Consider the following 72,089-nt stretch of genomic DNA (forward strand, 5'->3'; position numbering starts at 1 on the left):
CCAATAACCTTACACAGAGGCCAGAATCTATCTAATATCTTTATTAAGGAAATATATAAAGTTAATAAAAACAAGTATAGGAAATAGTCCAGAAGTAGACCTTTCAGGAAAGGTCAAAATTAGTCCAAAGAAGCAATGTCCAATATGAAATATTAAGGTCCAAAGTTGTAATCCAATAACCGAAACACTCACTTGCCAAGCAAGTGAGGGGAGATGACAAGGTCCTTTAGTCCATGAACTTGAGCAAGGCTGGGAAATAACTTGATTCTTGGAACACAAAGCTTGATTCAAGGCAACAAGGAAACGAGGAGCAAGAACAAGATCCGTGGCAATTACTTGGCGAGGTCCGGGAAACAAGGCAAGATCCGGGGAGAAAACAAGGCTGAGAACGAAGGCTTGGAACAGGAACAAAGGCTTGAGAGCAGGAGTAGCTGTCCACACACGCTGCTCCGGTAGCTGACAAATTGACTCCGCAAGATTCCTTCGGGAGCAAGGAACCTAAATAGGCCTCGTTTTCCCACCAGAGAACACTTCTCTGGGGAATCAGAAACGAAAGTCAATCTCTGTGTCCAGATGTATGACTCCCTAAAATTTCTCATGGAAGCAGGCTTAATCATCTGAATGCTTTGCTGCAATTCTCAAGCTCCTGCGATTAGCCTGCTGCACTCCTTTTTGCTGGAGATAATAATTACGGCGCGAAAAAGGGGGAGAACTCGACTCAGGGCTTGTTTGGCAGATTTCTGGAAAGGCTCAATTTCTGGCTGGGATAGTTCCTTTTCTGGCTGAAATGGTGGAAAACCCAAGTTTTCCTCTTCATCAGTCACAACAGCACTAGGAACGGGACTACATGGCCCATGAGTCATCACAACAGGCACAAAACCACTATAAAAGTAAAATATAAAATAAAATGAAAAAATACTAAGTTTTTGCCTGACAGATTTTCCAGCATGACTCTATGATGAACTTCTATCAGATGCTGGTCATAGTAGGACCTAAAGATCTCTAGACATATTCTCTTGAGAAATGTTTAGGTCATCCAGCATGAGTGGATGAAGCGGACTATAGAGTCACACTGGAAAATCTAGATTCCTAGTGAGAACATTTAAAATCAAATCTGGAGGGACAACTCTAGTACAGAATCTTACTCCAAGGAAGGGAGAACTCTATCACCTTCTGAACATGGCTGAACTCTAGCCCTGCTAATGCTTCTCACTTTAGATATCTGCCACATCATGTTTAGTTTGCACTTGAATTTAATACAGTGAAAACAAAATTGGGTATAAATGCACTTATATTGAGAATAAGACTTAAGTTAGTAAGGAATAAGGAATAACAATTATAACTGTTGGACTAACTTTAGATCCATCTCAACAACTGGAAATGCACTTCAAGGGCTGGCATCCTAAGACAGAAGAGTGGCTTGTAAAGGCCACAAATAATTTAGTAAAGATTAAGTATTTATTGTGGTGTAAGCTGTTGTTGTTTAGAGCTCACTTCATGAGCTGCATGAAATGGTCTAGACTAGAGTGGCATTCACAATATGGATAGGACCTACAAGCAAAAAAATTGCAGAACCTTGGTTTCAATTGTGGGGTATGAGTTACAAATAGAGTAAAATGTATTTCTAAGCTATGTCCTTGTCCTCAGGAGACAGAGTGAGAAAAACAGAGGCTGTTGATACAACACAAATAAAGGACAAGCAGTGACCCTAGTCATTTATTTTCTGCAGTCAAGCTAAAAGTGTTTTTCAAAGCTTATCATATAAGCCTTTTTCAGTTTGAAATTATTATGTACTTTTATTTCCTTTCAGATGTCATATCTGTTTGGCTGCCTTATAAGACATTTGAAATGTAACCATTCAATACTAACACAAACAATATGCCTAGATACTATAGTTATGATCAGCCAAGGTAACAGCTGCGTCCTGATACAATTGGTTTTTAATAACATAATACCAACTACTACAGCAAGAATCCAAAATTCATTATAGCTGCCAGGACTCTAAAGACATTATCCTGGAATAATACATTTAACTTTATTTAGAAAAGACCACTAGGCAGGCCCAGCTTATTCAAGAGGATCCTGGAATAAAGGTGCTACTTCTGAAGTTCAGGGTGACTGAGAGCATTGCACAATTGTAGCAGTTTGATGCCACTTTCAACTGTCATGACTCCTTTCCATAAAGTCCTGTGACTTGTAGTTTGGTGAGATGTTTAGAATTCCTCACTAGAGAGTTGCGATGTTATCATTCATAGAGTACATTATACTTTGCTAGTAAAAGAATCCTAAGTAGCATACTTCGTTGCTCTGTCTCATTGGATTCCAGAGTTTCCTTTCAGTTATTTGGTATAATTATAGGATTACAAATAGCAATACTTGTCTCAGAGGTTGCCTGATGCTGCTCTTTCATATATACAGCTCATATTTCCTTTCTGTTCAAACTGTCGCCTTCCAGCCTCTTACTTCCCTGACTCTTCCTTCCAAGAGGCAATAACATTTCAACAGGATATTACACCTCACAAACTTACAAATCTTAGCATTTCACAGCAGTTGAAGTAATATCAAATTACTATAACACGTAGAGATACGATCTCAAAAAAATGTTTCCATAGATTTTTTTTTTATTTATGAAAGCTTGCAAAATATCGGGCATGTTTTAGTGACAGAAATAATCCTAGTCCCACTGTTTAGCAGAACAAGGCTTTGAAAACCGAGTAAAACAGCTGCTCTTGTTTGTTTTAAAAAGAAACATATTTTATAAGCAGCATATAACAAACATGGCTTAAGCACAAGTGATAAAAGCCCATTTAAAAATAGCATGTAGAAACTGATTTGCTTGTGTTTTATAACATACATTTGACACACAATTTGGGAATTACATTTTTATTTTTCTTCCCAGACACAAATGATGATGTTGACAACAAAAATTACAGCTATAAATAAATATTTCATTGAAATGGCTAACACTACCATCGGGTTGGAGACAATAAAGGAAGCTCTCGAAAATATAATTGACAGCATCAATTGTACCTATTGGGCACAAGACTGAAACAACAGAAGCTTGAAACGAAGTACAAAAAAATTGTTGACATTTTGGCTCAACATCACTGCACTCTAAATGGATTTAGTACTAAGAGTTTCAGAATGTTAATGCCTTCCATTATCATCATGTTTCATTCATTAAAATGCACAGGCGCCATACAGAATATACCTTAGCAAAGTTCATGTCTTTGCTTTTAAGTATATCCTTTTCATTAACATTGTTACTTTAAAAATGTTCATACAATGGTTTAAATGTGGATGAGTTGTGCTTTTTTCTTTTTTTTTGCTACATCAAAATGCACCAAAAATTCAACAAAGTTTTAAAACACCAGATCAAAAAGGAACAGCAATAATATGTGGATGCCTGATAAAATCGTAAGATATTTTCAGGAACCTACAGAACTGAATAGCTGTGAATATTGGCATTTCTTTTATATTTCTTGGAAACAGTATTTAGGCAGCTAAACTTTTAAAGGCACATTCAATTCATTCTGCCGTAATTAAAATCAGACAATACAACTTTACAAAAGTTATGTTTTCATATATACATCGCTTTTGCCTATTTCTAATTCATCTCTGCATTTATGTTAGATGGATTGTGTTGTGTTGAATTCTATATACAAGCCATTTTTTTTAAAAAAACATACAAATTGATAGAGGTAAAATCAGTTTAACGTGAACTATCACTCACCCTGCCCCAATTCTAATTATATGTGATAGTGCGTGTATCAGCAGCAATCTGACTTTGCCCTTTTAAAAATTCATGACAAGGCCCTCACACTGTGGGCATCAGTGTCATATTATGTTATTTGGGGCCAATTTCCTTCAAAAAGCCTTTTATTTAATTATTACGTATATATATGTGGCAATTCTCTACAAAAGTGGGTTTTCTTTTACACAGCATTCATGAAAGCATACATTACTTTGATTGCCTTTTTAGTGAAACATTACCCTAGAGAATCAGATTCTATAAACTGAGATTCACAGTCTCCGCACTGAGCTTCCCACCACTTAAGCTGTGTATCATTGCTATCATATGAGAGTGTTTGTTCAGTTCTTCCTGCTGGAGTTTGACCAAGCACTCCTTTTCTTCCAATCGCCCTTCCAGCTGTGACTTCTGAACTTCCAAAGATGAGGCCTAGAAGTACATATTACATACTATTCAGCAATCTCTCTCTCTCTCTCTGAAAAGTCTATCACCTAGTAAACTGGGAGAATGGAAAACTCCGTTCATGGGTTAAATTAAACCAGAACTAAACAAGTTTAATGAATGTGGCATCTAAACATGACAGAACACTGTAGCAATTAGATAAAAAAACTACAGACTATTAATTACTTTTTAAAAAATGTTGACTATATTTGGGTAAGATGTCTTAATTTGTAAAAAAAAAAAAAACACTATTGCTGTTGCAGTATGAAAACAGAAGTGAGTTTATGATGTTAAGTGCAGAAAGAACAGAACAAAATTAAACCGGAATGTTTGCACGGCTACCATAAGGCATGAATAAGTATGATACTTTACAGAAGCATGCCTTAAGAAAAAATAATTGAATCACAGTAATCTTGAACTGAATTAACATACTAATTTTTGATACTCAATTTGGCATAAGCTGTAAGCAACAAGATCAAAAGAATAAATCAAATTGTTTTTAAAGAAAAGGACCTTGTTTGGTTCATCCTTTCCTTCATAGCAAAGAGTTTAAGAAGTGAAGCACGGAGCTGCAAAGTGCAGTGAAAGGCATGCTTTTGCCAATAATGCAACCACAAGTGATCAATCAAAGACAAGATATACTGCAAGTTAAAATTCAAAGTAACAAATCCATTTTGAGAAACACTATAGATCAGCCCTGCTTTAAGCAAAGTGTCTATTAGATTTGGGGGCATTCTGATTTTATCTGTTGCATAAAACGGATTGGGTTCCAGCACTATTTATCTGACAATGAAAACTTGCTCCAGTCTCATGCCTTTCTATAAGACTGATAATGAAATCCTTAACAGGCTATTCATAAATAAATCTCAAAGTCCAAAGGGACTTAATGCTATGTAAATGAATTGCAACCTCCATCTACACCATTCATACAATAGTATATATTCCTAACTATGGTGTCCAGATCTTTAGTTCTTTTGCTTTGTTAATCATGACAGCAAATAAACTTCCCAAGGTAACTTACCTTAATGCTAAGTTCTTTCCTTGCCTGTTCTGTTTTGCTCAGTTCTTTTCTAAGGATGTCTATGGTCTCCTCCATATCTGCTTTTTCCTTCTGCCTGGCTTTCAATTTTTCTTCCTGAATCTTTGCCTTCTGTTGCAGACCTTTTGAAAATAATTGAGAGAAAGCCATGCTTTTGCCTAGTACCTGAAAAACACTTTTGAACAGCGAGATTCCCACACGCTACTATTGAATTAGACAGTACTGCCACCTACTGCACATCAGTCATTTCTTTCAAAGTCTTCAGCATTTACCAACTTAAATATATATTTTATAGTTAACTACAAAAACATGTTGAGATATTTGATCTCCAAAGCATCTGTTACAGCTGTCTGGTTACACTATGTAACAAGTTGTTGTTCCTGGGTTATAAATGTAATTTCCTAATTGGTTCCATCATAAAAAAAATAGGGAAAGCTTATTAAATTGCAAAAACTCTGTTTTTGTGAGATGTACTGCAGCACATTTTGCTATAGTTTTTCAATGAATATCTCATCAAGTCTCAACCAATTCAACATTGTCTGTGGCAGCCACAAAAATGAAGTATAATAACTACTTTCTGGAGTATAACAACTACTTTCAAAATACAGTAGAGTCTCACTTATCCAACATAAACGCGCCGGCAGAACATTGGATAAGCGAAAATGTTGGATAATAAGGAGGGACTGTTAATTGTTGTAATGTAAAAAAATTTTTTTAAAAAAATTAAAAAATGAGGGATTAAGGAAAATCCTATTAAACATCAAATTATGATTTTACAAATTAAGCACCAAAACATCATGCTTTACAACAAATGGATAGAAATAGCAGTTCAGTACACGATAACGTTATGTAATAATTACTGTATTTATGAATTTAGCACCAAAATTTCGCAATTTATTGAAAAATTGACTACAAAAACATTGACTACTAAAAGGCAAACTGCATTGGATAATACAGAACCTTGGATAAGCGGAGCTTGGATAAGCAAGACTCTACTATAAGTACCATACAATTAAACAGGAATAACACTTTCAAACCAGGAGCAGAGCATTTTTTAAATTTTCTATGAAAATGTTGTTAACAAAGGTCATTAATCATAATTTTTGAAATACAGCTTTACAAGTCTTTCAAAAATCATAATTTCCTTCAACATAGGATGAATATTGCTTGTATTAGCTACTGTAAATACAACTTGGTCACCATAAGTGCAGTATAGACAGTATTGCAATGATAACTGTTGTTGATTCATGAATTCTGAAATGCTTTTCTTGGGCCTGAGCTGTCGTATCTGAGCAAACCTGTGGATGGGACTTGTGTACTATACTGAGATTGGGGAACTCCATTAATGAGCACAGAGTCACAGCAGAAAGTATCTGTGTACAATTACAGAAAGTGGCTGTTGCATATTCAAATATTTATTCTGAGGCTTTGTTCTCAGGTCTTAAGAATACTTTGTTCTTCAAACATCAAAAGATTGCCTACTCAGGAAAGGATTCTAGGCGACAAAAATAATTTCAATTATATTAGAAAGATATTGTTACCTGGCTATATGTGAGGAGGGAGAAAGGGGAAGAGAAACTGAGTGGAGAGGTATGTATGATTGTTATCTATTTATCAGTCAGTCAATGCAAGTACTGTACCTTAACATTTTTTAAAAAGGAACTATCTTCTCTGAATAGAATGGCAAAAGGTAACAGCTTATTCCATCCTGGGAAAATCTAAAAGAAACACCAACTCCACTCTACTCTCCTTTTCTAATGCTTGGGTGGGAAAATGGCAATGGCCTGGGGCAGCTGATTCCCTGAGGCATTGCTGATTCTTTCTGTTCTCCTTGGAAGGACCAACTTATCCACAAAAATGCAAAACCTGCCCTCAACATACACATGAGTACATACTAAGTTAAAGAAGCTACAGGCTTTACATGTAGCCTAAACTGAGCTTGACTTTGTCACTGAGACAGGTTTGAGCATGGCCAAAAGAATCTTACTAGAGTGGCTAAGGAGATCTAAATGCAGACATACCTCCCTATCCATAGCCCTGTTAGGGAAGATAGGATAGGAACATAAGATTTTCTTGATTGAACTTTTTCCTGACTGACTGATATCCCTGAAAGCTAACTGAAGTATGAAATCTTCAGTATTGATGTCATTCTTGCTGTAGTCCTGGTAGATGACACTTCTGTAGTCCCACAGCTTTTGCTATATCCCTCAAACCTACCTACCACACCATTTGAGATCTTTTCAAAAAAAATCAAACAGGGGCATTGCAGATAGCAAAAATACTCTAAATGTGGTTCTGTATCTGCATATTGAGGACAATATGAAAAATCATAAAGTCCCAGGGATACCTTTCCAGAAATTATGACTTTAGTCTTAAAGCTTTCAAATATACAAGAATACAATTGTATTTTGCCCCTTTGCTCAATAAATCAAGATGTCAAATGAAGCCGATACAGAAGCAGAATGCTTTAGCACGAACTTACTTGATATTTTTGCATCTTTATCTTGTAACTGTTTGTGCAGTTCTTTTCTCTGCTCTTCTGTTTCCATCAATTGAGCAGCAGTTCTGAAAAACATTGAATATTAAAGTTCTTCCACAGATGAATTTAAAAGAAGCCCCTTTCCTTGTCTTCAAAGTGAAAAACTACAACATTTACTGATACTGGCAAAGAAAGTTTTCAATTATATACTTTCTGCATGTAGTTTAGTGAAACATTCCTTCATTTTGTTATCCACGGAAGACAAACTTTTCACCAAGCAGCTAGAGGCAACTGTACATCTACACTTCTAAGTTGTAACCTAGCATTTGAACTTGTTATGTGGGAACATGGTATATATAAATAGCGGAGATGTTATTTTTGCTGAATTACACTATCATGTACATAGGGTTTTTTTTTAACTTTATCCTCCTTGACATTGAAACATCATGCATTAGAAAGTAAAACAACCACAGATCTTATCTCTCAACTAAACTGAAAGGCAACATATAAGGCAGTGTTGTTTTCCACCATCATTAACGTCAGTTGGGTTTTCCCCCTTCCATAATCCATTCCAGGAAACGCTGAATGAGTCTAATTCTGAGCTACCCAAATGAACACACAATTTCATTTCTTTCTTTTTTAAAAAAATGATAAAAGAAAGGAAACTTAGTTTGAATTCCCTGCCTTAGAACAAAGGTAAATACATACTTAAATATGAAAGAGCCCCAAATAAAAAGTATGCGGTATGCTGATGATACACAACTCTGTCTTCTTTCCATCCAATTCCAAGAAAGCTATTTCTGTACTAAACAAGTGTCTCCTATCAAATGAACTCGATGAGGGTAAAATTGAAACATAATCCAAACAAGAAAGATGTGCTCCTATTTTAATTATGTTTTAAACTTGTATTTTATTTATTTAAATTAATATTATTATTCTGATTGTTTTACATTATTATAAGCTGCCTTGAAACCCATCTTAGGAAGAAGGTGGAATATAACTTCAACCAATTTGGGCTCTGCAAGGGACTTTCAGAAAAAAAATGTATGCAAACATCATTTCTCAATTACAACTCAAATTGTATCTCATATAGATACAGTCTAGCCTAACTGTACTCAACTGGACCAAATTAAATACAATTTCTGGAAAAATTTCCTCATCCAATCAGCCTTGGAGACAACTCACTAAAAATATCTCTTCTAAACACAGCATGGATTGGGATAGGGGCTGCTGGAGGAAAGGACAATTTGCCAAAACTAGGCGGAAGAACTTTTCAAAAAGTCTTTTCTGGTGGAAGAACTGCCTAAACTTGACAAGAAGGCCCTGATACAGATCGACCTCTCCTTCTCCACCCACCAACCTCATTCCACTTTTAGAAGCCTCCTGAAGCAGGCTTTTTGAGGTTGTTTCAAGAAAGGGGGAAAAAACCCTTATATAGCCCTCCCCTCACAAAACATAAGATCAATGTGTGGTGAGTGGATTGAATGAATTGTTTGAAGCATATTAAAGTCTGGCAAGGCTGAAGACACCATTCTAAAAATGGGGCCTGGAAAACTGCTTTATGGAGAACAAAGGAGGTGAAGAATTTGTTAACTTTGGCATCAAAAGTGCTAATGAGAAAAAATGCTAAGATAACTAACCTGAGAACTTTGAGCTGTAAACAACACATGTGTACCTAATCAAAGATCATGAAAACCTATACTTCCAGGGTTTATGAGGCTCCAGTAGGGCTGAGACGAATGACAGAGGTCATCTAAACAACCAAATAATGGATAACCAAAAAAAGCTCTACATAAAAGACCCTTTTCCTTTTCGACTGTGTGCCAGATCCGCCTCTCTTCTACCTTACTTACTTACTTAGGCGATCCCTCGTAGTTCGAGGATGATTGTCTTCCATTTCTGTTGTCTTGGGGGTGTGTCTGTAAGTGGCTGAAGAGACCTATTCTTGATCTGCATGTTCTACCACAGTGAGGACATCGGTTTCTAGGTGGAAGGAAGTCCCACTCCCGGTCAGGGTTGGCTTGATGGGCCTTCCTCTTGGCATGTTTCTCGCTTAAGCCCCCCATTCATGCCTCTTCGGACTCCACAGCACTGCTGGTCACAGCTGACCTCCAATTAGAGCGCTCAAGGGCCAGGGCTTCCCAGTTCTCGGTGTCTATGCCACAGTTTTTAAGGTTGGCTTTAAGCCCATCTTTAAATCTCTTTTCCTGCCCACCAACATTACATTTCCCGTTCTTGAGTTAGGAGTAGAGTAACTGCTTTGGGATATGGTGATCGGGTATTCGGACAACGTGGCCAGTCCAGCGGAGTTGATGGCGTAGGAGCATCGCTTCAATGCTGGTGGTCTTTGCTTCTTCCAGCAAGTTGACATTTGTCCGCCTGTCTTCCCAAGAGATTTGCAGGATTTTTTTGAGGCAACACTGATGGAAACACTCTAGGAGTTGAGTGTGACATCTGTAGACCGTCCACGTTTCGCAGGCGTACAGCAGGGTTGGGAGGACAATGGCTTTATAAACAAGCACCTTGGCATCTCTATGGATGTCCCGATCATCAAAAACTCTCTGCTTCATTTGGAAGAATGCTGCATTCGCAGAGCTCAAGCGGTGTTGTATTTCAGTGTCGATGTTGACTTTTGTGGAGAGGTGGCTCCCAAGGTAACGGAAATGGTCAACATTTTCTAATGTTACACCATTAAATTGTATTCCTGGCTTTGCAGAGGGATTAGCTGGTGCCTGTTGGAAGAGCACTTTGGTTTTCTCAATGTTCAATGAGAGGCCGAGCTTCTCGTATGCTTCTGCGAAGGTGTTTAGAGTGGCTTGTAGGTCTTCTTCTGAGTGTGCACAGACTACGTTGTCATCGGCATATTGGAGTTCTATAACAGATTTGTGGTGACCTTGATTTTGGCTCTCAGTCTGCTGAGGTTAAATAGCTTGCCATCTGTCGAATAGATGATTTCCACACTGGTGGGAAGCTTCCCATCAACAAGGTGAAGTATCATAGCGATGAAGATGAAAAATAAGGTAGGGGCAATAACGCATCCCTGCTTGTCACCTGATTCCACCTTAAATGGGTCACTTTGGGAGCCGTTGCTGTCCAAGACTGTTGTCATCATGGAAGAGCTGCAGGATGTTCACAAATTTGTCAGGGCACCCGATTTTTTGGAGGATGGTCCAGAGAGCGCTGCGATTCACTGTGTCGAATGCCTTTACAAGGTCAATGAATGCCATGTATAGAGGTTGATTTTGTTCCCTGCATTTTTCTTACAGCTGCCATGCAGTGAAGATCATGTCCTGTTCCTCTGGAGGGACGGAAGCCGTTCTGGGATTCTGGGAGGGTGTCTTCTGAAACAGGGAGAAGGCGGTTTGCAAGGATTCTGGTGAGAATTTTCCCAGCGGAGGTTACCAGGAGCATGTGAGTATGAATGTTGAATGTATGCGTGAAATGTGTATCCCCTTTGTTTGTGTAATATAGCTATAATAAAACCCAGTACTGTCTATGTGTCTATGTGTCTACTTCTTTCTTTGAAAGTTCCTGATGTACTCTGTTCCACTGAAAATGGTTCAAAAAGTACTCATGATGCATGTGATTCTGAAAATCTAAATCTAAATCCATAATAAAAGCGAAAACCCGTATGTGTGTATGTGGCACGGATGTCTGCTCACACAGACAGCCTCCGGCCTCCACAAACAGGCTATACTTCCCAGGGTTAAAAATCTAGCAAGTCACTCTTTTCCACTGACATTGTTGTTACAGCGAGCGCCATGAAAATGCAACCCAAACCCTGCCAATGTCCTTCCCAAACACTACAGCCCACCACCTAAGGAATGCTTTCATTTGGGGACCATTTCCTCCTAGATTTTGCTTTTTCTTCCACCACAGGCAGGCATCCCAGGGTTCTCCATTGCTGTGGAATTTGCATGGCCCCGCCCACTGCCCTTTCCTTTCCAATCTCTCTGCATAACAAACAGAGCACAACTGAGCTGCAACTAAACTTACTGGAGGAGTTTAGGGATTGACTCCACATGGTGGAAGTTGTAGTTCACCCTGCATCAAGTCAGAGCACTGTCACTCTTACTGGGGAATATACAGGAGTTGTAGTTCACCTATACCCAGAACGCTATGAACCCAAACAAGGATGGGTCTGGGCCAAACTTACCATGCAGACTAGATATGCCCAGATTTGACTACTGGTGGGTTTGGAGGGGAACTAGACTGGAAGTTCAGGAGTAGTAGGTACTAAGATTTATAGTTCACTTGCAATGAATGAGCATCACACTTGGCACACAGAGCCCCCATAACCAATACAACATATTGGATAAGTTTGGGGAAAATGGAGTTATAGTTCACCTGCAACCAGATAAACACTGACCCCCACCGACAATGCACTAAGAGCACACTTCACACAGAGAAGCCGCATGACCTACTGAACATACTGCAGGTATTTCTAGGAAGGGGCCTTGATTTTGGGAGTTGTAGTTCACCTCCATCCAAAGACCACTGAACCCAGCCAATGACGAATCTAGACTTGCCACACAGACTGAATTTGGCACACAGACTGAATATTGCCTGCTGTGACTACTGATAGATAGGGAATCTGGAAATTGCAGTAGTTCACCCCCATCCACAGAGTACTGCACCACACGATTCTGGGAATTGTAGTTCACCCACTCCAAACAGAATACATAACATTAAAACACAAATAATACCATTCTCAAATGACCCGGGCATTGCCGGGTCCCCAAGCTAGTAACTAATAGAAATACAAGTTAAGTAGGGACAAACACTTTCTTGTGGTGCTGAATTGGCCTAAGAGTATATTTACAGTACATATGGTATTTATTTATTTATTTATTTACTATATATATATTCCACCCTTCCCACCCCAAAGGGGACTCAGGGCGGATCACAATGTACACATACATGGCAAACATTCAATGCCATATGAAGATAGAGACAAAGACAAAAACAGAGACGCAGAGGCAATTTAACATTCTCCAGCTTCCAGAGGGGATGCTCGATTCCGGCCACAGGGGGAGCAGCTGCTTCATCATCCACTGTGACATCTTGATAGATACTTCCTCATTCCAAACGGCAGCTGGATGATTTTTATGGTGTCGTAAATTAGTTAAATTAGCCTCCCTGCAAAGCGGTACCTAAATTCCTACTTGATAGATGCAACTATCTTTTGGTTGCTTAGGTCAACAACGAGCAGAGGCTATTTTTTTTAATGGTCGGGTGCTCACTCTGACACGGGCTGGCTTCAAACTCATGACCTCTTGGTCATAGTGATTTATTGCAGCTGGGTACTTAACCAGCTGTGCCAGTTTAATAACTGCTATGCTGTTTAATAAGCTGCTATGGTTCTATGGTTATCCTGTTGAAAGCTGGAATTTCTAGTCTGGTGATGGGGCCCAGCATTGCCTGTTGGAAAACTCATGTCTATTTCTCTGAAGTAGCTCTAGAACATTCTGGCAGAGAATTGTAAGCACTTTTATCAAGTGCACATTAACACATAAGAGCAAATGTTCTTTTACAATGAAGTTGACAAGCTGACTAAATGAAAAGCTGAAATGTAATTCAATAGGATGAAATAACCAGACAATACATCTCATTCAAATTCAAAATGCCTCAAAGCATATCACACAGAGATGCAAAACTGAACTTAATAAAAAGATAACAACCTTTAACAAATATTTAGTAACACAGTTGGTTCTCTGTATCCATGGATTCGGCATCCATAGGTTCAACCATGACTCAAATATATATATATTTTTAAATTTAAAAAAAACCCCAAACCTCTATTTTTTCTTTTTATCTAAAGGATGTCATTGTACATTAATGGGACTTGAACATTCATGGATTTTGGTTACCTGCAGGAGATCATGGAATCAAGCCCCAGCAGATACAGATACGCTATGCAGTATAATTTCACTTTTACTGCAAATTAATTTGCTCTGTTCTATAGTCCTCACAATCTAGAAAGAATGCTAATAGGCAAGAAAAAAATTGGATCACACTTCTAAGTACATTTAAAAGGCTACCTTAAGCAGTGTTGATAGAAATTGAAGCAGTTCACTGAAAAACAGGCTTTTTCAAACTGAACGAGAGGTGAACTTACTTGTCATTCTGTTGCTTGAGCGACTCGTTCAGCTTTTTTATGTTCTCAAGTTGTTTATTCAATGAATTACACATTAGCTGCATATCATTATATTGCTTTTCTATTGCTTCATACCTAAAATGTTTAAATTATTGTTATTAAATTAGATGACTATTATGCGGGTTTTCATAACACTATTTTGATAACACGTTAAGAGTTCCTACTTTCAAAATTAGAAAATTTTGTGACATTCACATCAGTTGTCTGTAGGCGGGTGTTACAGCAGAAGCATGACTTTCAGTACAAGGCTTAAATGCAATGCTGATCATAGATTTCTGGCACAATCAATCCACTGCTTAGAAAATTATTCATACTTTTCCATGTAACACATTACAGGTAAATGTACATCTGGTAAAATGAACTGGGGTCAGTGTTCAGGATTCCAGGCACCCAAATATGTGCGCTTGCGCGTGCTCTCTCTCTCTCTCTCTCACACACACACACACATACACTCTCCCCCTTCTCCATGACAGTCCATGGTTACTGAACAGATCTGTTGCTCAGGGGGGAATTTATCCTCTTTCTCCCAGTTTTGCACATCTTGATGTTCCTTGTTTTTCAGAGGCTATTTGGTTTGATTTTTATCTGCATTTTGCTATTAAGAGTAAGTGATATAGGTGTTCTCACAAATGAGCTAGAGTATTTGAGTTACTGAAATAATTCCTGGCTGAGAGTACCTAGTTGATCTGAATTCATTTTCTGAGTGATTTTATCTTAGGAGAGAAGTTTCATATTCATATGTGGATGGATTGCTACTTTACAAATTGCAATGAGTTTTTACAAATTGTGGATCACGTTTCCTAGTACCATTTACTTCTTCTGCATGCTAGAATGGAATAACGATTACTGTTTCTCTTGTCAGACTGATATTGTGTTTTAACTCTGAGATTTTTCCTTACACTATACGGCTGTTTCTACCTTATTTGCACATGTAGAAATTCTGCAAGGATGTTTTAGGAGCACATCACTTTGGTAAAGCACATACAGTCATACAACATGCTTGTCCAGAGGAGAGAGTTGTCAAGGATTTACTTATACATCTTTCAGGATAATGAAACATCTTACTTTTGGAGAAGATCAATTGAAGATCTTTTTAGTAGCTCATGTTCTTCAGCTATAGTCTGCAGCTTTCTATTGTGTTGAAAGAGCTGTTCAATATCACTTTGTGCCCGTTCAGATTCTACTTGCTGCGCTTTTAACAATGCCTCAAGATCTTCATTTTTTCGTTCAGCTTCCTTCAACATTGAAGCAAGAGTCCTAGCCTTTTCGAAAAACATAGAAAATTATTCCAGTAGATTTAATTAGCTGATGCTCCTAATAATAATAATAATTTAAAAAATTATTTCTATCCCACCAATATAATATAGCACAATATATACAAAAGCTTGACAATATAGCCACAATATATACAAAAGCTTGTAGCCTGAGGTGCCCACCAGAAAGGACATTGCTGGCAGGATATATTATGTCTCCCCAATGTAGTCTAATGCACGTTCTCCAACTCTGCTCTGAAGATGCACACAGAAATGCATGTGAAAATACCCCACAAAACCACTTTTTTTGCTCTAAGAAAATTCGATATTAAACCAGTAGCTTACAAAAAAACCTATTTTTAATATAATTTAAAGGGCTTTGGAACTTGACATGACTGCAAGTCCATCTTATAAATGATAATTGTAGCTAAAACAAATTGAGCCATGAGGAGGGGTGGGTAAGAAATAAAATGTATTATTATTGCCATTCTCAATAATAATTCAGACTGAATTGTCATATTCCAAAACAGAATAACCTAATTAAAGAAATAATAATGTACACAGTTGTAAGGAGTTTATCAATTGTAGCTATGAGAAGACACTAAGTCAATTCTTGTCTGATGATTTCAGTTTTACTCACCTCTGTTTCAGCTTGAGCTCTCTGGCAACGATACTGCGTAATAAGCCTGTCCGCTTGAGCAAGAGCTAATGCCTTTGCTTCCAAAAGGTCCTGCAACCTTGTTTCTTTAGACTAAAAACAAAACAGAAACAAATTAATCTGAGACATAAATATAAAGTATGCACATGAAACAAGCATATTAAATGTGTACTCACTGCAAATGCAGACAATTTTTGCTCATATACATCCATTATTTCAGAAATCCTTATGTCTGTGACGGATTCCTTCATCTGTGGGAAATGTTGACAGTATGAGCTGCTACAACAACATTCAAAGCTTGAGTCAAGATTCTAAACATGCAGATAAAAGAAATGCTTGAGAAGAGTAATGGATTCAGCACTGGCAGATAATCAACATTTGTTCACTTTCCCATAGTAACAAATCAATATCATAATAATGTTCACAGAAGGCATTAGTAGAAACATAATTATATTGATACTTCATAAAACAGGTGCCCTGTATTTACTGTAAACGTTACACTGTAAACATAACAATTTAACACTCGTTTATATTGTATCCTTAGAGATCTTATGAGAAGCATGTTGATTTCAAGAAAAAGTAATCTCAATAATAGAGTTTAGAAGTCTTCTATTAACATAGTGCTCTTTAAACAAACGTCAGCTGCTTGCAAGTAAGTCCTACTGATTTTAGTGGTGTCATCAAATCCCAATGTGTATTCCCATACTGAAATACTGGCTCCAAAATCTAGCAGCAGCTGGGAACAGGTCTGACTTTTTATATAGACCATGACAAGGAGGCTTTTATTAAAGTAAAATGCGTATTAAAAATATTAACCTCCAGGCCAGATTGGAGTTTCTCTATCAGTTCCTGAACGTTGTGCATCTCAACATCATCATTTGGAGGACAAATTATAGAGCACTTCAATGAGTTAACACTGGTCAGGGATGTTTGCATGTGGCTTCTTTTAGATACATGATCTGCTTCCTGTTGTCTGTACGAATTATTAGCTGTAATACTTTCACCAAGCCTGTATAAAAACCAAAAACAAAAAAGATAACATCGACAAAAAGAACTGCAGTTAAATATAAATAAGCAAGCCTCTTGTGAAAAGGGGGTAAAATCTGGGAGAACTGCAAGGGAAAACAACTTAGCAGTAACATTAATATGAAAGCCAATTTTAAAAAATGTTAGAAGGAACTCACATTATAGCGGGAAAATCTGGTAATGGCGCTGCTTCAAATAATAGTCTGAGTCCAGCCTGCACTTGCTCCCTGTGATCTGATGTTAAAGCAAATGCCAGAGGTGTAACCAAACGCTGATCCTAGACACAAACCATTAATCAGTTTAAATTATAACTTAAAAAACAACACAGGAAACACATATTGTAAACATTTCCATTTCATCTGCCGAATTCTTGCCTTGTGATATACTGCATTTCAACAGTTCAAAGGTATGCCATTTTAGGGGGTCCAAAAATGTGGTGCGTCCTACAATCGATGGCGCCTAAGATCTGCAGGTTTTGATTTATCTCCAAGACTGGAGGAAGAAGAAGAGGACTCCAACCTCAACAGCTTTACCAGGCCTGTGCTATTTTGCCCTCAGCCTCAGACAGATGGCTGATTACTGGTCTGGCTGAGCTAAGCACTACTTTCTGTTTCCCCGCCTCATCAGCCCCAACGTATGCAGACAAGATAACTTCTAGATTAAAATAAAACAAGTTATTATGCACGAAGGGAAAATTCTAAAAAATATTGTAACATCTTTTTCCCTCCAAAATGTAAGACTCAAAAAGGGTGGTGAGTCTTACATTTGAATCCTTGGCACATCTACACTGACCTGTTATTCTGAAAGGGGGGTTAACCAGTTCTATGGCAGCTGATTCTGTTAATGTGGACCAAAGCCGCTTACTGTGGCTTTGAAATGCATTAGCAAAAGTTGTGGGTTACTCCCCGTGAATCTGGAGCAAACCATGACTTTGGGCCTGTATAAGCAGTTGGGCCAGTTCTGAGTTGAAACTAGCCACAACTGTTTACATGACCATCTCATAGTACCAGGGCTTGGGCAGCCCGGGGATACGGGTTGGCACTCCTTGTCCCCATCCTGTTCTCATTGTCATGGCAGCCTCTGGGTGCGACATGGCTAATGTCCATCACTTGTTGCCTGGAGTGACACTAATCAGAATGGTGAGGCAATCTGAGAAGAGGGAGAGGAGAGGGCTAGTCTTCCTCTCCCCCCTTTCCCCTCCTGCATTCTTCTGCCGCCCCAGATGACATTGCTCCAGGCAATGGACTACCTGTGTTGTGCCTGGAGGCTACAACGATGATACAAACAGGAAGCGGACAGTAAGGATAGATATTCAATGGTGATGAAGCAGGTTTGACACTGCTGAATGGTCAGGATTTTCTCCTTCTTCCACAGCAGCTTGGGATCAAACCAATCCCAGGACTGATGCAGAGTTCTGCACTCCAGATCAGACACGGAATAAAGGGTCAGTGTAGAGCCACCCTCTGTCATGTAAAGAAGCCATGGTTTGAGCCAACCAGAAACCACTATGAGAAGCTATGATTTGCTGTTGGTTTAAAATAAAACACCATTTATAACCCATATACTATAGTTATATCTAAATCTATATTGCTCTTTCCATATCCAGAACCAAAATGCATTTCCCAGGATACCCACCCTCAAAAAGCTGAAAAAGAGGGAGAAAAACTGATCAGTAATGGGGAAAAGAAATTGTGGTATTTTAACTGTCTGTAGAACAATTCATTACTAAAGTAATAAGCCTACTTCACAGTATGTGATTAGTGATATGTTGGCTAAAGCCACAAGAAAGTTGAATGACTTTTGCCTGAATTGGAAAATTAAAAATTTGCATGTTTTCATGATGAAGATTACTTTGATAATACTCTCAGTCACTGCTACTGAAATGATTATAATCATGCACTCTTTTTAACAGGAATCAAATAAACACACACAAAAAGACTTACTTGAAGAACTTTATAAAAGCTGACTTCCATATTAGGTACCAACTGCTTAAGCTTGCTCATGAGATCCAGCATTTTCAGGATTAGATCAGCAGCAAGCTTACTGGGGGGAAAAATAGAAATGAAAATAAAGCATTTAATAGTTAGCGTAGGCATTGCAGCTTCTAAAGCTAAACAACAAATTCTGAAGAAAGCTGATTCTATTTTAAAATGAAAATAAAAATCTTTTTAAAATGTGCACCATTAATATTTCTCTACAAAATAGAATGCTCCATGCAGTCATGCCGGCCACATGACCTTGGAGATGTCTATGGACAACGCCGGCTCTTCGGCTTAGAAATGGAGATGAGCACCAACCCCCAGAGTCGGTCATGACTAGACTTAACGTCAGGGGAAACCTTTACCTTTACTAGCTACATTTAAGACATTGAAATATATGGAACTTTTACCTAATTAGTTAAACTTCTGCTTCAACTAATTTCTCCTCTGAATGTAAATATATTCAAACTACTACCAACTATGTTATAATCATTTTAAAACTTACCAAAAGTCCAAATACGTGCTAAAGACACTATTATATCCTAATCACACTAGGCATACAATTGGTTAAGAAAGGAAGACTAAATCCTGATAATGTTTTTTGGCTGTGCTAATCCCCCTTTTAAAATTATTGGCACGCAGATATCTACAGTAGAGTCTCGCTTATCCAACGTAAACGGGCCGGCTCAACGTTGGATAAGCGAATATGTTGGATAATAAGGAGAGATTAAGGAAAAGCCTATTAAACATTAAACTATTAGGTTATGATTTTACAAATTAAGCACCAAAACATCATGTTATACAAATCTGACAGAAAAAGTAGTTCAATACACAGTATTGCTATGTAGTAATTACTGTATTTATGAATTTAGCACCAAAATATCACGATGTATTGAAAACATTGACTACAAAAATGTGTTGGATAATCCAGAACATTGGATAAGCGAGTGTTGGATAAGTGAGACTCTACTGTACCTATTTTTTGTTCTCATTTTGAGAACAGGTAAAACTATCAAGAAAGGAAAGCTTTATCCAGCTACTGATACTGACGGTTTTATTTTTACTAGAGCTATGTGATTGATAAAAAAAGTTTCACAACTCATTATAAGATTAGAGGGAAAAATTTAGGATTTTTTTTAAAGTTTTAACAAAAAAATTTTTTAAGCCACAACAGCTCTCATTGAAAGTCTCTCCTATTAACCAACAGAACTTCCATTTAGGGATTTCTTTCCAGCCCAGCAAAGAGATTTGCTTACAAGAAGGATCAGTCAGTCCTCCTTTTCGCAGATTCAACAATTTATTGGAACTCTGGCTGGCTGCTGCTATGGAGGAACAAATCTCTCTCATATCCTGATTGGGGCTTTCTGATGCTGATTCTGGAAAATGTAGCTTAGGTTTTGAGTTCTCTGGCACATGGCTCCTCATCTTCTCAAACTACATATCCCAGAATTCTGTGCTTTCCCAGAAAACTCTACTATCTCCCTGCTGCTTCCCTCTCCTAACAGTGAGAGACCATTAATTTAAAAAGGAAAGGCAGCCTTTTGGCATGGCTTTGCTTCCTTGCGCTAAAAATGAAACTGAATTTGGGAGGCTTCCGAGATTTACAAAATTCAAATGAAAAGTATTGGGTAAATTTCAATTCTTAAGTTTTTGACAGAGTCCACCCCCCGTGAGTGTAATGTTGTAATTACAAATATAATGAATTTGATACGCCTAACGAAAAAATTGCACCCCCTAGTTTTTAACCTTGTCCTAACAGTATTGTATCTTTGTTAGCATTTAAAACTCTCTTTAGAAATATTTTAAAAATCCATAATGATGGCTTACAAGATAAAATGCAATAGTTATGAGAATATATTAAAACCAGTTTAAACTTGGTTTTAAAATTTAAATTCTATTAAACCAATAAGCAAAATTAATTCTATGTTAAGTATCAATGGAATGCCCATGTATTTCTTCCAGTGTTTTTTTTATTTTGCTATTTATCTGTTTTCCGGGTATCCCTGTATCCTGGTTCTCTCCTTATCACCCCAAGTTGTAATGTTTACAGGAGGCTTGAATATAAAAAGGAACCTCTGTGTGATCAGGATCCCTGTTAGTGCAGGCCTAACAATCACATGGAAGCTTCTGCTCATTGTCAAGTAAGTGTATAAAGAAATCCCAGCAAAACTTTTCACTTTAGACAGGAAGGTCATTGGAGAAATGAGGCAAGTATACAGAGTCTCAAACTCCATACGTGCTCTCTTCTATTACCTGAACAATTGCTTCCTTGACCTAAATGGATCAAATTTGAGATGGCATTCCTATATTTCATCAAAAATGTTTCTGTATTTATTTTCATTTTCACAAATTACTAGTGTGGCGCTTTCAACTATGTAAATATTACTCTTCTCAAAATGTATAAACAATCTTGAATAAAGCTTCCAAAAATATTTCCATACCAGAAAAATCTCTGGAATATTTAAATGAATATACAGGCCTTCAATATCAAGCATAGCTTGTCAGCTAATAGGATTTGTCAACTACATAATGGAGTTAAGTTCTTGCAAAAAAAGTTAAAACATTGACGAACTTAAGCAATTCTGCCTATATATTTTATCAGTTCTGCTCACCTCAGTTCCGTATCCATTACTTTTGCTCCAAAACCAAAGTCAACCCCATTGCATGTAAACTGGTGTTCAATCAAAGATGTACATTTGCTAGTTGTGAGAACTTTAGTAACATGAATTTTTAGCATGTCATCTGCACAAAGAGGTATTGTTCTGTTAAGGATATAGAGTCCTGACTTACAGACATCAATGGTGGCCTTTTAAACAGAAAAATACATTTTTAAAGAAAAATAATGTTTTAAACCAGCATCCCACAGTAATGTTCATTCTATCTGATAACTAGAGAATACTCCCTATCTACCTTTCAGAAATTCAGAATAAAGATGGTCCTTTATCCAAAACACTCAAACAGAAACATATCATTTACTGTACGTGGGCATCATTTGTGTCTAAATTCCGGACAAGGTATCTTCTATAGATTGCTCAGACAACATTTTGATTTTAAGGCAAATTGATTTCTTCACAAGTTTATTTCACACAAGTGTACTTTCTTGATAAATTTAACCATCACAATAAAAACTTGCTTCAAGGATATTTATCAAGATATCAATGGCTCTGATCATTCTTTCACATTTCTTCTTTGCCAACACATCTTCCATTTTATGATCTTGGAAATGAAGGTGGTCAAGTAGAACAGGCAGGAGAAGATCCACAAAGCGCTCGGCTGTAGTACTATTACCAGTATCTATGACATCCTGTAGGAGAAATAATAAATGAAGTGTGAATACTAAATTGCAGGTTAAGATACTACTCTATCTCACCTGCCAAATCCGATTTCTTAGTCTAAAGCTATTCAGCCTTCATATCACATCCCTAACACAGAAGGCTTCCCCACTATTTTTGATTTATCATTACAGAAGAATCCTATGCCAGTTCAGTTTCAATTATAATTGTTGTGCACTCAAAAGATTCTGAAACTGTAATTTAACTCACATGTAATAGCTGCAGAATTGACATACAAAATCATATAGATATCTAGGATACAAGACAAATCAACAGCTAAAACATAATCTCTTTTTACAATAAATTCAAATATGAACTCTTGAGATATTATATAGAAAAACAATAACATTTTTGTCCTAATACACATTTGTAATATTTATATTAAACCATCAGCAACAAGATTCAATTGGATGGAAGCCAGTATCATACCTATTACAAAATGTCATTAGTCAAAAGCAAAACAAATTGTTTCTTCTGTGTACATAGTTCAGACAGTACAGCATGAATGGACCAATGAATGGACTAGCACAATGATTTTCAACCTGGGGTCCCCAGATGTTTTTGGCCTTCAACTCCCAGAAATCCTAACAGCTGGTAAACTGGCTGGGATTTCTGGGAGTTGCAGGCCAAAAACATCTGGGGACCCCAGGTTGAGAACCACTGGACTAGAAGCTATTCAGATCCATTAGAAAAGAATTAGATACCTCAAGTATCTCTTTGAACAGCTCCAAGGCGAGATTTGAGCATTTTTCAGATGCTTCCAATGGTTGGTTTGACCAATGTACTAAGACAACAGATGGCTCTGAAGGTTTCGATCGAGTTGCAAGTCTTGCACTTCCACTGCTTGCTTTATTTGGTTCCAATATTGCTTGACGCAAAATATGCCGAAGTTCTGTTACTGAACAGAAGGCAAGGAGTAACTCTAACACCTGAATGAAATGCACAAAAATAAAAACATTTTTTCTTATCTTCACAGCAAAATCTTCGTTATAGTAATAGAAAAGAGTATTTTAGAGTTTTATTGTAAAATGTTATTTTGGGGTTTAAAGCAACAAAAGACTTAACTCAAACCAATTCCTTGAAAAACACAGAGTTTTCCCACAGATAAAGCAACAATTACAGAATGCCGGGGCAAACCTATATACGAATTGTTTTGTGGACACAGTATTCACTAACATGAAAAGGAGATATGCACAGTATAGCCCACATATCTGCACAGAAAACAGCATAAAAGAACAAATGTATTTGCTGAGGACTACCTACAGTTTTCTATACAATTTGGTATCAATTTAGCTATCTCAACAATTGTATGTATGAAAGATAAAGTTGCCCTAATTCATTGACACACGTTATGACAATTCATTCAGCAAACTATTTTTAAAGTAACAGAAGACTCAAGTATGATGTTTAATGCCACTATAACAAAAAAACTGCATGATGAAACCCAAACCTAACAAGCCAATACCTTTAACATTCTTAAAGGTTTACGGTATTCCAAAGCATGTTGTTTAATTCTTGGAGATCTAATATAGAATTAAATGTTGAAAACTTTAGAGCAGAGTTTCTCAAACTGTGTGCCTCCAGATGTTTTGGACTTCAGCTCCCACAATTCCTAACAGCTGATAAGCTGGCTGGGATTTCTGGGAGTTGAAGTCCAAAACACCTGGAGCAGTTTGAGAAACATTTGATTTAGAACAGTGATTCCCAAAGTGGGCGCTACCGCCCCCCGGTGGGTGCTGGAGCTATCCAGGGGGGCGGTGATGGCACCTATTAGGACACGGGGGCGGGGCCAGAGGAAGGCCAGGGCCTCTTCCCAAGTGCCGGAGACAGGGCTGAGCACCTGTTTGGACACACAGGGGGCAGAGCTAGAGGAGTGGGTGTGGCTTCTTCCCAAGAGCCTGAGACAGGGCTGAGAATCTATACCTCTCCTGAGGCTCTTGTTGAGACAGAGGCCAGAGCTAGGGAACGAGGTGGGGCCTGCTTCCAAGAGCGCGAGACAGGGCTGAGCCTCTGTATACCTCCCCTGAGGCGCTTGTTAGAACCCGGGGACGGGGTATAGAGGTTCAGCCCCATCAGGCACTTGGGAAGAGGCCCCGCCCCCCTCTAGCCCCACCTCCCGTGTCCTGGCAGGTGCCACAGAACAGGGATAGAAGCTCAACCCTGCCTCAGAGCTTGTAACTCCGCCCATCCGTCCTGGCCGCCCATTTGTGGCCCTGCCCACCTCCCCTTGCAGCCCAGTATCTTGGACTAGGGGAGAGGCTCAGCCCCGCCCTCTTGAGCAGGAGCCACGCCCACCCCTCTAAGCCATGCCTCCCTTTCCAGGGGGCGCTGAGTCATATTTTTTCTGGAAAGGGGGCAGCAGGCCAAATACATTTGGGAACCACTGATTTCGAATATAGATTTTGTATAAAGTATATAATCCTAACCCCTCCATTGGGAAAATTGCTTAGAAAGAAGACTTTGTTTAAAGTATACAATTATGTGTCTGATCACTTATAAATTACCTTCGCTGATGAATCAGCATCCCTCCCATGAAGAAGGCCCAACACTTGACTGAGACAGGAGGTAAAATGTTCATACCTGTGTTGTCAAGCAAGAAATATGTTTACTTGCACTTTTTGGCCCAATTTCTTTTGGAGCCAACCCAAGATTTTATCAGTATATTAATTGTATGTGACCTCATTTGTTTTATTGATTTGTTTGATTGACTTGTTTTATTGCTATGTTTTTATACTGTCTGGTGTCTGGGCTTGGCCACAAGTAATCCACTCCGAGTCCCTTCAGGGAGATGGGGCGGGGTATAAAAATAAAATTATTATTATTATTATTATAAATAATCAATGTTGACATTTCTCCTATATTTATAGAGACAAAGGAAATGAGATCTTAAAAGAGATAAGCAATAATCATTGTTGATTCTCATTATGAATGTGTATTCAATAACATTTAATACAATTCAATGTCACAATAGAAATAAATGGACTCCAAGGCTCAAAAATAGTAAATTTTGTTCAGATACTCATACTGTGCCTAATGAACAAAACTATAAAAAAGCTCTTTCCCTATACAAGTAGCTCCTTCATTTCCCCATTGTGTAATGCTGAAAGAATGAAGCCTCGAATTAAGAATATGATTCCCCATCTACAGTTGGAAACTATGCTTAACAGCTTTGAAAAAAGAATGGATATTAAATTAATTTTAGTGTTCTTGATTGTTTCAAAACTGTTTATCTCTTCCAGTTTGGAAAGAATGAGAAATTATGCTTTGTTTATGCTCTTATGCTCATACATAAGACTAAAAAGAAAGGGTTGGACCAAAAAAAAATCCCCCAAGAAGCAATGTCATAATGTACTCAGTAGTGCAAAAATATACTGGAAATGCAAAAACTCAAAATCAAAACAGAATATTGGTAAATATATTTTGAAAATCGTACTTAGTAAGATAATCTGCAATTTTTGGGTTTTTCAGCAGGTCCATGAGCAGATCAACGGAATACTTTCTTGTTAGTGTTCCATCCCCATTCACCAGAATGTTGAATATTAATTGGAAAGTCTGATGAATATTTCTGGAATGAAAAAGCTAAACAAACAATCCTAATCAACAACTACATGGATTTTATGGACATTGCAGATCAAGTTATATCAAGGCAAACTTTTGAAAAATGAAATTCATTAGTAATAACTATAATTCAATGGGTTTGAAAAAGATATAAAGTGGAGAATGGGAAGACTATTTAACTTGTCTTGGATATCAAGGTACTTGCACATCCAGGCATGAATAATATGTGAAATTAATGTAATAGATGTTAAGTCTTTATTTTAAAACAGCATAAAAAGTCATCCTTACCTTTTCTCCAACTTCTTCATTTAATGTAAGACTTGATAATATTGAAAGTGCAAATACGACCATTGTTAGACTACTGTGAGCCAAAAAACTGATCAGAGTGCGATAGAAGCTCTTCACATTAGTCTAGCACAGAGAACAGAAAAATATTTGTAAGAAAAATGTCTAGAATACGCTGCAGCTTAAATGAATACATTCTATGCTACACAATTTTCAAAAAATGAATTTGTGTTTAAGTATCTTACTCATAAAAAGAAATACCCACAAACTACAACATGAACAAGCCAAACCCAACATTTAAACTCTATAGAAAAAAGAAGAAAAGAGAAAGAAGAGAAAAAGTAGACTTCCCATGTTTCTACTAGCGAAGTAAATTTTTGAAATCGATATCAACTCCACTGTTTTTGTATACTTTATTATACATCCTTCAATTCCTTGTAAGAAAAAGCTGCTTTGGAAACCCCACAAAATATATTTCCATCCACTTTTAATTTAGCTTTCAAGCAACAGCCACTTAAGCAAACAATATTAACTCTTTTTGTTATCAATATAAGCCATATTTCATCATGCCCTTGAAATAGCAGTCACATGTTTTATCTCAGAATAACAAATACTCTTGACACTGCTTCAATTCTGGTCTTAAATCATTTCTCTTACTTATTTTGGCACATATTGGTAACTTAGAAATATCAGCTCTAGTATCAAACAAAATGTTAGTGATTATATCCAAACATACTGCAGAAAACAATCTCTTAGGTCAAAGTCCCATTCAACAGATAAATTTGTGTAAAAATAGCTGCAGAAGTAATTACATTTTCCTTCTATGTCCCTTGGAAGAAATCTGAGCTTATGATGTTACAACAGTTTGTGAATATGCAATCATTTCCCACATGCTCACTTAAAATGCTAACTTTACAACTGTTCAATAATGATATCCTCCTATTTTTTTCCCTTATATCCAAAACAAAAACCAAGGACAATTTTCAATAAAGGAAACTTCTTACCAATGATTTGATGTGTGTTTGAATGGAAAGATTATGTCGACACAGATTTGCCAAAAGCCCCAGGCATGGAATAGTTAACTCATCTTCTGTAGATTGGCTAAAATAAAAGACCAAAAAGTAAGATGCTTGTTGTTTATGAAAATCTATAAACATTATTCCCCTTCATATTACTATGTAATTCAACTGAAAAAGTTACTTTTTAAATCCTGCTCTGATGTTTATTTGGTAGGCTTCCTCCTCTATTTATAGTATGTTTTCTTTACTACATCTAATAGATATTTGAAATTATGTTTCTTAGGTTTGTTATTGTGCTATCTATTATGTATACTGTCCCTGTAAGCTTTGATTACTGACTCATCTTAAATAAAACAAATATAAGTAAAAAGGAACATTAAATGTATCATTGCATCAATTGTGTCTTTTATTAAGCCAAAATAGTCTTAGGGCTGTACTGCAGAAATAGACAATATACTAAGTTATCCAAACATATACTACATACAACATTACCCAAATACATACTGCTATGAGGGTCAGAGTGGGTTCAGTTGGGTAACTGTAAAACAATTTATGAAAGAACAACCATTATTAAGTAAAGCTGTAAGGGTTTAGGAGCCAAAATAATTTTCGTTTTCTAAATTAGTTGTTTCTTCTGCTCCCCATAAACTGATGAAAGAAGTCCTGTACAGTTCAGGTGACCTTATAAGTTCGGGACTCTATAGAATGATATAATAAACTAATTTAGAAAATGTGTAACACTAAATAGAAGTTTAAAATAATTTTGAATAAACTATACTTTTAAATATATCAAATATGACGCTTTTATGCCAAACCAAGACATAGGCAATACATTTTATATTGTTAAAATGACTTCTAATCTGTAAAGAGGGTTAATATTCCATTTTAATCCATTCTTTTCTGAAAAAATCTTTTTAAAAAGAAGGTACTTACATACGATTCAAAAGGAATAAAACTAAGTCATCAATATGAGCACAGGTGTGGAATACTCTTGAAGTATAGGTCAATTTCTGAAGAAGTTGAACACTCTGAGAAATAAAATGAAAACCAATAAAGGAAATAACAAAAAAGATTTAACTTAGCCTCAGATTCTGAGGAAAACATTTCCTTTTAGAAGACTAATTTCCATTCCACTGTGTGATGTGAAGCTCAACAATCTACTGTTTCAAAACTGTACTGAAATAATAACCCACTGTGTGCCTTATTATTGATCCAGCTGATAAATCAAAACAGTCAAACTGAGATTTTAAACCACTCAAGTTCATCATACAAATCTTTACAAGTATTAGTAGATAGGAATAAATATATTTGCCTTACTAAACAACTGTTTCTTTCAGAGAGTCGTGTTAGTTATATTTCGGTTTTATAGCAAAGCCTCAAAAGACAGTCACTTAGTGACTTAATATTTGTAATACACTATAAAATAAATGAAGTGCTACAGTCACTATATGCTTACCCTTCATAGTTATCTTAAACCATATAGAAATTTAAACAAAATTGTGCCATGGCTGTGCTGTTGTATTTCAAGACAGCCAGTGAGACATATTTTGTAAAAAAAAAAAAAAAAATTAAGGCCACAAGACTAAGAACATAAATGTGCACACATCTTGGGAATCTTTACAATGTCTGTCTGGCATTGTAGGCACTGTTTTACATTTAGTTCAGAGCATCATCTGAAGACACAAAAAAGAGCTATCATGCTGAAGTAGGCAAGGAATATTCAGATATGGGTTTGTCAGTTCTTTCCTCTGAAATCCAAAAATCCAAAATGTTCCAAAATCCAAATCTGTGTATACAAACTTTGTTTCATGTACAAAACCATTAAAACACTGTGCACAAAATAACCATATGTATAAAGTGTACATGAAACATAAATGAAATTTTGTTTTCAAACTTGAGTCTCATCTCAGTATCTATATGCAAATATTCCAAAATCTGAAAACTTCCAAAATATTTCTGGTGCCAAGAATATTGGGTAAGAGATACTAAGATTTGGCAGATGTGAATAGTCTGCCTCAAAATCCTATACAGAAGACTAACCCTACTCTAAAACTGTTATTATATAAATCATTAACAATTATATTTTCTTACCTGGAGTAATATTGGATCAATAGGGTTGCTAGGACTTCGAAGAATCACACCTGCCAGAACACTACACAGATTGTAAGTATTCTGAAGGGTTTCTCTGGTCTCGCTGTCTAGAACTAATAGGTAAAAATATATAAACATTTGATCAAAAACATGAATGACTATGAATACAAGAAGTACCATGTCTACAACAATAAAAGTAATCAGACTTTCAGTGATGGTAAGTCAAAACAGCAATATATTGTTCTTCTTCACATTTCAATTATAACTTCTCTAATATTGTATATCTTAAGATAATTATGCTATGTCTTTTGAATTGACATTTTAATATTCTAAACACAAAATTAAAAAATCCAGCAAGATGATGCTCCAGTTGTGCATGAATTTTGAGCTTTATATATTTGGAACAAGTTTGTTCCTATCTTAAAACCAATGTAAAAGTGATAATCTACTCCTTTCCAGTTGCAGACATCAGAGGGAAGTTAGAAATCAGTGCTAGGTGTTACACCATATTCTCTCACTAGCTATTAAAAATGTTACATATGCTACACAAATATTTCTATTATTGTTATTTGATTAAATGTGTTTAGTCACTCTATAGAATTAAAACCATTTAAAATTAAATGCAAAAAATAAAAATCCACAGAATAGCATATTCTTGAAAGCCCTTATTGTCAGTTTCCAAATTCTGATGGAAAAGATCTTCTTGATCTTGGTGAGACAAGATCAAGAAGAAAGGATCAATCCTAGGGCCCCTTCAGACAGGTCCAACATCCCAGGATCTGATCCCAGGTTTTCTGTTTTAAACTGGATTATATGAGTCTGCACTGCCAAATAATCTGAGATAAACAGAAAACCTGGGATCAAATTCTGGGATATAGGGCCTGTCTGGAAGGGCCCCTAGTCTACTATGGGAGATATCCTACCAGTCAGAAGCTTTTAGGGCTCACCTAGTTGAGCGAGCAAGCCCACTACATTCAAGGCTAGTGATGGGCTTATATTTGGGTCTTCAATAAGCTCTACTAAACAGCTCAGACATTCACTTGGTAAAATCTGGTTTGAGGCAAAGAATTTTGTCAGCTTCAGTCCCGAGATGACCTGAAATAAGAAAAAATATTTTAGTAGAAACTTGATAGTAACACAAAGACTTATCAAGAAAGTCCTTAAACAGATGGGAACTGTGATGTCATGTAAACGGTAAAGGTTTCCCCTGACGTTAAGTCTAGTCATGTCTGACTCTGGGGGTTGGTGTTCATCTCCATTTCTAAGCCGAAGAGCCGGCATTGTCCGTAGACACCTCCAAAGTCATGTGGCCCGCATGACTGCATGGAGCAGTTACCTTCCCACCGGAGAGGTACCTATTGATCTATTTACATTTGCATGTTTTCGAACTGCTAGGTTGGCAGAAGCTGGAGCTAACAGTGGGCGCTCACTCCGCTCCCAGGATTTGAACCTGGGACCTTTCAGTCTGCAAGTTCAGCAGCTCAGTGCTTTGACACACTTCGCCACCGGCATGGGTTTGTATATAAAATATTGCTTTATTTATTTTGTGAATATGAAGTAGGTAGCTGTTGGGAAGTGGGAGAGAATAGAATGTGAAGTAGATGCTGACTGAAATGTTGAAATCTGTGTGGCAATCTATGTGAGGCCTGACCCTCCAGTTGTTAGTACAGATCAGAAATGTTCATGTAACATACTTACAATATTATAATAAATTCCAGTTTAAAATAGACAGCATAATCATGATTTGAATTAAAAGGATTTAAATTTATACAGTTTCCATTACTTACCAGGAAACTTTTTCATAAGGTCAAAGAACAATTACCACAAACAACTCATTTCATAATGGAATATTCACGTTGTACTTTCCCTTTGGATAAGTAAAGGTTGGTATTAAACAAAATACTGAGATACAATAAATACTAAAGTCAAAACTGTTTGGGGGCATTATACTGGGATAACAGCAGTCAGTTATATTATCTTCAGGTTTGCAAGACACAAATAACTATTTATGAAAATGATCCCCATTTGCACACAGTGCAATGAGTGGTTATAGCCCCTTCCCTTTGTTAAAGTACTCAACAAACCATCCCTTCTGCCATTAACAGAAGGTCACTCCAATGTTTCCATAGGTTAACCCAGGGCATAGGTTTACCCATGGCATCTTTTAAACCGCCATCTTGGCCTGAATTCATTTTTTAAGGTAGCACTTCTGATTTTTGACCCACCACAAACTATCTTTTAAATCCTTTTAAAAAATCAAAATCCAAGGAAAGCAACAACATTGATCGATGCAAAAAGACAAGGCTCTCAGTACCAGCAGCAAACCAGTTTTCTTAACTCAGATGTCTAAATATTGGACCAATGTAGTTTTTATTAAAAAAATTTATATAGAATAAATTTTATAATTTTTATTTTATAATGTGTCTCCTACAGAAACCATGTGTTACACAACTATTGTATGTGGCAGGAGGCCACCCATTTACATCAATCTATTAGCAACAACCTGCAGTGTTTACAATGGACTGTGCAGAACATGCTTCAGCTGTACTCCACACACACAAAAAGGAAAACCAGCATGTTTAGCATGCCTTGCACATGCTAATGTATTATAAGTAAATGTTTGGCTTTTATGCCTGTTTCATACTCCCAGGGTCACGTACAAAATTCTCAGGCATAAAGGGATCACAAGTGGAAAAGGTTTAAGAAGCCCTGCTACTAGCTTCTTTGTGAGAATGTCATGGGGGATCTTGTCAAAGGCCTGACTGAAATTGATATATGCTGCATCCACAGCATTCCCTTCATCTATCATGCTTGTAACACTATTTTTAAAAAAGAAGATATGGTTTGTTTGACATCAGTAGTTTTTGAGAAATTGATGTTGGCTTTTTGTGAGTATGGCATTCTTTTCTAAGTGCTTATTACATAGCAAGTTACATCTCTACTCAGAAGTGCTCTATGGGGTTTAAACCAAGGGAAAAGGATTCCAGACATGAAGCAATCAGGGTCAGGTAACATCTCCCAACAAAGGATTCCCTCAGGCAGGAAGCAGCCAGGCTTTGACTCTGCAGGGCAATTAAATGCTAGTCAAGGTGGTCAAGTGCAACGTTCACAATTGCCTCAAACAGACAAGGGTTTGTCCTCCCAACCCGGACTTTACACAGATATATAAACCCAACTTTCCTAGTTTCCAACAGACTGCACACCTCTCAGGATGTCTGCCATAGATGTCAGCGAAACTTCAGGAGAATGCTTCTGGAACATGGCCATGTCTGGAATTCCCGTTTTCAGAGTGTCGTTCTTTATTTACTGTCCTGATTTTAGAGTTTTTTTTTAATACTGGGAGCCAGATTTTGTTCATTTTCATGGTTTCCTCCTTTCTGTTGAAATAGTCCACATGCTTGTGAATTTCAATGGCTTCTCTGTGTAGTCTGACATGATGGTTGTTCATCAAACGCTCTGCTATGGCTGACTTCTCTGACCACTTCATCACACTAAAGATTGGATCCACTTTCAATCCTCTTTAGGGAGGGGCCTTTAAACAGCTCAGGTTTTGGGCCTCACTAAACTATAAACCTCATAATTCTGCAGGATGCAGAAACCGGATTTAAAGTGGATAAATGCTCAAGTGTGATGAGGGCCTGATTGAATCAGTCCGCAGGGTCTTTCATATTTCTTGAAAATCCAACAAATACTACGTTCAGGAAAAGAAAACAACCCACACGAGGATCCTAAAGGAAAGCAGTTTTCAGAACAGCAGACAAGAACTACCGGTTTAAAAGAGTGAAGGAGAGAAACACCAGGAAGTGCTTTTAAAGATCCTAAGTACGAGTTGGAAAACATGCAAATGTGAGTAGATCAATAGGTACCGCTCCGGCGGGAAGGTAACGGGGCTCCATGCAGTCATGCCAGCCACATGACCTTAGAGGTGTCTACGGACAACGCCGACTCTTCGGCTTAGAAATGGAGATGAGCACCAACCCTCAGAGTCAGACATGATTGGACTTAACGTCAGGGGAAACCTTTACCTTTTAAGTACGAGTAATTAAATTTCTTAATAATTAATAATTTAAAAATCATAATAATAATAATTGCCGCGCGTCGCCCCCATCGGTTGATAAAGAAGCCAGGCCTCAAACTGCGGTCCTTCAACTTTTGGGCCTCCAACTCCCACAATTCCTAGTCACTGAACTAACAGGCGAGGGCTTTTGGGAGTTGGAGGCGAAAGGAGCGGGAGGGTGGCCGTTTGAGGAGGAAGGAAAGAAGCCCCCCCCCCCCCCCCGCGGCTGCTCTCACCTCCAGACTCCGCTGCAGGAGCGCTGCGTTGGGCTGGGTTCGAGCCGCCCGGTACTGAGAGGCCGCTAGGAGCAGCGACTTCATGCAGGCCGAGGCGTCCATGCCGCCAAACTTCGGCTCTCGGCCTCTTTCACTTTCCCGAAATCGTATTTGGCGCCTTGGGCGCCATTTTGAGGCCGCCACCGACTACGACGACGCCCCTCGGGAGCACTTCCGCCGAGGACGGTGCATGCTGGGAAGGCGCGAGAGGGCTGCCTGTCCGTCCAGTGGGAATTCTGAGGAGCCTCTTAGAACTCTCGCCTTCAGGCTGCAGAAGGAATACGCTTTGAGGCCGCCAGGATTCCCAAGGCCTTGTGAAACTACAGATCCCGTAATTCCATGGCATTGTGCCATGGCAGCTAAAGTAGTGTCAGCCTGCATTAATTCTACAATGTAGGTACACCCACAGTCTCCAGAGTCACGCAGTTAGTATTCTACAGTGTAGATCAGGCATTGGACTTCAGGTGTTTTGGACTTCAATTCCCACAATCCCTAACAGCCTCGGGCCCTTTCCCCCTTCAGCTGCTTAAGCGGATCCGTGGGTGCATCTACACTGTAGAATTAACGCCGTTTGACACCATTTTACCTGCCAATGCTTAAAAGTTTTCCAGAATTCTGGGATTTGTAGTTTAGTGAGGCACCACTACTCTTTGGAAGCAAGGATTCCATAGCATTGAGACGTGGCAGTAAAAGTGGTGTCAAATGGCATCAGTTTCGTCAGAGTAGATGCTCCACATCTCTGAGGATTCCTTGCCTAAGGCCCCTTCCACACAGTTGAATAAAATCCCACATTTTCTGCTTTGAATTGGAATATATGGCAGTGTGGATTCAGATAACCCAGTTCAAAGCAGATATTGTGGGACTTTCTGCCTCAATATTCTGGATTATATGACTGTGTGGAAGGGCCCTAAGTAGCAAGGCCATCTCAGGGCCTTTCCACACAGTCCTATATCCCAAAATATATGCTTTGAACTGGGTTATCTTGAGTCCACACTCAGATAATGTGGGATTTTCTACCTTGATATTCTGGGATATAGGGCTGTGTGGAAGGGCCCTCAGATTTTATATTCAGTTACCTTCATGAAAATGTAACCTTCCTGTTTTACTTGATTCCCCTGTGTAGCTGCCCTCTTTTCCGAGGGACCTACAGTAGAGTCTCACTTATCCAACACCCACTTATCCAACGTTCTGGATTATCCAATGCATTTTTGTAGTCAATGTTTTCAATACATCATGATATTTTGGTGCTAAATTCGTAAATACAGTAATTGCTACATAGCATTACTGCATATTGCACTACTTTTTCTGTCAAATTTGTTGTATAACATGATGTTTTGGTGCTTAATTTGTAAAATCATAACCTAATTTGATGTTTAATAGGCTTTTCCTTAATCCCTCCTTATTATCCAACATATTCGCTTATCCAACATTCTGCCAGCCCATTTATGTTGGATAAGTGAGACTCTACTGTATATGTAAAGTTTATATAGTTTTTGCCACAAAAATGCTAGTATTGAATATGTTGCAAGTTGCCACAGAACTATTGTTTTTACTATAGTAGGTGTGAAGAACGTTATTGAGAGGGGATTCATTATTACACACAATAGTCTGCACAGTTATTTTCAGTTATGTTTTTTTCATTGCGGTGTTCATCCATAGACTCTAGAGATACGGATTTTGTATTGGCAACATTCTGCTACTTTTCCATTGCTTTTTAAAATTCATTTGTAAGCTTCCCTGAGAACTTTGCAATAGGACACTACAGGCAGTAACCAAGTTATGAACAAGATGGATTCTGTAGGTTTGTTCTTACGTTGAATTTGTTTGTAAGATGGAACAGGTATCTTTTTTAAGTGTAACTAAAGAATTACACTAAAAAAATCCACACTTTGGATAGCATAGGGAAGGATTAACACTCCTGTGCTCTTTGTTTTGCTCTCTGTGCTAAACATTGCAGAAGATTGGTTGCTGTGAGTTTTCCGGGCTGTATAGCCATGTTCCAGAAGCATTATCTCCTGACATTTCACTCATATCTGTAGCAGGCATGCACAAAGGTTGTGAGGTATATTGGAAAACAGTTTCTCCCCATAGAGACTGCAGAAGATTTCACCTCCCTTTATGTCCCTGTGAGAATTGGATTTTGAAAAATGTGGCTTGTTGTGGAAACAAGGATTGCTGAGAAAACTTCAGTGGAGGCATCTTTCCTCCATGATAACTCTTTCGGGAGTGAATTTTTCTTCCAAGGGGTAGATTTCTCACACTTCCTGTTGTCTCACCCCGTTCTTAACTATGAGTTGTATGTAAATTGCATGTTTGTAACTCAGGGACTGCCTGTATATTGAAGTGTGAAATAAATTGACCCCCTGTATTTCTCATAATCTGGTAAGTTCTCATAGATCTGATAGCAAATTCCACTTTATATGTTCTGCACCAGAATCTCCTTGTGCCCTCATTGCCCCTGCCTGCAAAAATAAGCTCTTCAAGCCTGTCTGTCACCATTGCTAGGGGTTAGAAATGTCTTTGGGCAAGGGGTAAGTGGTGTCTTTTACAGTAAGTGGAGTGTGGCTGGAAAGCCAGGTTCGAACCAGCACTTCACGCTAGATGAGCAAATCATACTCACAGTCTCAGAGGAAAGCAATGGCAAATCTCTGAATAAATCCTGCAAGAAAACCTAATTGGGTCACCATAAATCAGAAACTACTTGAAGGTACACAACAATAACAAATTCAGATCATACCATATCATTAGGAAGAACAAAGCTGTGATAAGTAGCATTTTTCCTTGGATTTCCTTCCTGAAGAAATGGGTTCCTAAATCCCTAATAATGTGATCTGCTTTGACATGAAAACTCATTGTGTGGCTTTGGCTAAGTCACACTCTCAGCTTCAGAGGATGGCTATGGCCAAGAACCCCCCATGATAAGTCCTCGATAAGTTAGATACGATTTGAAGACACAACAATAATGACCGTAATACCTTTCTTTTAAAAAGTAGTGTTCATTGAATTCAATGGGAATTGCTCCCATGAAAAAATGTAGGACCGAAGTCCCAGGCAAATGTGAAATTTGGCTTCCAAAGCAGGGGAGATCCATTAATAAAACTCCTCTCTCTTTTTACATCTTGCCTCTCTCTTCCATCCATGCCATTACCAACAACAATGGACTTGTGTTCTTGAAGGCTTTCATGGCCGGAATCCTGGGTTGTTGTGAGTTTTCTGGGCTGTGTAGCCAAGTTCCAGAAGCATTCCCTCCGACGTTTCACCCATATCTATGGCAGGCATCAGGTTGTGGGGTATATTGGAAACTAAGCAAGAAAGGTTTATGTATCTGTGGAAGGTCCAGAGTGGGAGAAAGAACTCTTGTATGTTGGAGGCCAGTGTGAATGTTGTAATTAATCACCTTGATTACCATTAATGGCCTTGCAAGCTTGAAGTCCTGGCATCTTCTTGCTTGGGGGAATCCTTTGTTCGGAGGTGTTAGCTTGCCGTAGTTGATTCATGTCTTGAATTTCTCAGTTTTTAGAGTGTTATTCTTTATTTACTGTTCTGATTTTAGAGTTTTTTTTAATACTGGTAGCCAGATTTTGGTCATTTTCATGGTTCCCTCCTTTCTGTTGAAATTGTCCAGATGCTTAAGGATTTCAGTGGCTTCTCTGTGTAGTCTGACATGATAGTTGTTAGAGTGGTCCGGCATTTCTGTGTTCTCAAATAATACACTGTGTCCAGGTTGGTTCATCAAGTGCTCTGCTATGGCTGACTTCTCTGGTTGAGTTAGTTTGCAGTGCTTTTCACATTCCTTGATTCGTGCTTGGGCAATGCTGCATTTGGTGGTCCCTATGTAGACTTGTCCACAGGTGCATGGTATGCGGTAGACTCCTGCAGAAGTGAGAAGATCCCTCTTGCCCTTTGCTGAATGTAGCATTTGTTGGATTTTCTTAGTGGGTCTGTAGATAGTTGAGGTAAGTGATGAAGAAACACAACCTACAAACTATCTACCGACATAACTATTTTGTTCAGCATTATTTCCTAGTACATCCTTTTCTAATGAATTTGTATGCATTGTAAGTGTTCCTGAAATAACCACCATATTGCTTTGGTTAACTGTACACTTACCTTTATTTTATAGAATCATAGAGTTGGAAGAGACCACAAGGGCCATCCAGTCCAATCCCCTGCCATGCAGGAACACAGAATCAAAACACCCCTGACAGATGACCATCCAGCCTCTGCTTAATACATCCAGAGAAGGAGACTCCACCATGTTTTAAGGCAGCATATTCCACTGCTGGACAACTTTTAGCATCAGGAAGTTCTTCCTAATGTTTAAGTGGAATATTTTTTTCTTGCAATGTGGAACTATTGCTCCGTGTTCTAGTCTTCTATTTTCCAATTATTCCTGGTTTCACAGTATACCAGGTGTCACCAGTTGGAATTTGGGACCATCAGGGATTTGGATTTTACATGGGAATCCAGGGCCTCTTCTACACAGCCATATACTGTAAAATCCAGATAATAATAATTACCTGCTTTGAACTGGGTTATATGGCAGTGTAGACTCATACAGTTCAAAGCAGATAATTTGGATTATCTGCTTTGATAAACTTGATTATTTGGCAGTGTAGAAGGGGCCCAGTAATCAGTGAGATGTTATCAGATAGTGTAACTTTTTGCAATTGTGTTGTTGTGATCCTTTTAGTAGTAATTTCACCCAGCTGTTTTATGTGGCGCAGGCTGTTGAGCAACTAGCTGCAGCCAGCTGCAACAAATCACTCTGACCAAGAGGTCATGAGTTCGAGGCCAGCTCGGAGCCCCGCGTTTGTCTTTGTCTTTGTTCTATGTTAAGGCATTGAATGTTTACCTTATATGTGTAATGTGATCCGCCCTGAGTCCCCTTTGGGGTGAGAAGGGCGGAATATAAATACTGTAAATAAATAAATAAATAAATAAATAAATGTGTCCAGAATTCAATTACTACTACAGTATTACTAAAGTTGTCTTCTATTTATTTATTTATTTGTTCATTTGTTTCTCTCCCCCCACCCACACACACAAATCTAGTTCACATTGTTGAAACATACAAAACTTAAAATAGGATTATCAATAGAATTAGCATTTAAAGAGTTCCCATTTTTTGAAAAAGCATAACAAATATATAGGCATTTGAGCATATTACTGAAATCTATTTTCTCATAAGTAATCAGTCTTTAAAGGGCTGCTGAAAACCATACACACACTATCTTCACTTGGCTACAGATGGCTAGCAAGGAAGGAGATGGTCTAGCAAGGGATTTCCATAGACACTCTAATGTTTCAGATGTACCAGTGAGGGTGATGGGACCCAGAAAAAGGTTTCCTCAGAAAATGTCAAAACCTGAGTTAAAAATACCCGTTCCAGCGACATGGACCTTGTGTGCATATTGTGTCTCTGTAGAATAAATGTCTGGCTGCTGTCCAGTGATTTTTCTTTGATAAAATCTGAAGTTGTCCTTGTCTTCAATCTTATGACTGCGAGAAGGGTACTCGAGGGAGCAGGTTAGGTATCAACTGTTACTTCCTGTGGTCACAGATGTCTTAATAAAACAACATAACTGTGCTAAACATAACTAAACCAATATGAAAGTGTTAAATCCTGTTCATCACCTCTTGTCACGCTGTTGTACATACAAAGTGCACATAATCAGCAGCCAATATATCTACGCTTTAATGTCACAAATGCCAGTATTTATTTAGTCTGGTTGATGAGCATGAAGAGTGTAATTTGCATTACAAAACATGATTTTCGAAAATCCAGAAAATATAAAGAGCATTTTGTATCACTATGGAAGAATATCATGAAATATACCCAAAAAAATGTGTGTGCACATTCCTGCAGAAGAGAAGTAAAAGACAGTATGGGTAAATGCTGAGAAGAGAAAAAATGCCCAGTAACATGTGTGGCTGGATCTATGCTGTCCTATATCCTAGAATCTGATCCCAGGTTATCTGGTAGTATAGACCCGTATTATCTAGTTCACAGCAGTATAGATTTGTATAACCCAGATTGGATCCTGGGATATAGGTCAACAGATCCAGCCTATATTAGTTTTATTCCAAAGGTAGGGAACATGCATGCACTCACAAGATATGAAGGCCTGGGGTAGAAACAAGAAAAAAAATTAAGCTTTTTCCTACCAAAGAAATTGAGGGGAAATGAGTAAGTAACTAATAAGACAAGGTTTTCGCATATTCACCACCCCAAATAATTTATTAATGCAAGAGGAAAGTTTTGTATAAGGCTATGGGTCAACAGGGCCGGCCGGAGATATTTTTTTTGGGAGGCAGGGCCAAGGCACGCTGGGCGCGGGGGGGGAGCGGCGTCAGAGCTGGCTCCGCCTCCCACGCTACTCCCGCTCGCCCGTCTGGCCTTCCTAGCAGGCCAGAAAGCAGCGGAGGTCCCTCCAGGCAATCGCGGCCTGGAGGGACCTCCGCTGCTTTCTGGCCTGCTAGGAAGGCCAGACGGGCGAGCGGGAGTAGCGTGGGAGGCGGAGCCAGCTCTGACGCCGCTCCCCCCCCCCCCGCCCAGCGTGCCTTGGCCCTGCCTCCCACGCAGCGTGGGAGGCGGGGCCAGGGCACGCTGGGCGGGGGGGCGGCGCCAGAGCTGGCCCCGCCTCCCACGCTACTCCTGCTCGCCCGTCTGGCCTTTTCTAGCTGGCCAGACTGCAGCGGAGGTCCCTGTAGGCCGCGATTGCGGCCTGCAGGGACCTCCGCTGCATTCTGGCCAGCTAGAAAAGGCCAGACGGGCCAGGGCGCACTGGGCGGGAGGCGGGGCACCGTCAGGGCGGTGCCCCGCCTCCCGCCCAGCCTGACGGCGCCCCCCCGGGCCTGCGCCCGAGGCGGCGGCGTCAGGGGCCTCAATAGTGGGGCCGGCCCTGTGGGTCAATGTAGATCTGACCTAGGTTTGCTCTCAGAGGAATCTGCACTTTTGCAACTCTTGACACCATTTTCATAGAGAAAGATGTAACGAGATTGAAATGATGAAAAACCAGACATTTAAAAATAACTTCCAGGATCATGTATTTAGGGGCAAATTCAGATCTTAATGGCATGTACAACAATAGACTGAATTCAGGTTGCATAGTGTGTAAAGACTATTATCAGTGAAAAACATGCTCACATACTGATAAGGTAAATGTGACAATGTTAAAATTTGGCTCCTAAAGTCTTTTTTTCTCCTCGCCTAGACCTGAGCCCTTTTCATCAGTGTCAGTGGGTGAGTAGCTTCAGACTTAAAAGTTGTCATGAAATAGTGGGTTCCAAAATCTATAAAATATATATCCCAAAACCAATGTTTTGTTACTATGAAATTTCACATAGTGGAAGCATCACAATGTCTTACAAAGACTGAATATGTAGGCAAACTTCCTTTGATATGCTCTCCCTAAATGGTATAGAATATTGTTTTTTAAAAACCTGAATTTGATACTACAATGGAATACACTGAAGAAGAAAAAATCAATAGAAAAATGTTTCAAACATATTTTTTATAAGAAACAAACCTCCAAACATCCTTTGCCATCTGTATTTCAGAATTAAGGAAAGGCAAATTAACATTTAAACCATTACCATGGTTTAAATGAAACTGATGCTGTGTTGTGTTAATGTCATTACTGTATCAACCTATATATAGCATAATAAATTGTAATCACGTGGCCCTCTGGGTGCCGTTTTATATACACTAGTAAGTTGTGGCAACAATAGCATAAGCAATGGTGATGAATGCTGCAGGATATAATCTAACTACATCTGGAGGGCTGCGTGATCCTCACTCCTCTGATTATGTTATGTCTAGATTACAGCTCCATGAATACAGAGAGAAGAATGTTTGAAAAGTTTGGTTTTTAGGTACTTGCAGACTATCCAGAGAGAAACAAAGGCAGATTCCAACATCCATGAATGAACTGCAGTCAGTATTAGCTGCAGTACACACTGCAGGTGATTTCCTTAATGAAATGGAGCAACTGAGGCCCCTTCTACACACTGCCATATAAAATCCAAATTATCTGCTTTTAACTGGTTTATATGGCATTGTAGACTCATATAATCCAATTCAAAGCAGATAATTATGTAGCTTTTTTAAAAAAAATAATCTGGATTATATGGCAGTGTAGAAGGGACCTGAGACGAGGGTCCTTCAGTCAGTCAGGCAATACCTGAACATAATCGTCTTCTCCGGGTTCTGTGAAGAGAGAAAAGAGAGTCCATATTTTTGTAATTCTTAAATGTTGAGGGATATCATTTAGTGCTCTTCCCAAGAAAAGAAAATGTATTAAGCATGGCCTACACATGAATTAGGATACCTCTTTCCACTGCTGATTCCCATATTTAGCTTCATTTTGCACTCACATTATTAACCTGTCATTAGGTGTGATCCTGTACAGTATGGCATTTGTATCTAAATACAGTCCTCATTCTCCTCATTGACCAGTTCAGTTGCATAACAATAGGTCTGAAAGCTCTTATGCCATAAGGCTGTTTCTTAAGTTGTAAATAGAGGAATTGCCTGCAAATCTCATCAGAAAAAGGATTCTTTAATCCAGAGAAAAAGGAGTGACAATACTTCTAGAGGCAAATTTTTATATTACAAAATTAAAATACAAATTTTTACAACGGACATGGCACTTTTAATTGTTCAATGGATGCTTTCTAATTTCAATAGTTTTACACTTCCAACACTATGTACCAGGACCATTTTTGTGCTACAACAATGAAAGTTTAGAAATAAGTCAAACTAAAAGGGGAGTTTTATTTCAGTTGCAGACTACTCAAAAGCTGTAATCCCTGTATTAGAGCTGCCACTGGTTGCTGGTTTCAGGTGAGTTTCCAAGAAATAGAAGAACCATGGTAAGCCAATAGGCACAAAAATGGAATAAATCCCTGACACATTGGGGGGAAATTGCTGCATCAGATAGCCCGAGAAACACTGACTTACAGAGTTACCATCAAATATATTGTAATAGTTCTTCTTTTTGTCAGATTTCTGTAAACAGTGTTATAAACTAAAATATGCAGCATTTGATTAATGTAAAGTAATAAATGGTAGGCAAAATTCTTAATTTTCATTCCCCTTGCGTAAGGATCCTGCAAAGTAAATTAAGCCTGATTAAGCCAAGTTTTGTGATCTTAATGTTTGGGGAAAATTGAAATTGGATTTTCCAAAATGTCAACAAATCTCTCAACTGACATGTCACTCAAAAGAAATGCCATTTTATTTTAGTTGAGCTATACCAAAGCTCTGCTCCGTGTGGCTTAACTATGCTATATCCCTGCATTTGCTATTTTTTTAAAAAAAAACAAAAACATGCCCTAGAACTTTTTTCTATTGAATAACCATTGTACAACATAGTATTTATCACGCACCACAATTATTTGTATATATCTTACCGTTATTCACATAGTCATCATCATACTCATAGGCATTGTGAGGATGTTGGCAAGATGTAGATCTATTTACGGGATATCGCAGATTGATTATTAGCCCTTGGTTTGGTTTTTCAAAGGTGGCTATTAAGTCCTTTAAAGTTTTGAAGTCCTGTTTTGGTGCACCTTCAGAAGCCTGCAAAATAAGTATGTTGAATAATAACACTCGACAACACATATTTTGATGCCTCAAATGTTAGACCTGTTTCTGGGTATATTTGACTTGCTGATTCCAAAAGCAGCACCATTCCCCTATCAGCTCTAGTTTTTGAAATACAGAATATATGGCCTATACCGGTTGCCATCTGCTCACCCATAGAAAACCATGATAACCATATGTAAGAAACTAGAGCTGATGCGATCTAGCCAATGCAATTTTCTGAACTATCGCCCCCCCCCCCCCACAAAAAAAAAACCAGGAACAGACCTAAAAACCAAGGCACCAATAATTTTTCTTTTATTGGGCTGTGTAATTCTTTCGGATATAAATGAAATTGAATTCAGAGAAATGAACTCAGCTGGTTAAATATGAAACTGCCTCATAATTAAATTTTCTTCTTTTAAATATCTGGAAACTGATCCTTGGCAGTTCCTTTTCATTCAGAATTCAGACCACAAGGGCTCCCATCAAAATACAAAAAGGTTGGATAACTCAAAATAGAATTTCCCAAATATATTTTAGTTTTAAAAAATAAGAAATGGAAAAAGTGGCACAAAATGACGTAAGGATTTGGTAGGACTCTATTTTTGCAGCATTGTTGGGTTAAGGTTAAGGTATAGGAATTGCGGTATAGGAATAGGTTGTTTTTCTTACCTGAATCATAAAATGTCCATTGTGTTTCCTGAAGATCCTGTATGTGTAGACAAACGATTCATAGCTGGAATTTTAAAAAGTGAAAAACAATGATTTCTGAGAACACTCAAATATTAATATGTCTTGAGGAATCATATAAGAGTGGGGAGCTTTTGTCTGTGTCCTACCAACTTTTCAGGTTTGTTTGGTGGGAATAAGGGAAAAGATCTTCCTGGTGGCTGCGCCCAAATTTTGGAACTCCACCCGGCTTTAAAAAACTGACTGACATGGGACTTTAATACTGTGCAATGCTGTTTTAAGGTTTGGATGGGGACTTTTAATTATGTTTGTGTCTTTAATATTTTAAATTTGCAAATGATTTCATTGCTTTTAAAATGATTTATATTGTATAGTTTTAATCTATATTGTTTTCAAATATGTTGTGGGCTACTATAAGTCCCACTATTAAGAGATGGGTAAGATAGAAATGAATGAATTAAATACATGCATAAATACATTTAGCTCTGTGTAACAGAACATTATAAGGCTATTCAGTTCATAAAGACTACAGGTTGCCAAGGAAATGTTTCCCTCCCCGCTTTATGTTAGTTGTAAACACCAGTTGCTGCCAATAAATTCCCTCTTACCTTTAGGGAACAACACATAGTCACTGTTATAGTTCATTGTAGTTATTTTTCTAGAAGTGTGCGCATGAACCCAGTTCTGATGGTAACTAGGACTGGCATTCTTACTGATTTTTGTTGTATGATGAAACATCTCTGGTTGAAGTTAGAACTATTTTGTCTAATTGCTTCCAGCCAGCCATTAAGATATTGGTGTCAGGCAAGCAAATGGCATTTGCCCATAAATTGAAAATGATTAAACTGACAAAGTAGACCAGGTACATTAAAGGCAAGTCATTGTTCAAAACAGAGGAAACTATATGAAGTTTTAACTCCTGGTAGTATTTAAAGACACAAAATGATTCATACTGACTGAAATTGAAGGTCTCTTGAAATATGGGTTGTCTAGAGCTACCGTAATTCATACATAAGAACAGTCTTAACATTTAGCCTAAGTATTTATCAGCAGTAATCCTTTTGTCCAGAGAAGGCACTTAGTGTTTCGATCCTGTCCGTGGAGAAGAGATAGTGGACACGAGAGTGCTTTCATGTGAGTATGGGATGAGTCTTAAACAAGTAGTAACTAGGGTGCAGCCAAGAATTTCCACAGAAGAAACTGGCGAGTCATCTCCAGATGCTCAAAATGTGGTTATTTTATTAGTTTTGAAAGCCTGCCTTGTTCTTGCTTATGTATACTTCCAAGGCCTTCCTCAGAGGTTGTTTGAAGTGAAAGTTCAGATACTTCTGGACCGGGAACTCTTAGAATATCTTCTGGACCAGTGAAAAACACATGAACCAAGGTTTGTAACTGAACACAATTCTTCACCTTTTTATACATTTCAGTCTGGGCAGGACTTGCAGTGCACTTTTTAATAAAAGCAGAATAGCATTAAATTTGTTCATGGAGATAAAATGAAGTGCAGTTTAAATATCCCTTATCCAAAATCCAAAATACTTCAAAATTGTCCACATGGATCATTGAGCTAGTGACATCTTTGCATTCTGAAAGTTCAGTATACACAAACTATTGAGAATATTTGCCTTTGTGCACAAAGTGTATATGAAACATGAAAATTTTTCATGTCCAAACTTGGGTCTTATCTCCAAGGTATCTCATGAATATGCAGATATTCCAAAATGCAAAAACAAAATTCCCAAATCTAAAAAACACTTCTGATCCCCAAGCATTTCAGATAAGAGATAATCAACCTATAGTTCACCATCAGAATTTCAAATGTCATTGGATCCAATCCACATAAAACTAGTCATGCTTATTTTGTACATAGTTAAATGTCAGTGTTAAGATGTGGCTAAATTTATCTGAATGCTCTTATCGCCTAAGGAGATAACCAAAATGGGAAATTTGCATATTAGAAGGAGAAATACTTACAAAACACAAAGGCACAAAGCTCCTGGAATGCTCTCGCTGTCTCGTATTAAAAAGCAGCCATTGTTTTTGTTCTTGCTCAGCAATGCTTCACAGTTTTCTTTAGTAATATTTCCATGGTAATACTGCAGCTCCATTTACCTATGAAATTGCTTCCAGAGTAAGGCTTAAGATTCAGGTCAGAAGAGGACCTGTTCTTCCGTCAGTGGCTTTCTGCTGGGCTTTCAAGTGTGTTGTGTCAGCGCTACGACGTGATTGTTTTTTCCTTTATGCAAAATGAAGGGAGACGGAACAGGAAACTCAAAACTGATAAGGGGATTTGTTGACATCAAAGGTCTTTCTTTTTCTTTTAGCTAAACTGGTGGGTTTCTTAGACATTGAGAGCAGAACAGAAGTGTTAGACCTAATTAATTTTTTTAACATTGTTTTTATTGTGTATTTTACAAGCAACTTGTATCTTTCTTAATACAGCCAGTAGTCTTTTTCCCCTTTAGAATAAAAAAAAGTATCTTTTAGATACCACAACCCAAATACCAACATAACGTGTATGAAAAACCAAAGAAGAAGAAGAGAAGATAAGGGGAGAAGAAAAGAAAAGAAAAAAAAAGGAAAAATTAATAGTAGATATATACATATCATTTCTCAGTTGCTATAAGTCTCTGTGACTTCCAGAGCTCTGGAATTGGTCCTCTTTATATTTCGCCATAATCATATAGTTTACTTTTATATTTAAGAGAAACGGTTTAACAGCATTTGTTATTAATGTTGTTTTTATTCCTAATATTTCCCCAGGAAGTTTCCTTAGATCAATTCTATGTGAATGTTTATTTTTTCTTTTATTAAGTACTGTTTCATGGGTCTCCAATCCATGCTGTTTTTGGGATTTCTGTTTTGTGCTAACCTCTGTGTCAATAGGTCCATATTCATCACATCCATTACTTTATTAATCCATTTCTCCATACTAGGCACTTCCTTTGTTTTCCAGACCTGTGCTAGAGTTATTCTTGCTGCTGTGGTTAGAAAAAAATATTAGTCTGTCTGTATTTCTATCTATCTTTGGGTCAGTAATCCCTAGTAAAAAACATTCTGGCTTGAATTCAAACTTTTTTGTACAATTTTTGTTATTTTTTTATAAATTTCATACCAGAATTTCTTGATTTTCTTGCACTCCCACCACATGTGGAGGAAAGTGCCTGAGTGTTTCCCACACTTCCAGCAATTTCCATTAATATTCCCTTTACTGTATCTGGCTAGCTTATTTGGTGTTAAATACCACATATGGAACATCTTGTACCAATTTTCTTTAATTTCTGTGGCGTATGCCCACCTCAGTTTTTCCCCCCAAATTTCTTCCCATTGGCTAAGATGAATTGTATGACCTACCGCTCTAGCCCATTTTATCATCACTTCTTTTATTTGTTCTTCCTCGAGAGCCCAAATAAGTAGTTGTTTATAGAGTATTCTTAATAATTTAGTATTTATTTTCAAAATTTTATCCCAAAATTTTTCTGTTGTTTCAAATCCTTTCTCCTTATCTTCTTTATATTCTTCCCTAATCTGCCAATAGTGAAGCCAGCTACTATTTGGGTCTACTTTTCTTATCTCTTCATGTGTTTTTAGCTTTATCTCTTGATTATTGAGTGTTAATAATTGTTTATATGTAAGCCATTGATCAGTTGAGGATTCTCTTCTGTGATTAGCTTCTATAGGTGAGAACCACATTGGAGTTTTGGTGTGGAATCTAAATTTATATTTATCCCATATTCTAATTAGCGCGGCCCTTATGAAGTGATTTTTGAAGTTTTTTTCTATTTTGATCTTGTCTTTACATAAATAACTATGCCATCCCCTTCTCAACTCTACACCCTCCAATGCTAGGATTCTTTTCTTTTCTAATGTGACCCAGTCTCTCACCCAGGTCAATGCTGCCGCCTCATAATATAGTTCTAGGTCTGGGAGTCCCAGTCCCCCTCTTTTTCTGTCATCTTTTAAGCTTGAAATTTTGATTCGAGCTTTTTTATTTTCCCAAATAAACTTCTTAATATCTTTATCCCATTTTGTAAATATCATTCTAGATCTTAATATTGGTATTGTTTGGAATATATATAGGACTTCTGGAAGAATATTCATCTTCACTACCGCAATTCTACCTAGAAGAGATAATTTTAAGTTACTCCATCTTTTCATCTTCTCTTTTATCTCTGTCCATTTTTTTTCATAGTTATTTTTAAGTAGTTGAGCGTTACTTGCAGTAATCTCTATTCCGAGGTATTTGACCTTTCTAACTATTTTTATACCGGTAAGTTTTTCTAGTTCATCTTTGTGCTTCCCTGAAATATTTTTAGTTATCATTTTTGTTTTTTCTTTATTGATTTTAAGTCCTGCTACCTCCCCAAATGTTATTAATTCTTTCCACCATCTAGTCCAATGATTAGCCGGATCTTCTATAATACATGCCACATCGTCTGCAAAAGCACAGAGTTTGTAGCTATAATTTTTAATTTTCAGTCCTTTTAATTCATTATTCTTTCTGATTCTTGTTAACAGAATCTCCAAAACTAAAATAAAGATTAGCGGGGAGAGGGGACACCCCTGTCTCGTCCCTTTAGATATGCTGAACTCTTCCGTTTTATTACCATTGATTATAATACTCGCAAATTGGTGCGAATAGATTGCTTGGATAGCATTTAAAAAGTAATAACCAACATCCATTTCCTTTAGGACTTCAATTATGAAGTTCCAGTTGACCCTGTCGAAGGCCTTTTCGGCATCTATAAAAAAAAGACCTACTTCCTTTTGAATATTTTTATCATAATATTCAATTATGTTCAGGATTGTTCTGATGTTGTCTTTAATATGTCTTCCTGGTAGGAAGCCCGTTTGTTCTTGGCCTATTTTTTCATTAAGAATTTCTTTCAACCTTGATGCTAAGATGTTAGTAAAAATCTTATAATCGGTATTAAGCAGGGAGATCGGTCTATAATTCTTCACCTTTGTTTTATCAGCTCCTTCTTTTGGTATTACTGTTATATTTGCTGATTTCCATGAATATGGTATTTGCTTCTCTTCCAATGCCCTATTCATTACATTTGTCAGAGGCTCTATTATTTCCTCCAGAAATGTTTTATAGTATAAGGACGTGAATCCATCAGGTCCTGGTGCCTTTCCTAGGGATAAGTTCTTGATGGCTCCTCGTATTTCTTCTCCTGTGATTTTTTTTATTCAGTCTTTCCCTTTGTTCTTCAGTAATTTTCTCAATTTTCTGCTTTCCTAAATAATGTGTTATCTTCTCTTCTGGGATCTTTTCGTCAGCGTATAGCTGATGATAATAATTGTTAAACTGTTTTTCTATCTCACTTTGTTTAGAATATGTTTTCCCCTCTTCCTCAATCCTACTTATATATTGTTGTTGTTTCTTTTTCGTCACCTTCCAAGCTAACCATCTGCCTATTTTATTAGCATTCTCAAAATGGTGTTGCTTTATAAATTTAAGTTTGTTTTCTATTTCCTCCAGCTGTGTTGTGTCAAGTTGTTTTTTGAGTACGTTTAAGTGTAGTTCTGCTTTTTTATTCTTAGGATCCTTCTTTAATTTTACCTCTAGTTCTGCTATTCCTTCTTCTATTTTTTTGATTGCACTTTTCCTTTCCTTATCTTTAATAGATTTGTGCTGTATAAAAAGACCTCTCATATAGGCCTTACTGGCATCCCATATTATGTCCACTGATGGCTCTCCTACTGAATTTAAAGTAAAGTATTCCCTCAAAATATTTTTGTATTTATTTTGGTCAATTTCTCCTTTTATAAGTTGATCATTGAGTCTCCATCTAAATGTTGTGGATCTGTAACCCCTATTTTCTAATATTATTTCCAGGGGGGCATGATCAGAAATTAATCTAGGAAGTATTTTTGATTTTATCGCCTTTGTTACTATATCTCTTGTGCCCCAAACCATATCAATTCTCGACCATGATTGATGGCGGTCAGAAAAAAAGATATAATCTTTGACTTTTGGGTGGTAGTGTCTCCAGATATCAATAAGACCATGTTCCTCCTTTAGTATCTTAAAGTTTTTTGGTAAATCGCTCGCTGATAGTGTCTTTACTTTTTTTACTGTTTTAGTTCTGTCCATAGATGTCTCTAAAACCCCATTATAATCACCCATTATTATTAAGTCATCATAGTCTTGTTGTCCAATTTCCCTGTTAAGTTGCGTTACAAATTTTGTTTTTGCCCCATTTGGGGCGTATATATTACACAGTAGGATCTTCTTGTCACCCCACTCTATAAGTATACCTATCATTCTACCCTCCTGGTCTCTAAATGCCAGTTTTGAGGGGATTTTCTCACTGATATATGTAGCAACTCCTCTTTTTTTCTCTGAGCCTGAGGCATAATAAAGTTTTCCTAATTTTTTCTGTTCCAAGTGTATGACGTGTTTATAAATGATATGTGTTTCCTGCACAGAAATAATATCATAACGACCCTTTTGCAAATGGTGCCATAATCTTTTTCTTTTATTTGGGCTATTTAGCCCATTAACATTGTTTGAATATATTTTAATTTTCTGTGACATTTTCCTCTTCAACTTCTATCGCCCTCTCGACAATCGTATTTGTCTTACTTATATCCGTTTGCTTTACATAGTCCTTGGGAGATATCTCTCTCAGCCTTTTAATCTGTCTACCCCAAGATTTGTCAAAATTTTCCTCTCCCATTGTACCGATGCCTTTTGTAGTATCCTGATGTTTACCATATTTATCTTGGTCTTCTCCTTCCAGTTTAATATATTTATCATAAAATGCTTTTGCTTTGTATTCTGATGTTAACCAGTATTTTATTCCCTCCCAAGTAACCATCAATCCCTCTCTTTTCTCCCATTTAAATCTTACATTTCTTTTCTTTAATTCGTCTGTGAGAAAAAAGTACTTACGTCTCCTTTCTATTATTGACAGAGGGTATTCTTTTAGTATTGCTATTTTATTACCCTTATGATAAGTTGGTGATTTCGCATTTCCTTTTAGAATTTCATCCCTAAGATTTTTTCTATCAAAATATACCAATACATCCCTTGGAGTATTATGTCTTCTAGCATAATTGGTTTGTACTCTATATATCCTGTCGATGTTACCCTCTAACTCCTCTTCCGTCTTTTTAGTTATTTGTGATATTATTCCCATAATTATGTTTCTGATATTTTCCTTTTCTTCTTCCACTATATTCCTAAATCTCAGCTGGTATTCTTTCTCCTAATTAATTTATTACTGTTAATTCATTACCCAGTTTACTTCCACCACAAGAGACATCTGATATGAAGAGAATATCTGCCATCCATCTGACCATTTAAGCACACCCAACCTAATACCGTTATGTTGTACATAGTAATGATTCTTAGATTCAAGCAAGAAGGAAGAAAATTCACCATCCTTTTGTATGTCATGTAACAAAGATAGAATACACATTGGTGTTAACAGTAGATGTGCCACAAGCAGTATTGTTAGTATTAGTACAGGCATTCCCCAGTTTTACAAAGTCTCTTCTCTTGTCTTGGTTGTTGTTGTTTAGGGTTTGTAGCAATGGCACTGGATGGATGACGAAAAAGAACTGCAGAAAGATAGATTCTAGGTTTTGGGTTGTAGCATTGTGTCTATATTAAGCAATGCAAGAAAGCTTGACTTGGGAAAGAAAGGTGAGCATACTATAGCTGTGTGTGCTTATATAGAAGAAGCAAAACATGCACCTGCCCTCAGAACTTTGGAAGAAGCTTTCAGATTACCATAGTCTAGAAAATTCAAAATCTTCTCATATGCTTATACAGGGCTTAGCTGACCTGATTGCTTTGTATAACATGTGCATAATGTTAGTTTTGAATAAAAAGATTGCTGAAACATATTGGACTGCTCTTCTTTTGAGGATGTAGGAACCTATCCCTTATCTTTACATGTCATTTCTTTCTGTTAAAGAAATGAAGGGCAGGAACATATTTACTTTGTTAACTGAGATATGACCGTACTAGTATTAATTCACTGAAATGAAAAGAATTAAAAACGCATGTCAGTATTGCCTTTCATTTTCCCCTAAATAAGCCTGAAAATGTAACCTTATTATCATGTTTTAGTAGAACTATCTAGAACATGAACATCAAGCTTATATTTTAAAAATACGACTAGGTTTATAAGCTGGATACACACAAGGTGTCACTGTAACACAGTGTCTAACACACTCATAATGCAACATCAAAGAGTGCATCTGCAGTGTTGAATTAATACAGTCTGATACCACTATAAGCACCTCAGCTCCATGCTATGGAATCCTGGGAGCTGTAGTTTGACAAGGTGCCTCAAGAAACTACATACAACACTCAGTGTAGATGCACCCTAAGTTACTGCCTTGCATATCTGAACCCACCCTCAAGACCCCACAACTGGAAGAACTCGAACTACGAGGGATCGCCTAAGTAAGTAATATATGAGTCTATTTTTAAAATAATTTTCAGTATTTCTGTCTTTTCATCCTGAACATTTTGCAAGTGAATGCGAGAGTTGATGATGTTAAAAGCCTGCCGCTGGAACCTATTGACTGGGAAAAACATAGTTTTGGGCATTCAGCCCTGATACTGGAAGCCTTGTTTTCAGCTATGACCAAAGTTTCCTTTGCAAGGTTAAAACTAATTGCTAACTATGGCAATTGCTAGAGAAGTCAGATAAGAAGGAGGGCAGGAAGGCAGGCAGGAGAAAAGGAAAGGAAAGAAGTGAGGTTGATCTGGAAAAACAGTTGGGAACCAGCCCTATCTACTAAGCTATTTCCTGCTGACTTGCCTGCTTACTCATGACACACATAGTGGTATCAGATTGCATTAATTCTACAGTATAGATGCACCCTTTGATGTTGTGTTATGAGCGTATTAGACACTGTTACAGTGACACCGTGTCAGATTGTGGCAGTTTGTCTTATACCTATATCAAAGTTTCCTCTCCGATTATTGCATAGGAATTCTGGAAGTATGGAAGAATAAGGAATGCATTTTTATAATTTCAAACATTTTGCTTTTTCTCGAAGAAAGAAACAGGATCAGGATCAAAGTCTAACATGTTCTGCAGATTCATATCTTTACTTAATTCTTTCATTCATCATCCAGTTAAAATCGGTAAGGCCAATTTGGAATAACGCAGACTCTAAAAGTGTTTGGTTTGCGAGGACAAAATCCTGATTTGGTTTGAGAGGATGAATTTGCTCCACTTTATAATTGCTTGATTCTGTGGTCTCTGAGCATTTTAGAAACACCTTAACTTTTGAGTGTGTGTGTGTGTGTGTGCCTTCAAGCCACTGTTTGACTTACAGTGACCCCATGAATTTTATGAGGTTTTCTTCGGCAAGGAAGACACAGAGGTGCTCCTGCCAGTTCCTTCCCCTGAAATGTGGCCTTAAGTTAGAAAACTCAAAACCATCACATACCGTCTGTGATCAATGCTAAATCAAAACTCCTGGCGCTTGGCTTTTGCTGAAAACAACACAATCCAGGAAGCAGAAACCCTTGCATGTTTATCTTTCTATTTTTTGCTCACTTACTGATAAGGAATCCCAGTAGGCTTTAAAGCTAGCAGCTTCTATCCCTATGTTTCTGTCTGTTTCAGGCTGAATACTATAGGGCAACATTATGATACCCCCCCCCCCCCATTTCTGAGAGTAGCTAAAATAGGGGCAATGAAGAAAGGACTCAATGGGGGAATACAGCTGATGTGTGAAAGATGATTCATGGACAGTGTTGTACATTATATGTTAACTACTGTGGGTTCCTTAAGTGAAATAAACCCAATGTAGTATGTATTTCTTCAAACAAGTTATTGCATCATAATTCAGTTTATTTCTTCATATTTTGTGCACAAAACTATGAACTATAAAAGTTTAAACTATGCCACCCATCACATGTTATAACTCCTGGTTTGCCATGCTTTATCAGAACTCAGATATAACATTTTTTGACCCATTTGCCAGCTTTTATCATTTTAACTTCCTGTTGTCTTCATTTACGTTTGGTATAAATCTTTCCAAGAATGTTCCACTGATGTGAGAATAAGAATTCTTGTTCTTTTTGCACTGAGTTCACCAAACTCTTTTGTCTTTCCTTAGTAGAAGCTACACAACCTGAAACAGTGGGGCTCTGTTATTCTTAGTGCCTGGTGCCATCACACACAGGGCAGGTACTTTCATCTTCTCAAACTCACTGGCAGGTTTTCAAGAATAGAATACACTACTTCCTTTACGTAGTATCTTAGCAGTGTCTTTATTGGTAAGTGACTTCAGTTTTGGTGGCCCACACACAGAGGTTTGCAATACTTCATAGCATACCAACAGCCAGGCACTTTGGAACATGTCTGACTGTACTTCAAAGCAGCTACATAGCTTTATGAAATATGGTATCCTACTGCTTTAACAACAGCTATTTCAAGTTTCTATTATTTTGAGGTGGAAGAGAAGTAAGTGAATACTCGGAGCTACACAACACGGTGCCCCTGAATAAGAACAGCAAGCAAGTAAAATGCTTCCTCTCAGTCCTCAGGATGAAGACTGAAAAAACATTTTCAGATGAAAACAGACCTGTGCTTTTCTATTTAAGGTTCACCAGTTGTTTTATTGTGTGCATTCAAATCAATACTGCTTTGTGGTTATCATCTCATAGGGTTTTCTTGGCAAGACTTGTCATTGCTTTTACCTTAGGCTGAGAGAATGTGACTTGCCCACTGTTTTGGGCCCACATCTATATATGTAAAAGGATTTTTAAAAATTCGGCCAATGACAAAACAACAAAATTACACATCCCAGAAACACTAAACTTGGCAACACAACCCCTCATCCATGCCTCTACGTTCATACAACAAAAAGAAAAGAAAAATAAAGTCCTAATTAGAGGGAGAGGAATAATTGTTTTTATCCAATTGCTGCCTGATAGAAGGCTAAGCTCTGCCCACTTGGTCTCCTAGTAACCTACTCAGCCCAGGGGACAGGCACAGTTAGGCCTCAGGCCTCTTCCACACTGCCTATAAGATACAGATTATCTGATTGTAACTAGATTATATGGCAGTGTAGACTCAAGGCCCTTCCACACAGCTATATTACCCATTTATAATCTTATATTATCTGCTTTTTATTATATTAACTGGATTATCTTGAGTCCACACTGCCAGATAATTCACTTCAGTGTGCATTTTATACAGCTGTGTAGAAGGGGCCTCATATAATCCAGTTCTAAGCAGATAATATAAGATTATAAATATACAGTGGAGTCTCACTTATCCAACATAAACAGGCCAGCAGAATGTTGGATAAGTGAATATGTTGGATAATAAGAAGGGATTCAGGAAAAGCCAATTAAACATCAAATTAGGTAATCATTATACAAATTAAGCGCCAAAACATCATGTTATACAACAAATTTGACAGAAAAAGTAGTTCCATGTGCAGTAATGCTATGTTGTAATTACTGTATTTACAAATTTAGCACCAAAATATCACAATGAATTTAAAACATTGACTACAAAAACATTGACTACTAAAAGGCAGACTGCGTTGGATAATCCAGAACACTGGATAAGCGAATGTTGGATAAGTTAGATTCTACTGTAATATGAAATAATTACTGTGGTAATCCAGTCCAACCCACTTCTGTCATGGAGGACACAATCCAAGCACGCCCAACAGATGGCCACCGAGCCTCTCAATAATAATAATAATAATAATAATAATAATAATAATAATAATAATAATAAGATCATACAATCATAAGGTTAGGAGACACCCCTGAGGATCATCCAGTTCAACTTCCTTCTACCATGCAGGACAACACAAACCAAGCACTCCTGACAGATGGCCATCCAAGATCTGAACAGTAATAATACAAATCTAATCATAGAATCAGACAGTTAGGAGAGACCCCTAAAGGCCATCCAGTCCAATCCAACTCTGTCGTTGGACGATACAATCTAAGCACTCCCAACAGATGGCCAGCCAGCCTCTCAATAATAAGAATAAGAATATCATACAATCCTAAGGTTAGCAGATACCCCTAAGGATCATCCAGTTCAACTTCCTTATATCATGCAGGAGGACACAATCCAACCACTTCTGACAGATGGCCATCCAATATCTGCCCAATAATAATACACATCGAATCATAGCATCAGACAGTTAGGAGACACCCCTAAAGGCCATCCAGTCCAACCCAATTCTGCCATGCAGGACACAAGCTAAGCACTCCCAACAGATGGCCACCCAGCCTCTCAATACTAATAATAATAATAATAATAATAATAATAATAATAATAATAATAACAACAACAACAACAACAACAACAACAACAACATACAATCCTAAGGTTTGGAGTGACCCCTAAGGATCATCCAGCTCAACTTCCTTCTACCATGCAGGAGGACACAATCCAAGCACTCCTGACAGATGGCCATCCAGCCTCTACATCAGGGGTCCTCAAACTTTTAAAGCAGAGGGCCAGTCCACAATCCTTCAGACTGTGGAGGGGCCGAATTATCATTTGGGGAAAAATACAAACAAATTCCTATGCACACTGCACATGTCTTATTTGTAGTGCAAAACAACAACAACAATGAAAGAACAATACAATATTTAAAAATGAAAACAATTGTAACCAACATAAACCTATCAGGATTTCAATGGGAAGCGTGGGCTTGCTTCTGGCCAATGAGATAGTCAGGTTAATTAGGATTGTTGTTGTTGTTGTGTGCCTTCAAGTCATTTCAGACTTTGGGCGAGCCTAAGTCTAAAATTATTTATTTATTCATTTACTACATTTATTTATTACATTTATATCCCGCCCTTCTCACCCCAAAGGGGACTCAGAGCAGCTGAATGTACATACAATATATTGTATTATTAGCACAGCACAATATTAGCATTATATATTACTATATTGAACTATACCACTATACTGTAATATTATATGTAATATATATCATATAATTAATATTATTATATGGTATTATTAATATTATATTGTATAACACTGTAATATTTTTATCAATATTATATGTATATACAATATATTATATTATTTAAAATGATATAAAATATATTATAAAACTGAGGGCAGGGGCCAGGCCCCCGGGCCTTAGTTTGGGGACCCCTGCTCTACATAATAATGATGATGAAGATGATGATGATGATGATGATGATGATGATGATAATAGAAGCATAGAATCCAAGAGTTTGGAGAGACCCCTAAGGGCCATCCAGCCCAACTCTTTCTACTATGCAGCAGGACACAATCCAAGCATTCACAACACATGGACAACGTATAAATACTATACAATACTACACAGGGACATAGACCCCCTCTACCCTCACCACTTTCACAGTACACAAACAACCAAATGCATACTAAACATAAAGACAACCATACAACAGGCATTCAATACCACCACTACCTCAACAAGTTCTCAACAACACCACCAGAGAATGCCACAGCAACGCGTGGCCGGTCACAGCTAGTGGATTACTATAGGTGCTCAAAACAAAACTAAAGTATCTGCAAGTGTATATCTAGGTAATTTTTTATGTCTATGATTACTAAGGGGAAACTTCAACCTATTTAATAGTCATATTTCTTCCAGGAAAAAAAATTAATTCTTTTTTTGGTCTATAAAAAGAATTGTCTAGGTAGTAGGTAGTCTATGAAAGTTTAGGGTCGAAATGAACAGACTTTGGGTTTATAGGCATCTCCAAAACCACATATTTCTTACTATGTGGTGCATTTGACCGAATTCTTCAGTCAAGACAATCAGGTTTCCGGACAGTTTTTAAAAAGGTAATTCGGGGTGGTTGCATTGCAGTGGCACAGAGATGACCAAGGCACTCAGAAGGGGGAAAGAAACTTGAAATCCTGGTGAACTGCTACAGAATGAAAAAGCTAGTCAGCTCTTGTAGGGCACTGTGAAACACACTGGAACCTGTCTTTTCAACCTCCTTTATGATTCTATGATAAAGTAAACCTCCCAGCATCAACCCAAAGTCAATCTGTCACCTGTGTTCTTGAGGTTATACATTTTAAAAAGCGCTCAGTCTTTTTAAGAGGGGAAGAGTGGTTTCACAGAGAGAAAACCTCATGCCAGTTAAAGCAGTTTCTAAAGCCATTTCCATCAGTGAGCTGTCAACATCCTTGTTGTATAGTTTCCTGTCCCCCCTCTGAGAGTCTGATTAAGTTCTTGGAGTTCATCCGAGCCTGCTTTACTCCATGCTGGGCACCTGCATGAAGCTGAAGCCGGGAGTTATTTTCCTGCCTGGTGAAAAATAAGCAAAGCCTGTCACATCAGCTTTTTCATGCAGAAACGATTCAGCAAATTGCCTTGCCTTGCTCTGAAAGCACAGCTCACTCGTGATCTTTTGTTAAACAAAGTGTCACTCAAACTGTTATCCCCCTCCACACATCCCTCAAAGATGATCAAGACTGTTGTAAAACAAAATGAACAGGCCAAAATGTGTATTTTTGACAGATTGTCTTATGGTGTAGATATCTTTGATTGCCCCCTTCCCAGCCTCATGTGAGCTTTACATCCATTCTGGAGTTCATAATGAGCTGGGAGGTTTTCGTTGCTCTCCGCTTTCACTATAGTTTGGAGGATTATTGGAGGATTATGAGTGTATATTGACAAATTTTGAAGTTAGGCATTCATCATGATAGTCTCTATGTTTTTTTTAAAAATCCCCAAATGTAAATAGCCATCAGCTGTTTACCAGTTTTTATCTCCACTAAGGGCAGGTCTTTTGTAATAGCCCTGATGAATCCAAATAAGACCACTCTTTTCAAGTTTTCTTGAACTTGCTGTCACTTATATGTTAAAACTGGGAAGAGGTCTCCCAGTACTGCAACCCAAACAGGATCCCATCTAACATGTCTGAGCAAGCCAGTTTAGATGGTGTAGGTTGGGCTTTGTTATACATGCAGCTATCTTTTTTTGTAAAACGACAATGTCATTATTTATTTATTTATTTATTTACGATACTTTTCTCACCCCGGAGGGGACTCAAGGTGGCTTCACAATGTGCCAATAATTCAATGCCTTTTAGAAACAATACAAAAGTGTCATTTAAATAATAAACATTAAAATACAATTAAAACACAATTAAACCAATAGCATTTAACTCTGACAACAGAGTAAATCATGTGATCCAGGCGCATAGTTCAGGCTGTTCCATTCGCTGTTCCTCACAACAAAGAAGTATGTGGTCAGCTTTAGAATTCTGGTTAATAAGTCCTGAACTAACCATGTTTCTCATTTATGATTTCCAAACTGGGGTTGAATGAGTTTCTCTTTGAAGCAATACACTCTTTTTCTTATTGTCATGTGTCTTCATGCTGATTCTGACTTATAGCAACCTTATCCCAGGGCTCACTTCGCAGGGTATATTCAAAGGAGGTTTGCCACTGCTTTTCTTTTAAAGCTGAGAGAATGTGTCTGGCCTGGAAGTTTTCGTGCCTGAGTGGGGAATGCAACTAAAGTCTCCTCAAATCTGAATCCAGTAGTCAAATCGTTATACCACACTGACTCTCATGAGACAATAGCTTTACCATCTAATATCTTGTTGATGTACAGTAGGAGGATTTTAAAAATCTCATTTCCTTTCACAGCAAGAACCAGCAATGCATCTCTTTCTTTTCTAAAAATAATACTTGCTCAGTTGGAAACTATTTCTCCAATTATTCAGAGATAAGATCTATTGAAGGATGTATGACATACAGTCAAGAGTCAATCTGTGAGATATTAGTCATATTAGTCACTTTTTGGTATTGTTCCATTATCCGGGCAGGGGCCACAAGGGGGCAGTAGACAGAGGATTGTCTATTTTACAGGAGGGGCTTTGGAGGAAGAAAACCATTTCCCCTGTTTTCAGTAGTTATTCCCCCTCCCAATTCCCATTTCATGGCTAGGGGGAATAACAGGAAAACAGGAGAAAGTGGTTTTACTCCTTTAACCCACCTTCCACCTTCTCTAGTGCCCCCTTGTGGTCTCCATCCGGATAATGGAACAGTGCTCCCTTTTCTTTAGATAAATAAATAGAAGAACTATAAATAAATAGAAGAACTTACACAGCCCCCCTAGAGAATTGTGGTGCTAGATCAGAGCTAGAACCTACATAGGACACTTGATTTTATGCTTTTGAAAATGAAGAGGAATGGCGCTTTTCTGCATGATTCATCAGCAGTATTGAGATCTTTTATTTTTTTAGTAGTAGTACAGTAGAGTCGCACTTATCCAAGACTCGCTTATCCAAGGTTCTGGATTATCCAATGCATTTTTGTACTCAATGTTTTCAATATATCGTGATATTTTGGTGCTAAATTCGTAAATACAGTAATTACAACATAACATTACTGCATATTGAACTACGTTTTCTGTCAAATTTGTTGTATAACATGATGTTTTGGTGCTTAATTTGTAAAATCATAACCTAATTTGATGTTTAATAGGCTTTTCCTTAATCCCTCCTTATTATCCAATATATTCCCTTTTCCAAGGTTCTGCCGGCCTGTTTAGCTTGGATAAGTGAGACTCTACTGTATCCTGCTTTTCCTCCAATGAGCCCAAACTGCTACAACAACAATAAAGAGATAAGTGAGGCAGAGCCAATTGATTGGCCCATTCATGGAAGTGTGCTCAGATCTGGACTTGTGTTTTAAGGCTCTGAATGGTCTGTAGATGGCACTGTAGCTTTGCCCAATTCCAAAACAGAAGGAACAATGTCATTTTTTAAAATGTTTCTTTTCCCTTGCTGGGAAAAGCTGTTCAGCAATACGCCTCTGACTCCTTATATACAATTGTTACATATTGGGCAAATGTTGCAGTCATTTTTAAAATATATATTTTATTAATAACATGTTTTGCCACAATCCTTATATACGCTTCATGTGTAATTTGTGAGTAGTGCATGACTGATGAATAATGGCATAATTGTCAAAGTGTAAATAAACAGGCAATTCCATTCAAAGAAGTATGCAAAGAAATGTGATTAATGTTTTATTTTTTCCCACTGAAATCTAAATAGCCAACATTGGCTGAGCTATGGGGTTTTATGGCCATATGCTTGATGCAGGATATTGGCAAGACTGCCTTCTTATGCTGAGTACAAGGGGAAATGACATCCTTTGAATTTCAGAGACTTTTCTTAATATCATGTTCCATATTTATAAGGGTATCGGTCTGCACAGCATATTCCGCTCTGCCCGGAGTCACTTTGCAATCCCAGGAGCTAGTATTCAGAAAGATATAATCATTCTTCAAAAACAGGTTTCCAAGTACCATTCAGATTACATAATAATAGCACTATTATTCTACTTTAATTGTCATGGTCCTATCCTGGGTTTTTTAGTTTATTCAAGCACTGGAGCACTCTGGCTGGGAATTCATAATGTCCCTCCTGAAACTGCCAATCCCAGAATTCCACAGGATAGAATCATGTCAGTTAAAGTGGGATAATAACACTATAATTGTGTAGTGTGAATTCACCCCAGGCTTCCTTTTAGAAAAGACTTTGAGCAAAAGCACAGAGACTGTTTGAAAGATTGGGGTGATGTTAGCATCGGACACCTCCAGTGTCAAGCCACTGCTAATGACAAGAGTCTCCTGCCTACAGTGTAGAAAAGGTTACTTTTTTCAACTATGACTACTCTGGCCAGCAAGGCCAATGGGATTCTGGGATCTCATTTAAAAAATGACCTCCCTTAGCTTTGCTGACAGCATGGAGAAGGAATCAAATGGACCAAGCAGGCAGACAGAGAAGATCTAGGGAATAGTAAAATCATTTCCCAACATAGAGCCTCAACTGGAACATCCCTGGCTCCCATCACCACTGAACCCACACCTACACTACATTTCCCTCAGCAGGTCTATTTCCACAAGGAGCACACACTCCTCCACGCTGCTTGCTCTCCAGCTCAGGTAACTGATATCAGAGCTATTGGGCAAAGTGATTTCCTAAAACAGAAGATGCTGGGAGAAAAAGCAACAATGGCAATTTATTGGCTGTTCCAACAATTCCCTCTATTGGAGGACAGGACAGGACAGGCAGCTAAATTAGGACTTTATAACATTAAGTTGATAAAGTGCAATTATGGCAAGATGGGCTTGCCTCTGGATGGAGCTTACTGCACAATATCATGTCTCACATGCAGTCTTATTGCATTTCAGTTATGACTGGATTATCTATTTTCATCAACATGAAAAAAATTGTGAATCCTATGGATCCTTCTATACTGTCCTATATCCCAGGATCTGATCCCAGATTATCTGCTTATTCCAGATTATCTGGCCATGGAGACTCATATAATCTAGTTCAAAGCAGATAATCTGGGATTGGATCCTGGGACAGTGGAGAAGGGACCAATATTGTTGTTATTCTATCACTCTTCCTTATGTGATATTGTCCTTCTTCTACAGTCCTAATATTGCAAAGTGGAAGAAGGTCTCATGAGAACGACACAACTGCACAATTGTGTAGTTGCAACAAAATATGGGTGGGGGAAGAAACATGGATAGGAAAAACACAGGTAAGAAATGGAGTGTGTAGAATCCTGATTGAAGGAATTCGCATTGACAAAATACCAGCATTACACAATTGCGGCAAAATGTGAAAGCATGATCCTGGAGACCCAGATGTTGGAGGTGGCCAGGAGGGCCTTTGCACAATTAAAACTTGTGTGCCAACTGCGCCTGTTCCTTGAGAAACCACGGTGGTAAATGTTTTAGTTACATACCATCTGGTTTACTGTAATGTGATCTATGTGGGACTGTCTCTGAAGATTGCTCGGAAACTTCAGCTGGCCCAAAGAGCTGCAGCCAGGTTGCTAACTGGAGCTGGCTACAGGGAGCTAACAACCCCCTGTTGCAGCAGCTCCACTGGCTGCCAGTCTGTTTCCGGGAACAATTCAGTGCTGGTAATGGCCTTTAAAGTTCAAGTCCAGGCTATTTGGCTGATCACATCCCCTTAAACAAATGTGTCCAGGCCCTGAGATCTTCAGGAGAGGCCCCCCTTCCTGCTGTCCTTCTGGCAGCAGGCTATTCAGACAGGCTTTTAACAATGGAGGTGTTTAAGATCTAGTCAAGGAGTGCTGTTGTTTTTAACTTTAAATATGTTTTGATAGATTTTAACTATGATTTTTTTACTATTTGTTTTTAATTCTGTTTTAATGGTTGCATATTTATATATTTTAAATTGTATACTAATATTTTTATGTCAAGCTGATTTGAGTCCCCTTTGCAGAGATAAAATGAGATTATTTATATTTGTAGCTCACGTTATTTTCCATGCATTTCCCTCTTTTCCTTCTTTTTTTCTTTTTAAAATTGTATACTAAAAATCCATTAAAAATATCAGTTCTTGAAGGAGATAAAATCTCAGAAGGACAGTCCAGGATGTATGATAATAGAATGCCATATTGGAACAATTGTCAGGTTAGTGCCATCCTATCTTAGTCAAGCAACCTTTGACATCTGCCTTGACCCTTTGGTAGCTGTTCACTTCCAGAAAACGCATGGATATTACTTTTTAGCGTAACCTATGACATTGCGAGATAATAAAAATGGTGGCAGCTTCCAACTTCCATTCAGTAGATAAGGGATGACAAGAAATAACTTTGTCAGGGTCTCACTCAGATGTAGAACAAGCCATTTATGACAAGGACTTTTAGGCAATATATTGGGACTACGCTTCACATCAATTTCGTCTAGCATGGTGAATGGTCAAACCTTATGTATGTTGAACTCAAAATATCTAGAGGAGCTCCAGATGCCTTATCCCTCCAGATGCCTTATCCTTATCCCAAACGTTTCCATCTTCTAGTTTTATTTCACATGCAAAAATGTTTCATTTCTACCAATTCGTGCACTAGGCATTCTAATTAATATGAGGATAAAATAAAGAGGAAAATGTTTAGCTTAAGGATCTATTGCTTGCTCTTTTTAAACTTTTCTTTAAACTTTAAATATTAAATGACAGCCTGCAGCATGTGAAGTTCTCTGCGCGCCATATCAAGCTTGCCAACTTTGGTTCTCAGGAGATTTCTGAATGTTTCTCCTTTCCTTCCTCCAGGTTGTTTTTAATTTAAATTTTGATTTAACTTTAAATCTCCTATAAATTGAAAAGAAATATCTGCATTTTACCTAATTTGAATCCAGAACCAGCCATATCCACGATAATATGTAACTCTTTCAGAGTCTATCTGGAACTTTATGGATACTCTTTCCATTGAGTTTGCTTTAAAACAATGGTTCTCAACCTTCCTAATGCCGCAACCCCTTAATATAGTTCCTCATGTTGTAGTGATCCCCAACCATAAATTTTTTTTTGCTACTTCATAACTGTCATTTTGCTACTGTAATGAATTGTAATGTAAATATCTGACATGCAGGATGTATTTTCATTCACTGGACCAAATTTGGTACAAATACCCAATACTCCAAAATTTGAATACTGGTGGGTTTTTCCATTTGGTAATTGTAGTTGCTGGGATTTATAGTTCACTTACAATCAAAGAGCATACTGAACCCCACCAACAATGGAATTGAACCAAATTTGGCACACAGAACTTCCATGACCAACAGAAAATACTGGAAGGTTTTGGTGGGCATTGCCCTTGAGTTTGGAAGTTGTAGTTCACATACATCCAGAGAGTACTGTGGACTCAATGATGGATCTGGACCAAACTTGGCACAAATACTCAATATGCCCAAATGTGAACACTGGTGGAATTTGGGGAAAATAGACTTTGACATTTGGGAGTTGTAGTTGCTAGGATTTACAGTTCACTTACAATCAAAGAGCCCCTTGAACCCCAGCAACGAAAGAATTGGGCCAAAGGGCAGGCAGAGAGATCTTCAGCCTTCTCTGCCAAGGGGTCACCTAAGACCATCAGAAATATGTGTTTTCTGATGGTCTTTGGTGACCCCTCTGAAGCCCCCTTGAGACCCCCCAGGGGTCCCAACCCCCAGGTTGAGAAAGACTACTTTAAAAATGTCTCAGATAAAGGACCATGTGATGTGTTACAAGCAACCTAATGCTCTTCAGCAGTTCAGAGTGCAGCAACATCAGAGTGTAGTCAAAGTGGCAAAAGTTATGAATGAAGAAAAACACACAAGCTAGGAGAGGCTGCAGCAGTTTGCTTTTGCTTGCATTTAGAGAAAACAGCAAAATTCCCGCTTTCCTTTCATTTCGCCTCTGCTGAGTTGAGTGCATGCTTTTTTGCACTTTGCAGCGATTGAAGCAAACCTAAGACAAAGGGGGGAAATGGGAGAGGCAAGAAAAATTGCCCTTCCATAGTAATTTCTCCTTTCCTTCAGATCTAAAATGGTTTGTCAGATTCTCCCTCTTTCTATTACAGTATCTCTAGTTCTTGGTTATCTCATTATTAATGCTGGAGCCAACATATGAAGTTGTTTCCTTTGGACATTGTTCTTCTTCATTTTTGTATCTAGGGGGTCCAATATATAATGGGAGAGTCTACCACCCACTGTATATTGGATCATTTGCTTAGATTTCCCTGTACAGGCCTAATCCTGTCATTGGACAGAGTGAAATTGTTGTGCCAGCTAGCAGTTGCTGGGGCATTTTGAGATCACAATTAATTGTGTGTTGTTAAGTTATTATTGTACTATTTATTTACTATGCCAGGAAAGGGAGCCCCTGGTGGCACAGTGGGTTAAACCGCTGAGCTGCTGAACCTGCTAATCAATAGGTCAGAGGTTTGAATCCGGGGAGCAGGATGAGCTCCCACTGTTAAACCCCAGCTTCTGCCAAACTAGCAGTTCAAAAACATGCAAATGTGAGTAGATCAATACCGCTCCGGCAGGAAGGTAACAGTGCTTCATGCAGTCATGCCACCCACATGACCTTGGAGGTGTCTATGGACAACGCTGGCTCTTGGGCTTAGAAATGGAGATGAGCAACAACCCTCAGAGTTGGACACAACTAGACTTAATGTCAGGGGAAACCTTTACTTTTACCTTTACTATGCCAGGAAAATAGAGAAAGGTTATAAAAAAATGGCAAGACCTTTTACTGTTCATTCCACTCCCTGCTTTTGGTGCCTTGTGGTAGGTGAGGATGAAAGCAGCGTGTGGAAAGGAATGAGGAAATTTCCAGCAGCTTGTGGAAAGGAATGAGGAAGTACTCCATCAAGGACTCAGTGTCACAAGTGGACGATGAAGCAGCAGCTCCCCCTGTGGCCGGAATCGAGCATACCCTCATGAAGCCAGAAGCTGGAAAATGTTAAATTGCCTCTGTGTCTGTCTGTCTATATGTCGTATGTCTAATGGAATTGAATATTTGTCATGTATATGTGCATTGTGATCCGCCCTGAGTCCCCTTCAGGGTGAGAAGGGCAGAATATAAATACTGTAAATAAATCTTGGATTTATAGGATCCCAAGCCCATTTTTCCCAAAAACATTTCTGAAAAGACTAAAGTGGGAAAGTACCTCAGCTCCCTTTTGCCAGCAGGATGAATGGAAAGGAATCTTCCCTCTACTCTCACATTAGGATTGCAGTATCAATTGCTTTTTTAATGACAAGATTTTAAATAATAGTTGTAAATAATAATAATAATAATAATAATAATAATAATAATAATAATAATAATAATAATAATAGGCGATTCCTGAGGAATAATATCCTGGAATACAGAAATGTATTTTCAGATTTACACAATGTCTCTATATTTCAATTTCTTTCTCTGTATAGTTGGATATTTTTTACTATTGCAAGCAATACTTTCAGAGAAACTTTAAAAGTATCCAATTTATAAAAATGTATCAGTAAACAAAAAGCCAAGCAAATAGTTACAATAAGAAACAGCAATTCACCTAAGATCAAAATCATTGTGTTTTTAAAAATCAAGCATGGAATACTTAGAGCATTATTTATGAGCATCCGATTGACTGACTCAAAGGTATTATGGATGCACAGTGCAATGGAAGCTGTTCACCAGATTGTGTGCTTTTCCCAAAGATTCCATTCTCTTTGATTTATTTTTCATATATTATAAAGCTTGCCAGCATTTACAGTACCTTCTTTAACCAACTATTACAGACTTCCAGGCTTTCTGGAAATCCAATAGGAACAAAAAATCAATAAATTAAGTGAAACATAAATCACAACTGAGATATTAAAATGACCGACAAAACTTTATGAGTTTTAAGTAAGTGATCTGCCTTATTTATAATTAAGTACTGTGCATTATAAAACTTTCTGTTTAAACCTTTGTGCTATATCTTTATGAGCAATGTTAATATAACGAACTAGAGGAAATAAATATTGAGTTTCTTAATCGTAAAAGGCTACATTTTCTGTTTTGCTTTTAAAAGCACACAATTATTTTAAATGATCTTTAGTTCAATAGTGCAGCATATACTTTGCAGACTGTTTCTGGTTGTTGGTTAAGTTTTCAATATCTCCTAGAAGGCTTAGGAAATCTCCTCTCTAGAATTGTGGAGAATATCTTTCAGTGTCAATAGTACTGAGCTACATGAACTCATGAATAATAGAATCATAGAATAATGGAGTTGGAAGAGACCACACGGGCCATCTAGTCCAACCCCTGCCATGTAGCAAAAGCACAATCAAATCACCCTTGACAGATGGCCATCTAACCTCTGTTTAAAAGCCTTCACCACACTCAGAGGCAGAGAGTTCCACTGCTGAATAACTTACAGTCAGGAAGTTCTTCCAAATGTTCAATTGGAATATTCTTTCCTTTAATTTGAACACATTGCTTTGAATCCTACTCTCCAAGGCAGCAGAAAACAGCCTGCTCCCTCTTCCTTATGGCATCCTTTCAAATGTTTATACTTAACTATCATGTCTCCTCTCAATCTTCTCTTCTGCAGGCTAAACAGACCCAGTTCTTAGAGACGTTCCTCATAGGGCCTGGTCTCCAGACCTTTTAGTTGCCCTCCTCTGGACACCTTCCACCTTGTCAATATCTCTTTTAAACTGTGATGCCTGGAATTGGACACAGTATTCCAGGTGAGGTCTTACCAAAGCAGAATAGAGGGGCACCATGACTTCCCTTGGTCTAGACACTATACTCCTTTTGATGCAGCCCAAAATACCAATGTTTTATTTATTTATTTATTTATTTATTTATTTGCTGCTGCATCAGATTGTTGGCACATGTTTAACTTGTTATCCAGAAAGACTCAAAAGATCTTTTTCACAAGTACTGTTGTCAAGCCAGGCATCACCCATTCTGTATCTTTGCATTTCATATTTTCTGCCTAAGTGAAGTATCCTACATTTCTCCCTGTTGACATTCATTTTGTTAGGGTTGTTGTATGTCTTTCGGGCTGTGTGGCCATGTTCCAGAAGCATTCTCTCCTGACGTTTCGCCCACATCTATGGCAGGCATCCTCAGAGGCATACCTCACAACCTCTGAGGATGCCTGCCATAGATGTGGGCGAAACGTCAGGAGAGAATGCTTCTGGAACATGGCCACACAGCCCGAAAGACATACAACAACCCTGTGATTCTGGCCATGAAAGCCTTCGACAACACATTCATTTTGTTAGTTTTGGCTCAATTGTCTAATCTGTTGAGGTCATTTTGAATTCTGATCCTGTCCTATGGAGTATTAGCTATCCATCCTAATTTGGTGTCATCTGCAAACTTGATAAGCACACCCTCTAAACTTTCATCCAAGTCATTAATAAAGATGTTGAACAATACTGGGCCCAGGACTGACCCCTGCAGTACCCCACTAATCCCTTCTTTCCAGGATGAAGAGGAACTATTTGTGAGCACCCTTTGGGTTAGGTCACTTAACCAATTACAATTCAACTTAATAGTAGTATTGTCTAGCCCCAATATAGATAGCTATTCCTCTACTAAGCTGATACTCATCCTTATTACCTTCAAAATATCAATGCATATAAAACTGAGAGCATGCAATAGATCATCCCACTGGAAATAAGAACATTCCAGGCGTCCGTGACTGCTAATTCTCTCCCTTGCACTTTGTGTGTCAATAGCGACCTTGCAGATAACAAGCTAAAGAAATGCAGAAAATGTGTCTGTTAATTAAAAGAGGGTACAAAGGGCATGTAAGATATTAAAGTATATGCAATGAGGTTTTTGGCACCCATGGGCCCTTGTCTTCTGTTTCATCTTTTTCTTACTTTTCCAAAATAAACTTTCTCTTGAGACCAAGAAACACCTAAGTACTGCTGGCTTGGTTTTAAAGCTGCACCTTTTGAGAGGTTGAGGTGACAAGACCAAGCTTCAAACCCTTTGTTCCACTGTTCTGACATTTCAAGCTCAAGAAGCAACTTTATACCAAGCCAGATACTTATCCATCTTATTCATTATTTTCTAATCTGTACATCCTGGCAATGGCTCTCCAGAATTTCTGGAAGATGTCTTTCCATGTCTAGAATGCTAGAGACTTAATTTGAAACATTTTGCCTTCAAAGCCCATACTTTGCTACTTGGTTAGGCTCTTCTGAATGGTTCAGATTCTCACATCATTTAGAAGAACGTTGGGAATCCTGAGTGTCAAATTCAAAACTAAACGAATGGGACCAAAAATTTCTGGACAGTAATCCAAATGGTATGTAACCAAAACCAGGGCCGTAGCCAGAAAAAAATTTCGGGAGGAATTTTGAAAAATTCGGGGGGGGGGGGGGGAGGGGGTTGAACCCCTGACCCATCCACCCCCTGGGTTCAGACCTGTCAATATCTGCTTGAGATAGTGCCTGGAGGGACTCTCAATTTTTTGCGTCTCATAGACTTAGCATGGGGATTTGGTTAACCAGTTCAAATTCATGAGTAAACCAGGTTTTTTTTTAACCTGAAAAATTTCAAGGGGGGTTGAACCCCTACCCCCCCCCCCCCCCAGCTGCAGGCCTGACCAAAACATATACAACCATGGCTAGATCTGTAAGTATTGCAATTTCCGGTTGAGGCACTATTGCAACAATTGCAAATGCTCCCTCTAAACCACTTTAAAAACCAGGGGTTTACACCACCACAAGGAGTTCCATGTCTCCTGGTTTCTGAAGTGGGTTGTGAGTGGGTCAGATTGGGAGATGGTGCTATGCTGATGGAATTCTGTCATCCTAGGCCACATCTACACTGATCAGTTAATGCAGTATGAAGTTATCTTTGAACTATAGTAGCTAGACAACAAAGTTCCATGACAGTTTGTTGCAAAAGAAAGCCCGTAATGCATATCAGTGCTCTGTGGTTTATGTTATTACCACCCAGGTTTAAAAATGGCTCCATGATTTTCTATGCAATCATATGCACACTGAGAACACTTCCTTTAATATTAGTTTGAAGCTGATTTAAGTAATCAATGCAGGTGTACACATAGTTGTGTCTGATTATTCAAGACCACAGCCGGCATTTTCTGTGCAAAAAACCTTATTTACTTTTCACATACAATAATTCCTGAAGTTTAAACATTCTTATTCATTCGGGATTCTCTTTGCCCTGATGACAGTCCTGACACTCAAGAAATAAATTTTTGACCATTTTTTAAATATTTCCTAATATTTTCCTATACCTTGTGATGTGCTACTGATAATAAACAGCCTGCCACGCCATGCCAAGTAAACATAATTTTTCCAAATCCTGTTTCCTGTTTCTAAACAGTAAAACTACAAGGAGAATTGGACTGACTACCACCACTCTTTTTCAGACTTGAATTTAATCAAAGCAAATCAGCAGCACTGATGAAATCATGCCCCCGCTGAGACATCATCAGGAATGTATATCTGTAATGCTCCCATGAGGACACATATAGCTATCTAATTAAGGCTTATTTTTAAGCTATCAAACAAATTTGTTGCTAATCACAGCTAGTTGCCAATGAATCCCAAAACATATAATGTTTAGAATGAATTATAGACTACAGAACAGGAAAGGGATTATTATTACTATTATTATTATTACTATTATTATTATATGTTTATTTTTATTCCACTTTTCCTCTACATACAGAGTCACAAGGCAGCTCACAATAAAAAGCATTACAATACAACTTAAAATATACAATTATACAAATATTAAAACAGTATTAAATCTTGCTAATCTTAAAAATAATTCAGGATAAAACCATAAAAAGATATAAAATCATAGCAGCTCCTGACAATTTTAAAAACCTTCTTCTTTAAAAGCCTGCCTAAATATAAAGGTTTTAGCCTGGCGCCAGAAGGACAGCAAGGAGGGGGCCATTCTGACTTCCCTGGGCAGGGTGTTCCAGCGTCAAGGGCCAGCCACCAAGAAGGCCCATTCTTTTGTTCCCACCAATCGACCTAAAGATGGAGGTGGGAACGAGAGAAGGGCCTCTCCAGAAGATCTCAGGACAGGTCTGTACAAGGAGATGCAGTCAGCCAAATAGCCTGGACCGATCCATCTAGGGCAGTGATTCCCAAAGTGGGCGCTACCACCCCCTGGTTGTCACTGCAGCGATCCAGGGGGGCGGTGATGGCACCTATTAGGACACAGGGGCGGGGCCAGGGAGGGACAGCGCTAGAGAGTGGGCGTGGCTTCTTCCCAAGAGCCCGAGATAGAGCTGAGCCTCTATATCTCTCTCCTGAGAGACCTTTTAGGACTAAAGGGTGGGGCTAGGGGTGGGGGCAGGGCCTCTTCCCAAGAGCCTCTGCATACCTCCCTGAGGCACTTGTTAGAACACGGGGGTGGGGTATAGAGGTCCAGCCCCATCAGGCACTTGGGAAGAGGCCCTGCCCCTCCTCTAGCCCCGCCCCCCTGTGTCCTGGCAGGCACTGCCCTGCCTCAGAGCTCGTAACTCTGACCATCCCAGTCCTGGCCACCCATTTGTGGTCCCGCCCACCTCCCCCTCCCCCTCTCAGCCCTGCATCTTTGACTAGGGGAGAGGCTCAGCACCGCCCTCTTGAGGAGGAGCCACGCCCACCCCTCTAAGTCACGCCCCCTTTCCAGGGGGCGCTGAGTAATATTTTTCCTGGGAAGGGGGTGGTAGGCCAAATAAGTTTGGGAACCACTGATCTAGGGCTTTATGGGTCATAACCATCACTTTGAATTGTGCCTGGAAACAGACTGGTAGCCAGTGGAGCTGCTGCAATAGAGGGGTTTTTCACTCCCTGTAGCCAGCCCCAGTTAGCAATCTGGCTGCAGCCCTTTGGACCAGCTGAAGTTTCCAAGCACTCTTCAGAGGCAGCCCCACATAGCTCGCATTACAGTACTCCAGATGGGATGTAATTAAGGCATGTACCACTGTGGCCATATCTGGCTCCTCAAGGAATGGGTGCAGCTGGCGCACAAGATTTAATTGTTCAAAGGCCCTCCTGGCTACCCCCAGTACCTGGGCTTCCAGATTCAGTGCCAAGTCCAGGAGGACCTCCAAATTGCAGACCTGTGTCTGCAGGGGGAGTGTGACC

General features: G+C 38.2%; 2 protein-coding genes across 3 annotated transcripts; both read right to left on the bottom strand.

Moving 5' to 3' along the window:
* Positions 1-1,922: 1,922 nt before the first annotated feature.
* cip2a (cellular inhibitor of PP2A) lies at positions 1,923-33,494 on the bottom strand. Of its 2 annotated transcripts, XM_003219084.4 has the most exons (21): positions 33,362-33,494; positions 30,016-30,163; positions 29,069-29,181; positions 27,911-28,005; positions 26,963-27,059; positions 25,962-26,084; positions 25,549-25,694; positions 24,620-24,695; positions 22,820-23,044; positions 21,928-22,087; positions 21,396-21,537; positions 18,748-18,847; positions 16,963-17,081; positions 16,595-16,787; positions 15,955-16,029; positions 15,761-15,871; positions 14,933-15,129; positions 13,829-13,942; positions 7,714-7,796; positions 5,214-5,353; positions 1,923-4,180 (listed from the first exon to the last, which is right to left on the bottom strand). In XM_003219084.4, exons 1-21 carry the CDS (start codon positions 33,461-33,463, stop codon positions 4,010-4,012), a joined length of 2,730 nt encoding a protein of 909 aa, XP_003219132.1. In that variant the 5' UTR covers positions 33,464-33,494; the 3' UTR covers positions 1,923-4,009. The 2 variants fall into 2 exon arrangements, with proteins under 2 accessions (XP_003219132.1, XP_062830935.1); XM_062974865.1 differs by lacking the exons at positions 1,923-4,180; positions 5,214-5,353; positions 7,714-7,796 and adding an exon at positions 7,812-11,051.
* Positions 33,495-40,433: 6,939 nt separating this feature from the next.
* sh2d1b (SH2 domain containing 1B) lies at positions 40,434-45,933 on the bottom strand. The gene is made up of 4 exons (XM_062974867.1): positions 45,660-45,933; positions 43,668-43,731; positions 42,818-42,989; positions 40,434-41,612 (listed from the first exon to the last, which is right to left on the bottom strand). The coding sequence occupies exons 1-4, from the start codon at positions 45,791-45,793 to the stop codon at positions 41,572-41,574; spliced, it is 411 nt and encodes a 136-aa protein (XP_062830937.1). The 5' UTR covers positions 45,794-45,933; the 3' UTR covers positions 40,434-41,571.
* Positions 45,934-72,089: the final 26,156 nt, after the last annotated feature.

The sequence above is a fragment of the Anolis carolinensis genome, chromosome 3 (genome assembly GCF_035594765.1).
Source record: "Anolis carolinensis isolate JA03-04 chromosome 3, rAnoCar3.1.pri, whole genome shotgun sequence".
NCBI lineage: Eukaryota > Metazoa > Chordata > Lepidosauria > Squamata > Dactyloidae > Anolis > Anolis carolinensis.

Bases quoted from the DNA above. Each gene is read 5' to 3' on its own strand.
- cip2a (XM_003219084.4), bottom strand. From the start codon at position 33,463: ATGGACGCCTCGGCCTGCATGAAGTCGCTGCTCCTAGCGGCCTCTCAG. The intron at 28,006-29,068 runs GTAAGAAAATAT...TTTATTTCTCAG, and splicing joins TTGATCCAATATTACTCCAG to AGTGTTCAACTTCTTCAGAA. The intron at 13,943-14,932 runs GTAAGATGTTTC...TAAACATTTTAG, and splicing joins TCAATTGATCTTCTCCAAAA to GTATGAAGCAATAGAAAAGC.
- sh2d1b (XM_062974867.1), bottom strand. From the start codon at position 45,793: ATGGAGCTGCAGTATTACCATGGAAATATTACTAAAGAAAACTGTGAA. The intron at 43,732-45,659 runs GTAAGTATTTCT...TTAAAATTCCAG, and splicing joins GCTTTGTGCCTTTGTGTTTT to CTATGAATCGTTTGTCTACA. The intron at 41,613-42,817 runs GTAAGATATATA...CTCTCTTCACAG, and splicing joins TGATGACTATGTGAATAACG to AACCCGGAGAAGACGATTAT.